The 71,566-nt window shown below is 46.2% G+C and overlaps 1 protein-coding gene across 2 annotated transcripts; it reads left to right on the top strand.

Moving 5' to 3' along the window:
- Window positions 1–14,468: 14,468 nt before the first annotated feature.
- Window positions 14,469–34,905, top strand: SALL1 (spalt like transcription factor 1). Of its 2 annotated transcripts, none has more exons than XM_044427936.1 (3): window positions 14,469–14,615; window positions 28,018–31,439; window positions 33,536–34,905. In XM_044427936.1, exons 1-3 carry the CDS (start codon window positions 14,540–14,542, stop codon window positions 33,962–33,964), a joined length of 3,927 nt encoding a protein of 1,308 aa, XP_044283871.1. In that variant the 5' UTR covers window positions 14,469–14,539; the 3' UTR covers window positions 33,965–34,905. The 2 variants fall into 2 exon arrangements, with proteins under 2 accessions (XP_044283871.1, XP_044283872.1); XM_044427937.1 differs by lacking the exon at window positions 14,469–14,615 and adding an exon at window positions 15,500–15,564.
- The last annotated feature ends 36,661 nt before the right edge of the window (window positions 34,906–71,566 follow it).

Here is a 71,566-nt window from a genome sequence, read left to right as displayed (position 1 = left end):
GAAAGGCTATGCTCCCGCATTAAGCCGTAGATGGATTGTGTCAGGGAAGCTATATGAGAAGTGCAAGAAGTCAATGGGAAATGATAACAATAATCATAAAAATAAAAAAGAGCGACCAAACGAGAAAGGGAGGAAAAGTTTTCCGCGAGGGCAGTGGGTGGTAGGGGTGCTGAGGAGAGAGATGGAATTCTAGTGATGCCTTTGATAGAGGGGACATTATGGACACATTGAAATGTATCTTGATTGGAACTATGAATATGATATAGAGCTGCCCCCGGTGCTGAATATCAGAAATATCCATGCACCAACACATTCCTCCTTTTGAACAATGGAGAGAAGTGGCTTCCCTCACATCTCTGACCCGACACTCTCATCACCAGCAGCACCTTCTCTTCCCTTTCCTTTCTCCCCTCTTCCCCAACTTTTGCATTTCGCTCCAGGGAGGCAAAAGGAAGCAGTCGATCAATAGGCTGTCTTGAGCGAAGCCGCCTGCAGCTCTGCCATTTCTCAGAATGGCCACTGTTGAAAGTCATTGACACAGTAACAGGGCTGTTTGCAACAGAAATTAAGACTCTTCAGCAGGGGTGGCCACTGGCTGCTGATAAACTTCCACCAGTCCCATCAGATTGTTTTAAATAAACCATCTCAGGAGCTTCCCATTGGTCCCTCTTGTATTTATTCATTTGTTTACCTGGAAATAGGTAAGCTTTTCCTGTGCTAGAAGAATTAGCTGAAGACTGCAGCATATGGACTCCTCTGAAAAGGCAGGTGGTTGTAGTTTATTTTGGTGGTTGGTTGGTGGGTTGGGTTGGGATGGGATGGGTTTGGTTTAACCAATGTGGGGACACCAGGTAGATTCTGCGCAATTCCAGCAAGGAGTTTCAAGGCATACCTTTTTTAAAAAAAATCCATCTTTCAGATACGTTAGAGAGTAGGAAAGGCAGAATAAAAATACTGAGTGATCTGTTCATCCCTAGCTAGCAGGGTATAATATTTCTGCATAGTCTTTCTTGGCTTGATGTTTGTTTGTGTTTGTAATGACTTGTCCCATGGAAAACCTGGAGATGGCTAATTCTCTTGGTAAGCATCAGTGCCTGATTCTGCCTAATCTTGGAAGCTAAGCAGGATCAGGCCTGGGCAGAAGTGGGATGAGTGACTTGTTTGTATGATTCTATGATTATTGCTGTCAACTGCCTAGAGAGCTTTGGCTATGGGCAGTATAAAAATGTAATCATCATCATCATCATCATCATCATCATCATCCTTTGCTTCCAGTGCATTGTATGAATCATCTCGTGGAAGCTTGCAAGTGAAAAGTTGCTCACATGCAAAGGGCTGATTCCCAGGGGCACAATGAAGCCAGCACTTCCATCGCTGTCAGTGCCGTTCTCCCAAGTGCATCATCCACAGTTCAAGCTTGTGTTCCATCGTTATCCCCCCGAAAGACAAAATAAGAAGCTTCTGTGTAAGCTGGTCTAGCATAGGGCCTAAGAGGCTGAGCAACAAATCAAAAGTCCCAGTTTTGAATCTGGTCTATGTCAACAAACCATCATAAACCACCCAGACAACTTTGGCCATTGGGTGGCACAGAAATGAAATAAATAAATTTAGAATAACAGCTCAGCAGATGTCCTCGGGCAAGCCACTCATGCTCAGCCTCTCCCATCTGTAATGGGAAAGACAATCGTAGTGACCTGCCTTACCTTACAAGGTTGTTGTGAAGGGTTAGAGTTAGACAATCCTTGGGAAGTCATTTGAACTCTCAAAAGTGAAACACAAATGGTAAGCATTATGAATTTGAATGTCTTCACTTCTGATGTGTCAAATGGGGCTTTTTAAAAATCATTGGATCTTTCATTTGTGAATGACCTTTTGCAGTGCAAAAATGCTTATGGGCATTTTGGAATCCTGACCCATGACAGCCATAGAGATAGACAGAGACAGAGATATGAATGGGGTGGAGTCGGGGGATCTTGCAAAAAGATTTCTAGCAATAAAAAGATGTCTTCAAATAAGAAATATCTGGCAGTCTCAGAAGTATGGATATCTACTAATGGTTGTACCAGATTATAAGCAGACAAACCCAGGCAATATTGGCTCTCCATTATTACCCACATTTTTTCAGATATATATTGCATTAAATTTCTCCAGAAGAGGAAACATTAGCAAAGTAGTTTATGAGTCTGTAAGTGATTCAAAGCTGCAGACTAGAGAAATGTATTGGATTACATATTTTCTATACAAACTGCCAGCAATTAATTTAAATCATTTCCCTAAATCAAAATAAGTAGAGCTTTCGGCAACCTTTGAAGTTTAATAAGTGTTTAGATGGTCCATAAACCATACGTTTGAGGCACCTAGGTTTTGAGATCATGAAATCCAAAGGGTCCCAAACTCTTTGTAGAAGAAACAGAATTGCTAGAACAGCAATGCTGAAATTCAAATGAAAATTCATTTGTTTAAGTGGTGGAAAGAGATATTTTTAAATGGTTAAAAACTCTTTTGTCTTTTATGGCTTTAAACCTGCAACAGCCACAAAAATCCAAAAGTTTTGGCCTTGCTTTTTTTGCCCCACTCATCATTGCAGCGCTGGGTGAATTTCAGCCCTTGGGCTGAAAAGTGTTCACATGAGACGAAGCATTATTCATCATTTTCCTACTGTTGCAAGTAACATATGATTGCACAAAACTCAGTAAAAATAAAGAAAGCATCCTTTAACACGGGGCAAAGCACCCTTAAAAGCCAAAGGCCTCGCATAGCAAAACAATGTTCATGGTCTCCAGCTGACCTCCCTCGAGAAAGGCTTCTCTAGTCTGAGCGCAGCTGCAGAAAAGACTCTGCTACAAGTACACCAGACTAGTTCCTCTTCTTGCACCTACAGAAGAAGCTCCTCCTTGGCTGGGTTGTTCTTACCAGTCTGAATGGGAGGTGGGGAGTCAAAATAAATTCTAGACGCAGCCCAAGTTCACTGGACACATTTTGGCATGCTTCCAATTCTCTGCTTTTGTTTTCTCCTGGCTTATTCAAGCAACTGCAGACAAAATATTCTGATACCTGGAATTCACAGTTTGTCTTGCTGCTAAATTGCAACCTTAACACATCCCTGTCAGCATCACCCCACACCCTTGCCTTCACTGAAAATGTGTATTACATCACACTGCATGCAAAGAGAAATGGATTTCCACAGGCACAATTTCACTGGAAAGTCTGTGAAGACCACTGGGATATGGTCTATTCTGGCACAGCTGTTCCCTTTTAGAGGAAGGGTAAAAGCTGATATTGCTGGGCTGAAAAGCCAGGAAGAACTCCATTCCACCTGAGGGTCCTGAAGCTCCTGAGAATGTGTCTTCCTACTCCCCCATCCCTGATAAATGCTTGGGACTGAGCCACAAGTTCTTCAGACAGAGAGGCCATTGAAATCAATTGGCCAAGGGAGCCCTGAGCTTGCTTGCAATAAGAAGAACCTTAGTCTAGAGCCAACCCAAAGTCACCCAACGTGCTGGTGTATCTCCAGCCTCAGAAATTGAGGTTGATTGATCCAGCGGAGGAAGAAGGTGCTAGTTTGCCCTTGCAAAAGTGCCACACTGAAAAGCATTTCATACTTCATGGGAATATTTAAAGTTAGGGTTCATTTATGTTTATTTTTTCATGCTTCATAAGCTGCCATTAACTTTTAGATAATGGCAGGGTACTTTTTTTCAAACACACACACACACATTTTTTAAGTTGACTCCCCCCTTCCCAGATGGAAAATTAAAAGGAGACCTCAAAAGAACATAAGAGACCTCCAGTGCTGTTAATAAGTCCTTTCAGAAGCCTAATTCTTTCCAGATACAAATTGTGCAATTATTTAGAATGCTTAAATAAGCTAAACCCCTTACAAATGATACGCCGTCATTTACAATGGTGTTAATCGAAAATGATTTATATGTTGCCAACGACAGAGAACAACTGGAGAGACCACATCAGTTTATACATGCAAAAATATAATTAGAAGTCCTGCAGGCCAATTAAATATCTCTTAGTCAGTCAAACATTTGGATTTTAACTGATTTGTCATTTGGGGAGCTGTTTAACAGTGAGCTTCTATATGGTTTCTTGGAGGTAAACCTCACTAAATTCAAAGGAATTCACTTCCAGGTTAAGTGTGTATATATGCAGCCTTCATTCCCATAACTTACATGTTGCAACACTTGGATGGCAGAAGGCAGGAGATCCCGAAAGAAGTAGAGTTAAGGGTAGAATTAAAACTGAGGATGAAATACAACCAGCTTTAATGCAGAGGCTGGGTTCAGACAACACAAGCCATGGTGGGTTTCTTACTATTGTTGGTCTCTTCTCTGAACTCAGTCATGGTACTTCACCATGGTAAGGTTGGCCTTTAGAAACCACCATAAAAATATTGGTTCATCTTATGGTTTCTCCATACCACCATGGCTCGATGTGCTGTCTGGACCCAAGATCATGGTTTCTACAGTCCTGGCATGCAACTACCATGGATACCCCTCCATGCTTCCAATGAAGAAAAGGTGGGTGACATAGGCAGGGAATGATGCACGTTCAGATTGAATTTCAGGTAGAGCAGCTGATGGGACATGTGCCTTCAGCAGGATTATCGAGTGAGAAGGATGGAAACCTGGTCAAGTTGACTGTCTGTTGGGTAGATCATGATAAGGAAACAACAGCCATGCAGGGTTGTTTGTTCAGTCCTGCAGATGCAGCCACTGATTTAAATAGTGGCTTTGGGGAAGACTCAAGTGACTGTATTGGGCATGTAGCAAAGGCTGAAGAGAGGCATTTCACTGGTGCAAATGGAGAGGGGCAGGCAGGATCTGGCAAAGCTGCTCATGATCGCCAGTCTCGCAAACAGGCTGGGCGCCAGCGTCCCCTGCAGAACAAGCAACATCCAATGCTGTGATGCAAGCAAATGTCAGATCTCCCGCATCACTTCCTGTCCTCTGCTGCTTGGCTTGTTTAGTCCCATTCATTTCAGTGGGTCTACTCTAACTCCCACTAAGTCTGGATCCAATTCTATGGCTTTTATGATGCCCGGCACCATTGCAGTCATATCTGCACTCTTCCCAAAGCATTTCCTTTAAAACAAATGTGTTGAAATTATGTTTTAACTCTGAAATCACTGAAAGCATTTTGGGCAGAACTGTTCAATTAATGATGCAATGCTAAACATACTTATTGAGGTAGGACTCAGTTCTAGCAAACACATTGATGATTGCACAGTGTTTCACTCAGCAGATATTTTCAAACATGGATTTTTAAAATCACATATTACTCTTGGTTAAAAGCAAGTTTTTTTTCTTTTTTAGCACTGAAATTATTTTAGACAAGAGTCTCCTGAGTTAGACAATATATTCAACATGATTTTTCTCCCAGATGTTAAGTCATTATTTCTTTCTCTGGTTTAGTCAAGAGAAACTTTTCTTTATTAAATATCCTCACTTAAGTGTCGGATCCTGCAGAAGACTGGAGCATTGATTCCAATAGATGAGCAGATTGATCCATTGGCTAATGCCATGACAATCAATAAATGGGAAAAGCTCCCTTAATCAAGAGAAGGGCTTGTCTAGGAAGAATATCACGGTTTTCACATGATCAATATTACAAAGTAATAATCATGCTGGTCAAATTAATGAAAAGGGCAGGGGCAAAAAGGAGTTTTATATTTGCAAACTTAATTAGAACTCCTGAAAAGACAGCTTGTAACCTACAAGAACCGGGACTCCATGGAAATTCATTCCAAAGTACCCATGGACTCTGTACATTAAATACTCAAATATTTGGATTGCCTAGAGAAGGAGTAAGCTGAACAAGCTTGGGATGGTTATTCGGGGTGACCTAGCATTTTAGGACCTGGAAGATTTAGGAGGCAGGTCCATGGAGCACATACCTGCATAACATTTGCATATATTTATTTATATTTTACATGCAGGTTAAGAAGTAGGTATTTGGGCTTCTTTGAATTTCACAGGAGGCAAAGCCAGCCAATTATTACCTCAAGCAACTAAATTTCAGATACAATAACTTTTTCAATTAACTTCTACCCTGACCCAGATCAGGTAGAAAGCAACAAAAAAGTTTCTTTCAAATTTAATTGTAATGCAGGGATTGGGAAAAAAATGGAAGGGGGAAATATTGCAACATGTGAGAAGTAGAGGGATAACTTTCTCTCTCCAGTTGCAAACCATCCTTGAAAATTTCTCCCTGTGTGGTTGAGAGGGACGGAAACGCCTTTCCATTGACAAATAGATTAGGGGCACAGATTTGGGCTTGAGTTCCTGAGTCCGGGCATAACAGCACCCCAATGGGTAATGCATGGTAGCTCTCCAAGGATTCCTCCCTTCCAGTGCTATAACAAGAGCAATTACAAGACCAATCCAAAAGCAAAGACAGCTCCTTGAGCCAATTGCTTCTTTCTAGATCTCAGCATTGCCAATCTATACAACGGGTTGTTTTTGACCAGGTCTTAGTTCAGTTCTTCTGACCAGGTTTCGTTTAGTAGAATCTTAGTCTGTAGCACCTTGACCATCCATCTCTAGGTATGCTGCTATATTGTTCATAATTGACCCTGAGGCACCCATTGGTGTGTGAGTCCAGCTGGGAGACCTTCCATCCTCACAGGAATAGGCCCTGCAAGCCTGACCTGAGCACTGCCCACCTCCGCTCTTTAGAAAATGTTTTAGGACCAGAAAATCCAACCACCACCCCTTTGTCTAACAAAGAACAGAGTTCTTGGGCCAGATCAAAGATGCATTTCAGCCAGTTGTTCTGCCTCCACCAGAAGCAGGGCAAGAAGGAGATCAACACCTTTGCTCTGTTGTTTGTCTGAGATACCTGGCATTCAAAGAAAAGAACAGAACATTTGGACATCCAACTATACTTTGCAGATGGGAAGTCAGATAAGTGCAAGTATTAAAAAAAAACACACTACTTAAATGAGAAAACTAATCTCTTTTATTGGACCAGCTTATGTGGCTCTTAATTGTTTGTGTTTAGTTTTTAGATTCTCAGGATGCTTAATGAGGCAAAACTGGTTGAGAGAAGTTTCTGATCATTCCAAACGTTGGTGACAGTACTTGTATTGGGAGTATATCCCTATAATTGTTCTTGGCACTGTTTGCATCCAGTATCTTGAAAGGTGCCATTGCATTGCAGAAGGGAATATATTTGGGGAGGGGAGGGAAGGGTAAATGAGATAATTCTCTGAAATATATTAGCCAGGATCCAAAGGATTATCCCCTAAACTGCTGTTTTCCCCCTTGCAGACTTCTTGTCTTTGTGTACCACAGAGATTTTAAAACTAAGAGAAGTTTCAAAAGCAGAGCCACAGGGCTTCGTTCTCCCAAAAAAGAAAGAAAGAAAGGAGGGAGGGAGGGAGGGAAAGAAAGAGAATCATTATCTCATAAGAAAAACCCACAATACGATGGACACTTGAAGCCCACGGAACTCCGTGGAAACTAATTCTGAAGAAGCAAGCACAGGATCCGGTGACGAGCTCTGTCTTGGATCTTGGCTAACCCTGCCATTCCAATCCTCTGGAAATCAAGTGATGAGAACTAGCCATGAATTAAACTAATGGGACATAAGTCTGGGCTCTTTCGGTTAATGGGCGATGCCCGTTAATGCAAGCAGCCTTGCCCTGCGCAGAACCGCAGCCCAGCTGTGCCAGCCTGGAGCCCAAGCGCCCGGAGAAGTTTCTCTGCGCTCTGCCTTCCCAGATCTGCAACTGGCGTTTCGTGTTCGCAGCCTATTTCGTCAGCTGCACACGTGCTCGGAGTTTATTTTGCTCCTTCCCCGAAGCCTCTTACGACGGTGCACGTTCCTGCAGCCTCTTTGCTCAGTCCACACTTTCTGCCCTTGAACTTCGGCAGGATCTGAAGGATTTGCTTCTCTCCCAGAAGTATGAACCATGACAGAGATGTCATAAAACCTCGGAGAGAACCGAAAATTCAGAAGGGTTAGGGATGGAGACTCAGACCGATTTGGGCTGATGGCATTATTTTCCCCTACAGATTGGGAATGATGATTGCAAATCTGCAGAGGATGGAGGGAAGGTCATTTCTCTGGTGCATTTAAAAAAATCTCTCGCGACTGGGAAAACCTTGCACAAGGAAAAGCCAGCGACTAAGTTGGACGGTGCAGACAGCTTCGTCCTGTTCCTTGGGCCACTTCCCCATCACCCTCGTCCCTTCGCTTCCTCAACTGGCACTGCCTGCGATTCAATTATAAGGTGAAAAGCCGAGCTGGCCCAGCGAGTGATCAATTATTAGTTGTCAGTAATAATGGCGACGCATTCGATTTGGAGCCTCACGTTCTGCAGGACAATCATTAGAAAATAAATCAAAAAAGGGGGTCAGTGGGTTGGGGGGGGTGAGGCAGAGGGCCCGCTTAAAATATGCTGGACCGACTCCCCCTCCCCCTCCCCCCCGCCTCCCCTTTCAACTGGAGGGGTTGAATTGAATCGCTGGATCACAGACTTTTGATAGGGAAACAGACAATTTGAGGAAAGCCTTCAGTAAGCGCTGCTCCCGGGTGGAACAGCTTTCGGGGCCCGTTTTAGGAGTTTGATGGATATCTTTGAAAGCTCGCAGGCTCTGGGCCGGCTGGCCGGCTTGTTAGTTTATCTTTATCTTGGAAAGTCTTTAATCCAAGATATGGAGGCTTGAAATGGGTCTATTTGGCAGGGCGTCGGAGGTTAAATTCTGCACCGTGAAACAATAAATTTGCACCGTGCTCCAACTGCACACGCGATGGGACGGTGGAGAGCTGCAAGGGCAAAACGCAGAGACTTCGCAACTCCTTCCAGGGCGAGATCGGTCTATCGATCTTCGACCACACGTCATCACGCGCATTTTGAAGGGTTCACGCAGTTGAAACGAAGTAATTTATACATCGCATGGCATCCTATTTTCTTTCCTCCATCCTGGACCCGAGGCACAAATCCCTGAAATGCCGAATATTATTTTTTTTAATGACCGTCGGAGAAAGATGTTTGACATCCCGCATTTTTTCCCCCTTTCGTTCGTTCTTTTTAGTGATACCCGGGAAGCTTTGTTTTCCCACGTAACTACTTCTGTCCCATCGCAGCGAGAGTTGTTCCGCCGATCGCGTGTCTTTGCTATAGGATGGCGGAGAGGCTGCACCTATCAGTGGGAAGCAAGAGGCATTCCGGGCGCTGGGAATTCCTCTGAATTTTCCAAACCAGAAACGCAAAACAAACACACAAACAAAGGGCTCATTTTTGACATTTGCAAATCACCTTTCCCAGACTAGGAACCGGGCCGGGGGGGATGGCTGGGGGCTCGTGGGGCGGGGGGCTTTTCTCTCATAGTCATCGCGACGGAATTTTCAGGGGACAAAAAGGAAAAGAGCGCGCTCGATCGCGCTGCGAAAATCAATTGGAGTTTCTCCGTCTGCTGCGGAGCGATGCCTTCATTATAAACTCCTCGCGAGCTGTGTGGCTTTTAACCCCTGAGCGGGAAAGGTTGTTATGTCTGATCCCGAATCTTAATAACAATAATCCAGTGCAAGGGTGCGTCGTATCGCGCCTCTCACCCGCGTGAACTGCAAATTACACCCCCTCGCCCGCCCTGTTTACAATCCCCCCTCCAAATACTCCCTCGGCGCGATCGATTCCCCCTGTCTCCTAACCAAGCTTGGCTTGCATGGCAGAGAGAGCCCTCCCCCATTAAAAGACACTTCCCCCCTCCGAGGATAAAGCCCCACCAGTGAAGGAAGAATCTACCGTGGGGGGGGGGGGGTAAAATAAATCCTCTTGCATTTTGTCTCTTGCATTCTCTTTTGTATTTTGTCTTGCATTAAGTAGGCGCGCGTGTGCGTGTTGCGGGGGGGGGGCGCACACACCAGATCGTGGTATTTACGTGTGTAAACACTTCAAACTTCTGTTCCAGGCAATGACGTTTAATTGAATGATTGCTGGCAGAAGACAATAAAGTAGCATTCGTCTTTCAGCAGGGAAACGGCGCTGTTTTCTCCAACACACACACATACGCACACGTACGTGTGCCGCCCTTGGCGAACGCGCCCCCCCCCCCCAAAAAAAAGCGAAGGGGAAGAAAACACTCAGTCATCAGACCTCGGGCGTGTTTACTCCCAAAGTATGTCGAAGAGAATTCGAAAAGGCCTCCCCGAGTAATTGTGTGCAGGATCGCAACCTTCCTCCCCACACGGGACTCTTTTTCTTCCTTTCCTCTGGGAAAACTTTCTCCAGAAAGTTGTTCCTTTTAGGCTTCAAATCGCTCTTTGCCGCCTCCCGTTTTCTTCCTTTCTTTATCTGAAGTGAAATGTTGCCATCAAGGGGGTCTGAAGCACCTTGGGCGGTTGAGTTTGCGGCCGAAATTTGGATGTGCGGGGAAGCGGCAAAGGGATCGCAAGCCAAGAAGCAAACCGGGCTAAGGAGGTGCGCGCAAATTCAACTCCACGCGGCGGCGGCGGCGGCGGCGGCCCGGGCTGGGGCGCAGAGCGAAGCACGAGTCCCGCTGCACCGAGTTCACGGCACTTGCTCCCACTTAAGCGGGCGCCTGAAATCACAAGCGGGGCTTGGCTGTGGAGACCAGTCCGACCTGGGAAGGCGCGCCGGGGCTCAAACAGCTGCGCGCCCCTCTCGCCTCATCCTGGAGCGCCGCGGCCGCGAGAGTTTGGCAAACAGGCGTGCGCAAGTTTATCCGCAAGGATGAAATTGACAAGACGAAAAGGGAGAGATAGAGGGAGTCAGGGAGAGAGGCAGAGGGGCGCGAAGGTGACTGCTTCCGGCCCGGAGCAGATTCATCTCTGCCGAAGGATGCCTTTAAATATTCAGTGCAAAATAATGACACCCGAAGCCCGTGTTATTATCTTCATTTTTCAACACCTTCCCAAGCTGATGGCTCCGTTTATCTTTTGATCAAACTCTTACTGTATCTAAGACTGCTGGAGGAAAAAGACAGAGTTGAGGAGGGAAAAATACATGACTGATTAGAGAGAGAGCAGCCAACTCTGGACCACGTTCCAGGTTTTGCGAGGCGTGTTTCGTCTTCATTCTCTTTGGCAAACGGTGGGGAATGGGGTTCTTTTAATGACCAGGAGGTAAAGGTGGGGGCCTGAGTTTCGCAAGGGAGACGGGCATTCGCTCGCTCGCCCGCCCGCTCGCTCGCCGGCTCATTTGAAATTGAAATGAGTTGTGTTTGATCAGCCTCTCGCTTTTACGGAGTTTGTTAATATTGATACCGCAGGGAAAGGAGCCCTTCCAATCACAAGAGTAAATAAGCCAGAGGCGGGGGTAGGAAAGAGGAGGAGGAAAGGAAGCGGGGGAGATGTGAGGATGGGCCAACACGCGGGCAGGAGGCCGCGGGCCGTTCCGAAGGTTTTCCCACGAGGGTCCGGCGGTGCTGCCAAAGGCGAAAGGAAAGAGATTTCGGAGCAGAGCAGAACTAGGATTGCACTTTATGTTACTTGATTTTTAAAATGCGAAGGGTTGCCTGTGGGACGGAGGGGAGAGAGGGTCCCAGCTGGGAGGCGCCGCTCTCGATTTGGCCTCCCGCCTCCGAGGTCCAAACCGGTTCCGAAGTGGCGCGCGCAGAGGGCGCGGCTGCCCACGCGTGAGCGGGAGCGAGGGCCGGAGCAGAGGAAGGGCCCCAAAGCGTGAGCGTGCGCGCACAGAGGCGCGGCGGGGGTCGCGAGGCGCTGCTGGGCAGACAAGACAAGACAGGCCAAATCCGAATCGAGAAGCTGGAAGTAGCAACTCCTAAGCACAGTCACTCCAGATCGGCGTGAACGCCGAGAGATACATTCACTCCAGCATCACAGCGCTGTGGGACGACTTCGCTGCGCACCTGTTACGCGTCGCCAGATGCCCGCCCGCCGCACGGAACAGACACCGGGTTTCCTCACTTGACTGGGCTGCAGGATCCCTTCCGAACCCTGAGAAGAATCCGTTAGTTCTTTTCGCCCCGCTGTTTCACCGAGCGCCAGAAGGGCTTGCTCAGGGCTGAAGGCTTTGGGGATCGCGATGGTTTGACCGTCCGTTCCTCTGGGGAGAGAGTTGGAGTCACGAAAATGAGGGCGCAGCGCGCGCCCTGAAACACACACCGAAGTTAAGCAACAACTATAACAAAGACACAAGAAATCAGCCCGTCGCAAGGGTGGCGAGGAAGCCGGGTCGGGGAAGGGCCGAGCCGGGAAAGGGATGGGGGAGAAAAAGCAACAGCCCCCCCCTCCTCAAGATACAACCAAATCTCCTTGCGCCCACCGACGCAAAATCATATGGAATAATCCCGCTCCGCGCGCGCATGCCCTTCAATTTATTTCACTTAAAATTGCAAAGATAACGCGATCCTTACTGGACAAGAAAAGAAAAGAAAGAGAGAAAAGGTGGGAGAAAAGCGAGAGAAAAGAGTGGGTAACTGGTGAAAGAGAAGAACTTAGGTTAAGAGAAAAATAAATATCGTGAATGGGAAGGGAGGGAGGAAAGATGAAACTTAGTTAATAAGCGAAAGAAAGAAACTGAGTTAACGGGCCAGGAAAAGCAAGGAAGAAACTGAGTTAACCGACCAAGAAGTTGCGGGCGAGGGAAGAAAGGTGAAGCACAAGGAAAGGGGCAGGAAGGAGCGACAGCAAAACCCCGCCGCCCCCCCACCATGGAAATTGCTCCGCAGCTGAGCGAGGGCTTTTCTCACTCCAGGCCCCGCCCCCGCGCTGGCCCCGCCCCCGGCCCCGCGGCTCGGCCCGGGAGGCGCGCTCGGCCCTTTCCGCCACCCAGCCTCGGCCAGCCCTCTCGCCGGGGAGACTGACTCAGCGCGCAGCGAACCGGGGCCGCCGCTGCTTTGCGAGCAGCCCGCCCACCTCGCCCGATCGGGACGCGGCAGCGCGGCGCAAAAGTTTGCAGCGCTCGTCCCGGGAACGCGCGGGGCTCCAACCAGGATCGAAAACCAAGCCGGGGGCAGCGCGCGCTGCCGCTTTTCGGCACCCTTCTGGTGCCGTGATGGATGGAGCGCAAGGGAGGACGACGGACGCGCGCAGCGGGAGGAGCGTGCGAACAGCAACAGCAGTTCCTAGAAATGTAACCCTAGAAAGACCCCACAACCTGGGCTTCCCTATTTGGATTTTGTGGTATTGTTTAAAGCCTCCGGCAGACTCGCGAGAGGCCGCCGCTTTGCGGTGCGGATGCCCCCGCCAAGCTGATCCGAAACTTTCAGCTGACCACCTGCGCTCCCTGCCCACTCACTCCAGCCGGCGGGCGAGGGCAGCGCGCCCCTGGTCGCCCCCCCCATCCATGCCCCCCCCGGCCCCGCCCCCCCCCCCACTGGGCAGGCTTCCATTTCTGCAGTCGATCGCTCCCCCCACCCCCATGTCCCGAGCGTGTGAACTTGCAAGTCAGCCCGGCTGCATCCCCGGGCCTTCCGCTTCCCTGCCAAGCCAGGTGCCCAGGAGCGCGGGCACGGAGGGGTCTTCGATGCGCACCTTCATCACATTTCCCTGATCTGCAATCCCCCTCTCCCGTCCCTTCCTTTCCACTTTGGATCGTCTTTTGATGCCCCACTCGGGGAGGAGAGCAAAGAGAAGCTCTGGCGGACTTCAGCGGTCCAGGACAGGATTCCTCGGAACCGAGTCTCCCGCCACGCACCCTTCAACGCGATAGGATGACTCCGAGTAAATGTGCATAGGGTAGGGGGCGACTGGGCAGAGAGGGGGCAGGAAGAGGGACCCCTCCCCCGCCAACAGAGGCTGCTATTGCGCCCCTGAAAGGATTGCGTTTCCTTCCCGGTTCCTCGAAAACGTGGGGACGCACCAGCTGAGAAACGTGCTGAGGTTTGACCCGGCCCCCAAAAAGCAAGGAGGAGGAAGCGAGAGGGCTCGATAGCCGACCGGCCTGACGGTATCTCGGCGCTAGCCCATCTTACAAGAAAGTAAAGAAAAGCCAGCAAATACACATGGGGGGCTGCTGAGCGGGGAAGCAAGAGTCGGAGGGGGCAGCCCCAGCCCCAGCCAGGAGGAAGGGAAGTTTGGGGTCTTTTTTCTCGGAGGAGCATTCCTATAGTAACCGGCCCGGCGTGCAGCAGCCCCAGCTGGTTGCTAAGAGGGTTAAAAAACTGTATCCAAACAGCCTCGGCGGCGGCGGCGGAGAGGCGGCGGGCGGGACTCCAGCCCCACGGGCCGGCTCATTGGGCGCGGGCGCCGGAGAGACAAGGGTCTGCAGCAAATCAGCAGCTAATTGATTAAGGCGAGCGGGCTTGAATAGAGCTGGCCCGGTGCCAATCGCCTTTCAAAGAGCCCCCTGTATGATTAATCGCAATGCATTATTGATCATCAGAATTATACCGAGGCACATGCGCGCTGCGCGAAGGATCGGGCAGGCAGGAGGAGGAGGAGGAGGAGGAGGAGAGGCGGAGGGAGGGAGGGGAAGAGCCAGGAGGAGGAGGAGGAGGAGGAGGAGAAGGAGGAGGGGGGCCAGGCTCGATTTCCGTAATTTTGAGAAGATTTTTTTTTCGTAATTTTTTATTCTGCCCCAGCTGATGTTTGAGCCAGGATGTCGCGGAGGAAACAAGCGAAGCCTCAGCATTTCCAATCCGACCCCGAGCTGGCCTCGAGATCTCAGCGCAATGGTGAGGGGGGTGGGGTGGGGGGTGGACCTGCGTGGTGGTCTTGGGGGTGGGGGGATGCTTCTCATCCTTCTCCTTCTTACTCTGAATATTGAAAATATAGATCGAGGTCTCCGTCCGCTGCTCGCGATCTCTCACTTTGGAAACATTTAGCAGCTTCCCACCCCCTGCTCTTTTTGGCTTGCTTTTGGTTTGTTTGTTTGTTTGTTTGTTCAGATCTTTAACCCGCCCGCCCCGCAACAAATGGAACCAACTTACCTTCAGGGTTAAAGAGGAAAGAGGGATGGAAAGAGAGAGAGAGAGAGGGAGAGAATGACGCTTTTGGAGAGAGGGAGAGAAAGTTGATCATCTGGAATACCGCGTCTTGTTGAGGGTTCAATTCCGGCGTGGTTCTTATTGGTTTCTTTCCTTTTCTCTCCCCCCCCCCCACCTCCCGTCCCCCAACTAAGCCTCTCATTGCCTCTGTGGATCTTTTCCCCGCCGGATCTTTTTCGATCTGGCAAGCGGAGACCGGATCTGTCTCAATTAACCGCGCCCCCTCCCTCAACACACACAAACACGCACACACTCACTCCACGCACGCACGTTTCTCGGAAGCTCGCCTGGTTGTGTGTTTGAAAGGCGGCAGTTCCCTGGAGCTTTCTGCGGTCGCCCCCCCCCCCCGACGCCCGCCCGGGCGCAGCCACCCGGGCCTAACGCGGCAAGCAAAGAGCTCAGCCCCGACCCGTGCCGTGGCCGGTCTCTCCGCGCGCTCCCCTGTACTTCGTGGCCGCAGGCGCTGCGCTGGAGCGCTCCAACTTTTCCCTCGTTCTTTGCCCCCTCTCTCCCCGCCACCAGATCCTTAAATTTTAAGAGAGGGGACGGGGAGGGAGGGGGGGAGTGGCGGGGTCAGACACCCCGTTCTCCGGCTCTGGAGAAAAGCGCCTCCTTGGCTCTCGGATGGGTCTGATGGGTGAGTGAGATCTTCTTTTCTATCCAGTGCGATCGCTCCTTTTTCGCGTCCCCCCCCCTCGCCCCCTTACTCCCGTGGTTTAGCCTGGCAGCCCCTGCTTCCTGAAAGTTTCCCAGCTGGCCAGCCCAGCTGGCCTCCTCTCCCATCGTCCATCCTTAGTAGTAGCGGTGTTGTTATTTCGAATTCTCCTTCAGTTGTTGCCGGTTTCTGCTGGGTTGGCCCTTTCATTCTCCCTTTATGAAGGGAACAGTGGAGTGGTTGGGAGAAGCAAGATCCCGAGCGCGGCGCCTTGGCGCTCTCGGGGAGCCCGAGCGGTCGTGGGAAAGTGATCCCCCCCGAGCCCTTCTGAGGAGTGGGGGACACAGGTTGGCGAGCGGGTTGCTGGTGGCCTGCCTTCGCTCCTGGGCCAACTCAGGGAGCACCGGGACGGGCCTTCTACCTGTGCGAACGCAGATAATGGGTGAGTCTGAAATCTGGGGAGAAGCGGGGGAAGCAAGTGGAGAGGCCCCTATTCCCGAGCGGGCTTCGGCGAAAAGGGGGGTGGGGAGGAGAGGGGGGAGGGCCAGGATCGTGCAGTAGCCCCACACAGAGCGCCCATCCCCCTCCAGCCAATTTCACCAATTTCAAGGGAAATGGATCAACCACTTTCGCCAGAGAAGGAGAAGCGCCTCTCCAGCCCCGCAGTTGATGGACGGTTCATTTTGGGAGGCGCGCGCGTGGGATAATGCCATAGTTTTGGATGGTCGGCCATAGGTGAAGAGTTTTTCATTCCAGAGGAATACGAGCAGGGGAGAGGGAGAAAGCGACCAAGAAACGAAAATGAATGAATTAATTTAGCCTGACCCGCCCTGCTGACCCTCTGCTGGAAAGATCGAAAGCTGAGGATGAGCACTTCTCGACTGCTTTACTCAGGAGGAGCAGTTCCCACGAAGTTTGCTGCACTTCTGTAAACGTGCTTAGCATCGTCCACTCTTCCATTTCCCTTAACAAAAATCGCTTTTTAGCAAGGGAGCTCCCATGTATGTGTGCGCGCAAGAGAGAGAGAAAGTGAGTCTGGCCGATCATGGTGTTTGGGGACATAACCTGCACATGTGTGTCAGGCTGGGGTTGTTTAACTGGTTTTTTTGGGGGGTGGGGAGGGATATTGAGCAACAGGGAGGGGCAGCCATGCAGTATATCTCAACCATTCTTTTGAGCAATAGCGGTACCTCCTAGGCCGTGCGCCAGCCTTTCCAAATGGGCGACACCACGGGCGAGTTTGCGCCTAGTGAATACCCAAAATCGCCGCCTTCGCAGCCAGGACGTGGCCCTTCCTTGCCCTCTGATTTCGGCCCCAAGCAGCCCTCCTCCTCCCTTGGCTTTCACAGCGCCTCCTGCCCACCCCCCGCCCACCCCAAGCGCCTCCATCGGCACACCTCCCACGAACACCGCGCAAAAAGGAACCCGTGTCTGCCTGTCCCGAGCAGTTTCTTTGGCCAGGAAGTTGGTGGGCAAGCAAGTCCGTCTGGCTGGAGTAACCCACTTAACCCCCCCCCCCAAGCTTAGTCTTTCAAGTAGCAGCCAACAACGCCCCCCCCCCGCCCCCCGCTGCATCACACAGTTCCCAAGGAGCCAGGAGGGTGGGTGGGATGGGGGACTCCAAAGGAGCGCTTGAATCCACCCTTTTGATGCCACCTCTTTCGGGTTGTCCCTCATCCCATGTGCTATCCGATCGCCTCCCTTCCTTCCCCCCTTCAAGCCCAGGAGAAGGCTTAGAAAAGTTTGGGGACAATAATCTGAACCACCAAAAGAAGCAGCCTAACAAGTAAAAGCTTCTATCGAAATATCTCTTGCTAACTTTATTCTCTCCCCCGCGGACATTTTAAAAAAATTTCCTATAGTTTTCTAAATCCTTGACAGATATTACATGGTTGTAAAAGAACGATTGCAATTGTTATAAAAGAATAATTTCAAAGTCTATTTTCTTTATGCTGGTGTCTTTCCAATCTATGCTGTAAAATCTTTTCCTAGAAATGTTCTTTCCATATATAATAGCCTACAAACGCTTATACATCCATTGATTATAATGAGCTGCCCCCAAGCACCAGCTGAAAATTCAGTAACACATTTCAGAATATTTTCCTTTGGTGGTTGCATTGTGTCACCAGAAGCCTTCTAATAAAAGAATTCAATTACTCCAAACCAAGAACAGGGGAAAGCAATACCTCTACCATTTTTTGGGGGGGAGTCTGCTTCCCCCCATCTCATTTCTGAAAAAGATTCTCTTTTCTGTGTCCTTCTGATAGGTTACACATCTTCAATTTGTTAACCAAAATCTATCCATCCACCCACACACTCTGTACAGTTTGGTTTTGGTATCTATTTTTGCACATCACGCCCAAAAACAGTCCAAACAAATTCTTTTTTCTAAACAGTTTTCTGGCCTGTTGCAAACCTGAACTGCAGATTTTATCAGAACACAATAAGAGCAAGGCTGTTTTGACCACTAGCTTACTTGAATTAACTAAATGATGCAAGCCAGCTCTCCCCCAACACCCCCCCCTTTTGCCAGTTCATTGTTCTTGAAAAATCAGTCAACTTAACGCTATCTGAACCCCCCCCCCAGTAATGGATTTAGGTTATTACTCTCTTACATGCTTGGACAATAAGGTTTACTAAGTTGGCCGGAGGCGATGCTTTTTAATAGTGCTAACAGGGTTGAGAATGTTGTAAAAATATTGGTACACAACAAACCTGCTAAAAGCTCTCAATCAGGACAGTTTCCTTTCCTATTTAATCTCCGTGTTGGGAACTTTTATATGTCCCAGAAATGTATATAGATATACTGTGTATCTGTTTGTGAATACTGGGATGAGATTAGGTAGTGTAATTAAAAGCCCCAAAAACTACAGTGTTTCCTATTATCTTAATTTATCCATTGCTGTGAAAATATTGCCTTAGCAATAAGGAGTCTGAAAATTGCTGATTTGGGATTTATTCGGTTATATATTTTAGTCTATCTAATCTGTTCAAAAACTCTGGTTGATGGATTTTCTGGGCCTGCAAATGACTTAAAAGGATCTCTTACCTATTTCTGATGTAACTTTCTCTCCAAGAGAGAACTTTTCCTATCAACCAAATGTTTTTACTCTTCCGGGAAGTAAAGAAAGTTGGACTTTATCCTATTCTGCTCTGTTGTGCGGCTGAAAGTTGAGGGTTGGCTTTAGTGGAAATAGTATAGCAGCTCCAAGCATAAACTGTGTTCAACAAGTCCTTTGCTAGTGGGAGAGATAAACAGCACTAGAAAACTGTCTTGGGAAATCGTGGTTGCAGTTCTGTACTCATTTACCTGGAAGTAAGCCCCGTTGAACTCAATGGGACTTACTTTTGAGTAGGCATGTGTAGGATTCTGCAGTCCTCCAGAATTTTAGCTACATCTTGATCTAGTTGCATCTGTTAAAAAATAATAATTGCAGCTTGTTAAAGGTTAATGGCCTAATCTTAGCACCAGTACATATTTCTGGAGCAGAGTTATTCAATCCACTGAACAGATTGCAACAGTAGTTACAATGTTTGAGGGAGGATAAGGTGCAAATAATTCCCCATTGAAAAGGAAAAAGCAACTCTGCTGAGATTTAATATTGAAATACCTATCTATTCTGACTTTCTATATCGTTGCCATGTATTGTCCACTTTAGAATTATGCTTTCAATTTACACCTTGAAGTCAGGGTGGTTTTGCTCTTTTTATTTTATGTTATTTTATTTTTTGGCATGGGAGGTTGTATCTCACAGAGGAAGAGATATTTCTTCGACAGACTAATCTATAGTATTCTTGGAAGTTTATGTGCTTGATACGGAGGTGTGATTTAGCAGATATATCAGGACAGAGTAAGTCTATTAGCAATCTTCAATCCCTTTACTTGGAAGTACATTTGTTTTAAATGGATCAGCTTGGCTTGCATATCACTGTGTTTTTAAGACTGGGGTGGGGGTCCTTCAGTTGCAGCTATACACTTGATGGAAAGTAATTGGGGAGGGGGGAAATTAACTTGTCTTCCTTAAATACTCTATGCTTTATAAGCCATATATTTGTGGCTCTTATGAACCATACTGAACTTTACAGAATCCTCTCACAGTCGCTGTTTCTTCAACATATATTTTTTCTTATCCATTCATCTGGCTGTTTTGTTCATCTTCTTTCAAGGGTGGGTACAAGGAATCAGGTTTGTCTTATCCTGTCATCTAGCACAGGAGAGAATTTGTACAAAGGAGAATATGTATAGGTGGAGAAGAAATTCCCCAAAATTAGAGGAAGGCAGGCTCACTGCAGGGCCCCCATCGGCACATCTTGCGCCTTTCCAAGGCAGATGGCGACACCTCTCTTCAATCTTTTGGAAAAACCTGGAAAAGCCAGACTGTCAATGGCACACGTTTCTTTAAAGGGTCAGCTAGCCAGGGAAGTTCAGCCAACTGGGGCTCAGGGAAACTGAAGTGTTCAGATGTTTTAACCTCTGCCAGCCAAAGGTGACAAGAGTTCAGAACACAAGATGCAGTTCAGTATCTCACCGGTGACCCCCAAATAGAGTCGAGCCAGTTGCTTAGCAGGAAGCTGGTAGTTTATTTTAGTTTCACCTTATCAGCTTTGCTTCTTTTGCTAACCCTTCCTCCTTTGCACCCCCTTGGACTCCAGACCCCCAAGGAAGAGACTGACAGCAAATCACCCCAGCGACCCCCCCCAACCCTCCCACCTCCAAACAACAGGGATTTGGTTTCTTGTTCCTTTGTCAATGTTTATGTAGCCAAAGTTTAGATTATGCTCCCCAGAACTTTGGCTTGTCATTGGAACAATGAAAGCGCTTTCAACTTTTTGGGAGAAAAGGTTGCGCCAGGAACTCCACCTAGAGTTCATTTTGATTCATCTCTACGAAGGCGTTTGCACTTTATTTTAAACTAACACCCCGGTGTGTGTGTGTGTCTTTGTTTTAAAATAGAAATGCATGTGTAGCTGTTGTTACTGTTAAATAGCAGCGTCACCTGTGTGGCTGATCGTCAGTGGAACTTGCTTTTTCTGGGAGCTTTCAAAAGAACATTTGGGGCATAATCCGCCCCCCCCCACCCCAGTTACTATGGAGAAGAAACGAAACTTTTTAAGTGTATCAGGACAAGCTAGCATTTGCCTTTCACAATATTCCCTCCCCACCAAAAGAAAAAAGAAAGAACCGTCTCTCCCAGTGTTTAAAAGTATGTGCAGTTCAGAATGTTTTAAAAAATCCTTTACAAATGTGCGTGTCTGGATGGGAGAATATGTCTCAGAGCTATGTTTGTATGTTTTAAATTTGCGTACCTGTCTCGCAGTTTCCATTAAAAGTTGACCTGTAATGTCAAGAAATAAATAGGAAAGAATCTTATGCAGAAAGTCTAAAAGCTGGAAGCCTTTGGCCAGTCTGGCGGCAGCTAAATAGAGAGGTGACCTCTAGGAAGATTATTACTATATTCTTACACCTCAGCCTCTGTCTCTGAATCAGTTCAAACTTCCTCTGTTTGGAAAAAGCCGTACAATTGGCATGCTTGAGCTCAGAGTTAGCAGCAGAAATCTCCAGGGTTTTTTTTTTTTAGCCATGAATTGAGAATCTAGTATCTGATTGGCAGGTATAGGCCTTCCAAAGCAAGTTTTCCTGGGTGGTGTTTTAAAAAGTGTATCGACTTTGTTTTTTCCTCTTCTCACCATCTTGCTTTCATTCTAAAAACAGCTCTTTGAATTTTCTATTTCTTTTTCTGGCTGATTCCAGATATATTTAGATGAGGAGTTTGTTCATTTGTTTGTTTTTACAAGACACACAAAAGATGAAATCTTGCTGTCAGGTGATTACTTTGGTTAATCATGTTGCCAGTGACTATAATTTTAGAAAGCTCTTAAGGAGACCTTGTCTAAGTTTTTAGGGTGTATTTTTTAAAAATGTAGATTAAAGGTAGCTGATCTCCTTCGAGTTGGAGCAGGCTGCATCCTTCTCAGATATTTTGTTTTCACTGTGCCTAAGCATATGCAACTTTAGGTTATTTTTGAACTCTGTGTTTTCCTGTTTATGTCAAATACTAGTGAGAGGGGGGTGGTGTTAAAATGAACTGTGTGCATTTTTAGAATTTTTAACATGTACTCCTATCAAATTTGGTTCAAAAAGTCACTAGGACTTATTGGTAGGGAAGGAAGTTCCCTTAATTCATGTCTTTGGGGAAGGACTTGGAGAAATAGATCATCTTTTTCTTTGTGATTGTTTCACTTTTGTTAGCCCTATAAAAACTCAATACAGTCTCTTTTTTTAAAAAAAGTGACAGATATCTTAAGTTCTGTAACCTTCACACCTTGTGTACAACCTTAGCCCCTCCTGCTGTATAACAGAAAACTATAGGCGGAATAATTGTCGCTACAGATAGGATGGAGTGTGTATTTTATATCTGAGAGCATCTATAGTTTGGGAAAGTGATGGGTAGGAAGAAAAATAGCAAGGCCTTTTGTAAACCAGGATTATAATGATCTATTGTAAGGGTGAAGAGAAGGAATTAGGCTTTATTTTATTTTTTTAGTACAGGCAGGCTAAATATTTGAAGCAAATCCATTGTCGTGTGTACAATCCATCAGTAAGGTTTTCTGATTTCCCTCACTAGTTATTTAGTTTTGAATCTGTCATTATTTGTCTAAGCATAGCTGACCAAGCAAAACCGTGTTTTAAAGTGGGCTTTATGTTTTGATAAATGTGATCTGGTTGAAAAGTATTTTCGACTGAATGCAGAGCTTAATAGAACATGCTGACATAATAGTTTTAATGCATTTTGTGGAAAATGTGTGAACAAACAGAATAGCTTTTGTTCCTTCATAATTGGCTGTAAAAGTAGATGGAAACATCACCATTACATATGGAAATGTGCAAAGAGAAAGAGAGAACGTTTCTCTTGGCTATATTGGATTCCCTGGTTTTAAAATAAACCTCTAAAATGGATGTATCATTTGGAATTAGTTGTCAAAATACAATGCTCTAAATTGAATGTTTCTTTCTCTCCCATATATATATATATATATATATATATATATATATATGCATGCAAATGCCTTGCATTTAATATTTTGCCTCACCTTTTTATATCCATGAATCTAAATAGTAACTGCAGGCATGTACTAAGGTTTGACATTAAGCAGGGTGATTAAATATTCTTATTTTAAAATGGACTCCTTATTCCTGATTCCCATTTGCTCAATGTGCTAACATTTTCTTGTTTCTGTAAAAACTTGGGGGAGGCAGTTAAAAAAAGACACACACAGTGAATTTAGCACAGATGTCACACTGGCAATGCCATTCTTGAAAGGAATTCATCCACTGTTCTGTGGAAATGTGGCAATCTAAAAAGTATCTACCTTTTAAGAAAATAAAGTGAAATGTTTTATTTTCCTCTTGCTGGAGCCAATGGCTGTTTTTAAAACTTGGGTCAATAGAAGCAAACCATTCTCTCTCTCCCTCCCTCTCTCTTTTTTCCAGGAACTTTTTAAATGTTCGTTCTTCTTTTGAGATTTAATTTGGAAGTCATGGAAACTACCTATTATCTGATTTTAGTGTTGCGGCAAAACAGGCAGAGAGGGTAATCCTTGAATTAAACAGGCTTCCCCCCTCCCCTGGCTTTTCTAAGCTGACCACACACAATCTACAAGAGAATTTTGTGTCTTCATGCTGAGAAAACAATAGGGAGTCATCCTTCTCTTGAATAAGATCAGCTAGTCTGAAGTCAGAGAAGGGTTTTTTTCTTCTTTTTTGTAACGTTTAATTTACAAATGGATCTTAGCGATAAGAAAAGGGAGCAACCAGTGATAACAAACATGAAATGAAAGGCTTTTTCTAATGAAAGGTTCAGAGCTATCTGTTAAACAATTGACAACAGTTAAAAGCAAATAGTTTTGATATGCACTCAGACTGGGGAAGATTGCATAGGGTTATCAACCTTAACAACCCGGATTGATTTCTTATTGTATAGAAACATTTTCTCTTAACAGCTCTTCTTCTTCGCCCCCTCCCCCTTTGATGGTTCCCCCCCCTTTCCCAGAAATGTAAAGTTTTTAATGCTGCTTTTATAGATATGAGGTCATACTCTGATCTAATCTTCATGGTTGTAAAACTGCAATGCCTATGAGGAGTTGAAAGAACTTGTATATTCGCAGTGGAGCTACCCAGAGATTGGGAGAGTGTATGGTTGAAGTAATAGTGGGCATCAAAAAAAGGCAGCCTCGCACCAGATTCTAGGCATGGCCAGTTGGAACCCACTCTTATTGATGAGGGATCAAGCTCCACATCAATTTGGCCACATTCTGCATTCGGTGGGGTTGAATTTGGAGTTAAGATAAGGCTGAAAATGTGCCCGGCAGTGGCTGAAATATTTTTCACAACAAAATTCATAATACATAGAGGGAGGCTAATTAGGGTTTATGGCACAAACACAGTATACGAAAGAACCTTGCCGTCGTCAACTAAGCATCATAAGTAGGATTAGGCAACAAATGCTTGATTGTGGAAATATGAATATTATTCTTTGACAAGGGTTTTTCATTTTCTCTCTGACAAAGCAGTTTAAATGCAATAGAGTGAACTTTGGAAGGAGAAATGGTGTTTTGCAGAAGGATCAGAATTAGCTTGATGTTACGCTAGAACTCCAGTGCTTGCTTGCTTGTTTATTTATTGGTTCATGTCAACCTGAAGCTTGGGTGATACATTCTGCCCACCACCACCCCCTCCGATTCTTCCTTGTCAGCAGTTGATTGGGACCTTGAATGACTACAAATTAGTTTAGTGATGGGGCAACTGTCAAAGGTATCTTTGAATCGGTTGAAGATGAACAAGGTTGACGGGGAACTTGAGAGTCTAATGAGTCCTTCAAATGGTTGATTTGCCACTCGGTGGACAACTAGGCAATAAGCTGTATGATACATTGGAAATCAATACTATGCTATGGAATTTCATTATACCCCAATGTCTTCAGTTCATACTATTTTATATTTTGATGGATTATGTGAAGGAAATGATCATCTAAGACATTGGCATCCATAAAAGCTTCCCCCTTGTGCGGTCTTAAAAATCAGTCAGGGGCAACCTTTGTGAAGTCACAGGATCGAGCCTCCTCCTTCTCTTCCTCCTCCTCCTCAGTGTAATTGGCCAGTTTGGATTATTTTGGTGCAGCAGAAGGAATGTAAGGGATTCAACAGCAGAGTACACTAAAATTACTTTGAGAAAGGGAAATATACAATGCCAAGCCTATCAGGTTCTTCCTCAGGCCATGAAGCCCTAAGAATCCTTACCCAGCCTAGTGCTCTTGAGATGTTTGGATCACTATACTCAGCATCCACAACTATGATGGCATGTGGCTAGGACTGGTGGGTGTTGTAGTCCAAAACATCCAGATGGCAATGGGCTGGAGAAGGCATCCAGGTGCTCAGTGGTAATAACCTACAGATTAGGAAGAGGAAGAGAACCAAATTCCTAGCTGACATTTTTGGCACTCTGGCGTCATTATGGACTGATACACACTCTTCTACTGTCCTACCCATTTCTGCCTTGAACACGTATACAATTGCAGCCTAAATAATCCATTGGATCTTGAAGTTCTTCAGTTTTTGGGATTCTCAGCTCAAATGGTATCAAGGTATTTTTTAAATGTCTGTTTTAGGATAAAAAGTTTCGACAGGTGCCTTTGAGATAAAGCATGCTATAGAAGTGCGTTTTGTGTCAAAGAATCACTTTCAAAAGTCCAAGGTTAAATAGGAATTTTTATACAAGGGGAAAAAGGAAAGGAAAAGAAAACCCAGAGATGGATGTGAAAGAGGGGGGAAAGGACTTATGAATGAATGCATGTTTGTGAAATGGAAATAGGCTAAAAATGTATGGATCCTTCTGCCCTTGTTTATCCATCACTGAAGGCTGTTCTCCACCTGCTAAGCACTGTATATTTCTCTCTGCAATAGCCTTTCTTTACTTTTGAAACCAAGTGGTGTTTGTTCCTTTGGCTAAAGACGTGGGTTGGAGGCTGAGGGATGTCTGGCTAGTACCTGTGTGACCCTTTAGTGCCCACGTACATGGATATTATATTTTGTCATTGTTGTTATATTTATTTCTGTTCTACCTATTCCCAGAGCAGGGAATAAAAGACAGCAAATTTTAAACACATACTATTAAAACATGAATAGAAATATACAGAAGCTAAAACATATAATGGAATACAGCTAGAATATTAGCTTCATATAAAATAACAAATAATATATATAACAAAATAATAAATGGCAATAAAAACAACATAGGCTACAGAGATAGTGCAACACAATCTGACAGGCTGAGACTATTCCCAAAGGCCTGCTGGAACAGATAAGTTTTTGCTTGCCTCCAAAGCATGACAATCTAGCCCCCTGGGGAGGAAGTTCCAAAGCATGGGCAACTACCAAAAGAGCCTCTCCCCTTGTTCCCAGCAAGCATACCTGTGAAGGAGGTGGAACCAAGAGGACACCCTTTCCTAAGATCTCACAGCAGGGACAGGTTCCTAGGAGAGAACACAGCCTTTCCGATAGCCTGAACCCTTCTAGGGCTTTGAGGTTGTAACTAGCATGTCGAATTGTGCCTGGAAAAAGCCTGGGAGCCAGTAAAGCTGTTTTATATGGTCCCTGAAACCAGTCCCAGTCCTCAGCCTGCCAGCAGCTTGCAGAACCAGCTAGTGCTTCTTTAGAGGCAGCTTCACTAGCTCCTGAGTAATCCCAACTAGATGCAACGAAGGTATGTGTCTCTTGGCCAGACGGGATAGCTCCAGGAATAGACCTGGCTGGCAAACTAGTTTTAGCTGTCCAAATGCATTTCTGGCCACTGCCAAAAACCTGGTCAGTCAGGTTCAGGGTTGAAGCCAGAAATGCACCCAGATGGCAGACCTGTGTCTTCAGGGCGAAGGTGATCACATCTGGCACAGGTGGAATCCCCATGCCTTGACCCATTTCCTGACTGGCCAGGAGCACCTCTGTCTTGTCTAGATTAAGCTTCAATCTGTTTGCCCACATCCAATCTTTTACAGCACTGATTTAGCACCAGAGCAGCTTCCCTGGAAAGAGATGGGCAGGTGAAATAGAGTTTGGTGTCCTCAGCATACTGGTCATATTGAACCCCAAAACTCCATACAACCAACATCTTCATAGAGATGTTCAATTCTTTGGAGGACAGAACAGAAGCTTGAACTGCCAGGGAGTCAAACAGGACCACTTTCTGACTCTGCCCCTCCAGGAAGGAATGGGGTCACAGGACACTTTTTCCACTTCCCATCCCAGCAAAGCTGCCAAGAAAGATACCTTGGTCACTGGTGTCAAAAGCTGCTGAGATGTCCAGAAGAAGGGACAGGGATGCAATCCCTCTGCCATGGTAATCTGCCAAGGTGACGAAAGCAGTTTTTGTCACATAACCTGGTCTAAAGCCAGACTGAAATAGAATTCAGTGCACCGGTGTCAGCTGGAATGCATTGCTTCTCCACCCAGAGACTTAACTTCAGCAGATAACCTAGGAGAGACATGCAGTGACTATAAGTCACACTTATGCAGTGGGGAAGCATGAACTCGACCTTGGGCCAAAGGCCAAGGGGAACCCCAGATGAGTGGCAGGAGGTATAGGAATGAGAAATGAACTTGGCACTGGGATCTGTGCTGGAGATCAGCCTGCATTTTCTTAATTTGAAAGACGTTTTACAGCCCAGGAGGCCATGTACCTGACAACAAACAGATGGTTGCGTTGCTATTGCTAAATGGTCATGTTATTAGAAATACTTTCCCTTTTTCCTGCAAGAGTAAAGGCATGTATCCCCATGAAACACAATTTAGGGCAGAATCCTGTGCATATTTAGACATGAAAAAGTCCTACAGCTTCCAGCTGGCCCTAGCCAACACGCATGGCATTGCACCTTGAGGCACAGTCACAGTGGTACTATGATTAAGATGACTTTAAAATGCACAGCTGCACATGCTCCAAATAGTTCCTTTGGGAGAGGCTTCTTGGTTGTTTCCTCTGATGGATTAGGAAGTTAGAAGGAGTTAGAAAGCATGGGATGGTGGTGAAGACTAGAAGGGAAGAGGAAAACCCCATCCTCACCCACAACTTTAAGGCCATTAAGTCTAGCTCCATAATGTTCTGGTTACACCAGTCCATAGGTGTGCACTAATGAACTTTTTTCAAAGGATGCGAGAAATAGGGATCACTGATTACCTGAGACTGGATAATGGGAAATCAGGTTTGTGCCTAGTTAAAACGAAAGACTCGAGTCAAAGGGGGGAAGTGTTCATCTGGGTGTGTCGGTCTTTGTGCAAGAGATGTGCTCTGTGAGTCGGAAGACAGCCCTTTCTAGAGACCAGTTTGCGTTTCTGTTCAGTTGCTAATCTTGCTCTTTTCTCCCCCTCCCCCTTGCCTTGATGTTTTAGGAGACATGCAGAAGGGCCAAACAAATCGAACCACCAAGGCAAAGGATGCCCACATCTGTGGCAGATGCTGTGCCGAGTTCTTTGAACTTTCAGATCTCCTGCAACACAAGAAGAACTGTACTAAAAATCAATTAGTTTTAATTGTGAATGAAAATCCCGTTCGTTCTTCTGAAGCCTTCCCTCCCAGCTCCCCTACTGATAATCTCGATGAACAGAGGAATGACACAGTGAATAACATGGATCAAGTAGACCGCAGCGACCTTTCCGAGCAGAACAACAGACTTGAGAAGGAAGACTCCATGGACGTGGAGGCTCCGGGTGTTAACAAGAGCACTAGCGGTAGTCCCCCGAATGTCGACAATAGTAATGCAAGCAGTAACTGTTCCACAATGGGTACCTCAGCTATAACAACCTCTCTACCTCAACTAGGGGATCTGACCATGCTAGGCAACTTCTCGATGATCAACAGCAACGTCATCATCGAAAACCTCCAGAGCACAAAAGTGGCGGTCGCGCAGTTCTCCCAGGAAGCCCGGTGCAACGGCGCCTCAGCCACCAAGCTGGCCGTCCCTGCCCTGATGGAGCAGCTCCTTGCTCTGCAGCAGCAACAGATCCACCAGCTGCAACTGATAGAACAAATCCGTCACCAAATCTTATTGCTGGCTTCCCAGAACGCGGACCTGCCGGCCCCTCCCAGCCCATCGCAGAGTACATTGCGAACATCGGCCAACCCCTTGTCCACGTTAAGTTCCCATTTGTCCCAGCAGCTGGCCGCGGCGGCCGGCTTAGCCCAGAGCCTAGCGAGTCAGTCTGCCAACATCAGTGGTGTGAAACAGCTCCCCCCTCTACAGCTACCTCAGAGCAATCCTGGCAACACTCTGGCTCCATCCAGTAGCGGCTCATCTCCAAATATGAACCCATCTGCAGCAGCAATTGTGACACCGTCCTCCGACAAAGTGGCTACAAATGCTGGTGGCCCGCAGCTCAGCCACCCGCCAGTGACCGCGTCTCCCTCCCCTGTTTTTGCAATAAGCAGTTTATTAAGCCCTGTATCAAACCCTCTTCTACCTCAACCCACCCCTAGCAACTCTGTGTTCCCCAATCCGTTGTCCAGTCTTGGAACACCTGCGGAGGACTTAAACTCACTGGCTGCTCTGGCCCAGCAGAGGAAAAATAAGCCCCCCAGCCTGGCCACCTTTGAAGCAAAAAGTTCTTCCGACGAAGCATTCTTTAAGCATAAATGCAGGTTCTGTGCGAAAGTGTTTGGGAGCGACAGTGCCTTGCAGATCCATTTACGTTCTCATACTGGGGAGAGGCCGTTTAAATGCAACATCTGTGGAAACCGGTTTTCCACCAAGGGGAACTTAAAGGTCCACTTTCAACGTCATAAAGAAAAATACCCCCACATTCAGATGAACCCATACCCGGTGCCAGAGCATTTGGACAACATTCCCACGAGTACAGGGATCCCGTATGGAATGTCAATACCCCCAGAAAAACCTGTAACAAGCTGGCTGGACAGCAAGCCAGTGTTGTCCACTTTGACCACATCCGTTGGCCTACCTCTCCCACCCACCCTTCCAAGCTTGACTCCTTTCATCAAAACAGAGGAGCCTCAACCAATTCCCATCACTCATCCATCTTCTAGCCCTCCGTGTTCTGTCAAAAGCGACTCGGGCTCCATTGATCCTGCTGGGAGAAACACAAATGGCCACTTAGCTGAAGGGGAGGGGGGTGCTTTGCTGTCCTCCAATGACAAAGCTGAAGAGAGCACTCAGATGTCCAATGCCTCTGCTAGTCTGGACAATTCCATCACTTCCCCAGCAGCAGAGTTGGGTTCCAACAGTGTGGTCAGTTTCACCAACCCGCTGATGCCTCTCATGTCTGAGCAATTTAAGGCCAAGTTTCCCTTTGGAGGGCTGCTGGACGTAACGCCAGCCTCGGAGACCTCCAAGCTGCAGCAGCTGGTGGAAAACATAGATAAAAAGGCAACTGATCCCAATGAGTGTATCATTTGCCACCGAGTTCTGAGTTGCCAGAGCGCTTTGAAAATGCACTACCGCACGCACACCGGTGAAAGGCCCTTTAAGTGCAAAATCTGCGGCCGCGCCTTCACGACGAAGGGGAATCTGAAGACCCATTACAGCGTCCACCGTGCCATGCCTCCCCTGAGAGTGCAACATTCCTGCCCCATTTGCCAGAAGAAGTTCACGAATGCTGTTGTGCTGCAGCAACACATCCGAATGCACATGGGTGGCCAGATACCCAACACACCTGTGACGGAGAACTATCCCGAGTCCATGGAGTCTGACACGGGGTCTTTTGATGAGAAGAACTTTGATGACCTGGATAACTTCTCAGATGAGAACTTGGAAGACTGTCCTGACAGCAGTGTGCCGGATACACCTAAATCCGCTGATGCATCTCAAGATAGTTTATCTTCTTCCCCATTGCCACCAGAAATGTCAAGTATTGCTGCTTTAGAAAATCAGATGAAGATGATCAATGCAGGGCTTGCTGAACAGCTGCAGGCAAGCTTAAAGTCTGTGGAGAATGGGTCGGTGGAAGGGGACATAATGACCAATGAGTCCTCCTCTGTTGGTGGCGATATGGAAAGCCAAAGTGCTGGAAGTCCTGCTGTCTCAGAGTCTACCTCTTCCATGCAGGCCTTGTCCCCGTCCAACAGCACGAATGAGTACCACAAACCCCCAAGTGTGGAGGAGAAACCACCAAGAAATTTATCAAGCGAGTTTGCCAATGGTTGGCCGCTGACCCTTGCAAATGGAGGTGCTTTGGACTTGACATCAGGCAACCCAGAGAAGCTGATTAAAGAAGAGTCCTTGAGCATGTTGTTTCCTTTTCGAGACAGAGGGAAACTTAAGAACACAGCGTGCGACATTTGTGGAAAAACGTTTGCTTGTCAGAGTGCCTTGGATATTCATTACAGGAGTCATACCAAAGAGAGACCATTTATTTGCACAGTTTGCAATCGTGGCTTTTCCACAAAGGGTAATTTGAAGCAGCATATGTTGACACATCAGATGCGAGACCTACCATCACAGCTCTTTGAACCCAATTCAAACGTTGGCCCCAATCAGAACTCTTCATCAGTGGTACCCACTAATTCACTCTCGTCTCTTATCAAGACTGAGGTCAATGGTTTTGTCCACTGCTCCCCTCCGGACAGTAAAGAGATCTCATCCAGCCTACTTCCTTCGGGGCCTTTGCCACCTTCAGCAACATCACCCATATTGCTTCCAGCTCTGCCCCGAAGGACACCGAAGCAGCACTACTGCAACACGTGTGGAAAAACATTTTCATCCTCCAGTGCTTTGCAAATCCACGAAAGAACACATACAGGAGAGAAGCCGTTTGCCTGCACTATATGTGGAAGAGCTTTCACAACAAAAGGAAACCTTAAGGTACTCCCCCCCCCCACATCTCTTGTGCCCTCCTTACAATGCTCTGTTTTGCTTTGGGTGCTGAATTGCAGTGGGTGAAAAGGCGTTGGTTAGTTTTTCATATTCTCTGCATTTTGTGTATCGGCATCAGGGAGCTGCATACGCCAGTGTCCCCATGTCTAGAAAGAGTGGTCAGGGTTCAATGACACTTGCATACAAGGGTATGTCTTTCATGTTCCATGGATTCTGCAGCATGAAACATGGGTGTATACCCAGCAGTCAGGCTGAGTGCATGGAGTGAGGGAGCTTCCTATAGATTATTCATTATCTACTCACTTTGGTTTGGGAAGAGATGATAAGAGCAAGGCAATCGGGATCATGCAGGGTATTGCCATGTGAATGTGTGGCACAGGTTTGACTTGGTTTTCCCAGCATCTCCCAAGCTTGACTTTTGGAAGATGCAAGGACACAACCTTAAAAAATGAGTGCTTGCCAAAAGTCCAGGTTCCTCCAGCCAGAAGATTCTTCATTCAGCTCTCCCTAGTAGACCATTGGTAGACTCTTTCCTTCTGCTTCTGATATTCCATGTAGCTCATCTCCTCTTACTTTCTTCTAACCTTTCCAAATAAGATCTTAGATCCTGATCAAGGACAGCATGCATATCAGAGCAAAGCATTCATGTATAAATCTGAATCATATAGTCAGCACTTGACTTTCAAGTTTAACTTTTGTGTGATTGCAGGTATTTACAGATTCCCCATTTAAAGGGCTCATGAAGTGAGCTATATACACAGCGTAGAAACAAATCCTCTATTTCACATCAGGTCACTCCACTGTGCTGCATGAAATTCCAAGTACTTGTGCGATCCTAGCTCTGATGGGTTAGGCTAGCTATTCTGTTTCATTGCCATATGTTGTAAAAGCAAATGCATGTAATTGAGAGAGCCTTCAAATGTGCACTCTTACCCTGTTGATGGGAAACACAATTTTTGTAGGTGATACAAAACCAGTAACGACTTTCAGGCATCAAATCTATGCATACGAAGCTTCCAAAGAGTGGTCAGTGCAGTTCCTTCTGGGACAACTTGAAAGGACCCTTTTAGAAGAGTGGGTGGCTAATATAGTTGTTGATATTACTGTGGAAGGGAATATAGAAACTTCAGGCCTCGTGTATAATGTAGCTATTGACCAAATGGTTCACAACCACACATTCAGTTCAAATTATTTGTTTCTAAACTGGCAACAAGCAAGGTGTTGGTAGCAGGAGAAACACAGCCTATTTCTGTTGAACCAGGTGAACATTTGCTGGTTATTCCTGATTTGAATGGGGGAATCCTATCCTTTTAGCCTTTACTGTGGTCTTTTGGAATGTGCTCTTATTTCTCAGGGTTGTGGCTCTCTTTTCTTCAGACAGTGATCTGAGGATTGCAAATGTGTGTTGCTGCAACGACTGACTCCAGTCAAGCTCCACAGTAAATTGGGTGCCACCTGCTCCTAACTAAACGTGGGACTGTCTTCTCCAACCTGCTGCTCTCTAGAAGTGCCATCGCTGAGAGGGAGATTCCAGGAATTGTAATCCGAAACTTCTGCAGGGCAGCAAGTGGGGGAAGTCTGGAGTATGCTGTACCACTGTGCATTTACGGATTACTTTTTTACATAATCCTTAGGAGCACTATCCCATTAAAGATGTGGGCTTTCTCTTACTTTGTGCAACCTGAAAAATGCTGCTGTTCTTATTTCCTTGACAATTGAAAACCTAATCCACCTTGGCTAAAACTTGATGTTTGCTTAGATTTGCATCCTGTCTCTTCTCCTTAGAAGAATTCCAATGTGATGTCCATAGGATTCCATAGGGACCTTGTGGTCCTTCATCCAAGTATTAACCAGATGCAAACCAATCTAGCTTTAGCAAGATGGGTGCATTGTGTGCTTTCAGACCATGCTGTGAGTCAACAAGGGGCTGAATAAAAGAAAAAGTGGTGTGTGAAAGGTGGCCGTCTATGGCCTACTGACCACCAGTTGAGTATCCCTGCCTAGATAACCAGACTAGATGATGGAGAAGTTCTGCCTAGACTTCTTAACCAACATAAGATGATGCTAACTAGCGTCTCTTTCAGGTTCACATGGGGACTCATATGTGGAACAGCACACCTGCCCGGCGAGGCAGACGGCTTTCTGTGGATGGCCCCATGACTTTCCTTGGAAGCAACCCTATAAAATTTCCAGACATGTTTCCAAAAGATTTGGCTGTGAGGTCGGGAAATGGAGACCCATCGAGCTTCTGGAATCAGTATGCCGCTGCACTTTCCAATGGCTTGGCCATGAAGACGAACGAGATCTCTGTCATTCAAAATGGTGGCATCCCCCCAATGGGCAATGGAAGCAGTTCTCCCATTAGCGGCTTGACAGGCAGCATGGAGAAACTCCAGAATTCAGAACCGAACGCACCTCTAGCTGGTCTGGAGAAAATGGCAAGCAGCGAGAACGGGACTAACTTCCGTTTTACGCGTTTTGTGGAAGACGGCAAAGAGATTGTAACGAATTAGGACTTACGTTACGAACATTCCTGCAGATATTGCAACCTAAGGTTGTGTGTGTGGGGTTTTTTTGTTTTGTTTTTTACTTTGGCAAATCAACAACACGGCGACATTAAAAAGACATCCTTTTGTACCCTGTTCGACATCTAGAGTTCTAAAACAGCTTATTTATTAGTGATATAACTTTCTTTTCGTTTTGTTTTTTGGCTTTGCAAACACATGCAAGCGTTATTTTTGGTCTTCTGTATTTTGAACTAAATACTAATTGACTTAGAGTGCTGTAACATTTATGGCAACGCAAGTCTGTTCAGCTACGTGGTTTCCTTCTGGCATTTAACTTATTTTCTATATCCAGTTTAACATAAACTTTGGGTGGTAATTCAATGACTCCATCGTTCATTTCTCACACATTCTCTCTCTCTCAGAACAAAATCTGTATATGTGTATTCTTCAATCCCATTGGAAATTTTTATCGGCAAATACGTTGTTTAATTCTCCAAACAAATTTGCGCAGAGGATTGAAAATGGGCCATATAAAATTGAACCATATGCATCCTTCACTACAGGCTCAGTTGTTTGTTTTTTGAGGGTTTTAATTTTTATTCTAAAATTTAAAAAAAAGTTCATTTTTTCAGGGGGGTAGATTTTAACTTTCTTTTCTCCCCTTTTGGAATTGTCCTTTGTATTGTGCTTTTTACTGGAGTCGTCTTAGATGTTAAAAAGTTTCTGTACAGTAAATAAGCACGCAGGTGATTAGAGGCGATCCAAAAGTGTTGTTTTTGGTAGTTTGGAAACCTTTTGCCTTGTAGGTATATTAACTTTAGGAGAAAAGTGCTGGACTTTGTGCTGCTATAAAAGGCATCTTGAACAAACTTCCATGGACAAATTTAGATGCTCTTGTACATATGACGAGAAATATTGAGTTCATTAAAATGTACATATGTTCCCAATGAGCTCAAACCCAACTTCTTGACCAAGAGAACAAGTATAGTGTTTGTTTATTTTGTACTAGGTATGGGGTGTGGGGAATATACTTTGGACTGTTACATGCACTTTCTTGGAAAACTGAAAGGAAATAGGCCCAGTTTCTTTTAACATTTAATACTTACTAACAGCAGAGATACTGTAATTTTATGCGAATAATCAAAATACATTTTTTTTCAACAGATGAAGCTGGGCTTTTGTGTGTGTGTGTGCATGCATGTGTGTTTGAAGAAGTGGGCTTATTCTGGGATTTCCTTGAATGTAGTCCATCAGTTGCATTTCCTGATTGCAATGTATGTTTTGTGTGTGTGTGTGTAAATACGCATATGTATGTATATTAGAGAGAGAGGTACACTCAAGTACACCTTTCCCCAACCATGTGCCCTGCAGTTGTATTGGGCTACAGTGTCCCTTAGCCAAGATCAGCAGGATCAATGGTCAGAGATGTTGGCATCTGGAGTCCCGAACATCTGGAGGGTGACAGATTGGGAAAAGATGTTTGGGAGTATTGGAAGGATGTCAATTATGTGGTCAGGTGCTATGAATGGGCTGCTGCATAAGCTTCATTGGGCCATTTCAGCAAGTCTACTGCTTTTTCTTTTTCTTGTTTGTTTCTTTAAAAAAACAATATTCCTGTGGTAAAGAAGAGCAAGTGGTCCTCTCTGGCCCAAGTCTAGTGTGTAGAGATGTCAACATCTGCTGAGACGGCAAATACGTTTTCCTCAATTTCTTTTTGAAGTTTTGTGTTGTTTGCTTCCATATGGGGAAAAAACACACACATCTGAGCAAGGTGCATGTGGGAGAAAAGCTTCTATGAACGAAGTCCTCTTCTTCAGTGAGTGAATGAGCAAACAAAGAGGAAGTAGTTCCCCTGGGCTTTCAGAACTTTTGGGAATATTGCATCTCCAGTGATTCAGCAGGCAAACTTCCTTGTCTCCCCTCTTGCCTGCACCCCTGAATGCAGAGCTACATGTTCTGATGCATTTATTTGTTTAAGGAGTCGGAAACTCAGTATGGCAAAGCAAGTTCCATCACTGATTTGACATCACCAGATTAAACAGACTTTCCCTGGCAAGGCGGGCAAAGGCTCTGGAAAGCTGCTGCCCGGCAGAGTAGCTAGACCAAACAATCATCATGTAATCATATGCTTTATCTAGGGAACTGTTTAAAGACAGGGCCACAGTCCTGCTCCTTTTCATGCACAAGTCCCAGTCCTTGGGTTCTCCAGAAAGGGCTAGGAAAGGGCCCTCGCTGGAACCCTGGAGAAATCCTACTGTCAGCAATGTCGGCTGTACTAACCTAGATGCACCCGTGGTTGACACAGGATATGGCAGTTTCCTAAGCTCCTGTTACAGGTGCAGAAGGGTGGACTGAACATCTGAAAAGCCAGCATGGCATAGAGGTTAGAGTGCCAGACTGGGACCTGGGAGATGTGGGTTCCAGTCCTCATTTGCCCGTGAAACTCACTGGGTGACATTGGACCAGTCACAGACTCTTGGTCAAATGTTGTCATTAGAAGAATAGAGAGAAGATGGTGTAAACTACCTTGGGTTCCTCATAGGAAAAAGGCAGGGTGTATATATAATAAATATATGAAGGAGGTAGGCTTGAAAATGAATGCCTTCTTGAATATTTGTGACCCATCATGAGTCCTAAGAATTTAAGAGCTGTGCTGGATCAGGCCAAGGGTGCCCAATGGCCAACCAGTTGCCCTTGGGAGGTCCACCAGCATAGCATGGGGAAGACATGTCCTGCTCTTCTTCCCCATCAACTGCAACTGAGAAGTTTCTAATCCTGGAAGTAAAATATAACTGTGGCCATCAGAACTAGTAGCCATTTGGGGACATCTCCATGGCCCCTTTTAGAGTTGTCCAAATTGGTGGCCATCACTCCTGATCTAGGCCTGTTTTGGATCTTGATTGGACTTATAATGGGACTCACCTTCAGTCTCAACTTCCAGCCTGTAGCCTGTCTCCTTCTCCCAAGGAGAGGAGAAGAAAAACTACAACTCTGTTGAAAAGAGGGTCTTGGAACTGGGTATTTCTCTCACAACATAGCCAGGTTGGCTAGCCAAGATGCCGAGGTTGAAATTGAACTTCTGAGATTGCTCAGAAATGTCATTTCCTGTAAGAACCATTGTAAGTAAGGCTCTTGAAGACTGCTGTCCTTGAGCACCTTGCAAGAAATGAATGTTCTGAATATGCACAAATGCATCATTTGAAGTTTGGCATCTGGGCGGGTATGACAGAAACCTGTCGGACTTGAGACTGCCTTTTCACCACTTGTTATCCTGAAATGAAAGGCATTCAATGAAAGGCATGTGATTGGAGTGCTTTCTGCTTTGCTCTTACCTTCGTTTGTTTTGGGGAACATCCTTGAAGGGCTGATTCTTCCTCTCCCTCTTCCTTTCTTTTCTCTCCCCCACCCCCTTTCTTTTTTGCAAATACTCAGAATGTATGCTTGCTGAAATCTCAGTACTTTTAGTGGAGACCCAGGAGAATTTGTCCATTCTCAGATTTCCTTACCCCAGAAAAAAAGGAGAAAGGGGCCATGGGGAGAAAACAATTTAAACTAGGCCCTGGGATTGGAGGTGTGCTTGAGCATAGTTCTCCAAAATGGTTACTTGTCTGTTTCGTAAAGCCAAGGTAGCTCTAGGAAAATGAGAGATGTTTATTTTTTAGAATATGTGTTTTCCTTTGGGCCATCAAAGTAAGAGAAGTGACCAGAGTAGTTTTATTAGGACCACTTGGCCTCGTAGTCTGAACAAGACTGTTTGCTAGACTTCTTTAGTATCGAGCAGAGTTTGGGAACATCCATAGTATGTCATGCATTTCAGTGTTTCTTTGCTCACACCTTACAGTTCTTCACTCCGTACCCACCTACCCATTGTGATAAGTGACATCGTTTATGCATAGCGCTCTGCAAATAGTTGAATCTAGACAGTGGTATTGGGGGTCTTCAGGAAATCTGGAAGTTGGTTATTAGGGATTTTCACACTGGAAACTGCACTTTGCCATGGAAAGTTCATGGCTGTCACCTCAGCCTCCAATGATGCAAAGCACTTTTTAAAAGATGGCTTGGAATTGGATCATCTAATGACTTGATTTTTTTTTCTCTGTTAAGACAGGAAAAGCAGGAGTGAGAGATAGCTAATGCCGTTGGGCATTTCTCTTTTATCTTGCGATTCTGGTTGCCTGTGGCTGTTCAGTAGCTTTACAGCTCTTACCTCTCGGTCAGGTTTATGCAGAATTGAATGCTTTTGTGTTCAGTGGGGCTTACTCCAAGTGAAGTGTGCAAAGGATTGCTGTCTAGCAGCATGGTCCTATATTTGCCTACTCAGAAGGGAGAACCATTGAGATTGGGTGGGCTTACTTCCTAGTAAGCAGGTACAGAACTGCAGGAATCTTCAGGCCCACTTATGCTAGTAATGATGCCCTGTTTAAGGCTCCATACTTTAACCTTACATGGAATATTCTATTGGGGTTCACCATTTATTTAAAAAATAGGACTGCGATTGGTCCAAGCTTGTACAGTCATCCTTTGATTATGCAGTCTCTTCATTACTGACATCAATGACCTGCCACAGGTTGACATAAGACTTGCCTGCAGCATTGACACATGTTGGAACACAATTCCAGTCATCCCCTGTCATGAAGGATGAGGATGATGAGAGCTGTACCCAACTTGCTGGATGGTGCCCAGTTAAGGAAGCTTGGTTGATCCACTCTGTTGCAGTCTCTTCTCAACACTGGTGGTTCTCTTAAGGTCCTTCAAGCCAGCGGAAGGTGGTGTGTTTCAACTGCAGGTGTTTGCTTACTTTGCGTATTTATTGCACTTACATCCTGCCTCCCCTTCAAGCTGGCAGAGTGAGCATGTACATGGTACAACAGCAACATATATAAGGTGCAGAATTCGTGCCTCAAGATGGTGCTTCTTGTTATGCAAGTACGTTTCGCATCACGGCGGCTGTAGCAAACAACACCTTATGTCGGTAGTCTTGATGGTGCTATGATTGAAGTGAGTTTACATGTGCAACTGCATGTGTGTTGCATATTTCATTTCCCATCAAGGGAATAATCAGGGTATTTCTTTAGTGCAATGTATCAGAAATACTTGAAGCAGCTCTGATGCATGGCCTAGGGACTAGGGTCAGAGGGAGAAGAGAAGTGGTTTTGTGTGCTTTGCAGCTAAGGAAGGCATTCGGTGGCCAGGTGTCTTCTTTTATGGAGGACACTCCTGTGTCTGAAGGGCAGCCAGAGGACTGGCTTCTGTTTCAAAGAAGTGCTCTTTTGTGAGGGCAGTCTGCCACACGTCCAGTCTGAAGATAAAGAGACATGAGAAAGAAAAGCATTGGACTATGAGGTTGCCCATAAGGTATCCAGCTCTCCTGAGATTCACTATACATTATTGTAAGAATTTCTAAATTTTGTATCTGTTCATATCAATGAGCATTTTTATACAAATAGGTGTTCTCTGTTTTGGTGATGCATGTCCTCTTTTTTTTTGCAATCCACAAGCACCCACACTATTCATATTTGTGGAGATCCCCGTTAGGCCATTAAGTTCAGGGGCTAAAATTGCCTACATTATCTGCACCACTGAGCCAGACTTGTCTGATCAGCCCTTCCAGTAGAGAATTGCCCTTTGTAAAGTAGGACACCTGGCCACTCTGTGCTGTGCTGGAATGGGATGGTGCAACATGGTGTCCTCCAACAGCAGGGGGCTGGACTTGATGGCCTTCATGGGCATCTTCCAACTCTACTCTTCTATGATTCTATGATTTGTTGTTTCAGCCATCATGAGGATATTAACCCAAGACCACCCTAGAGGGGGAGAGCATGATACTATCTCCAGCTTAGTCTTGTTTCTTAGGAAGCTACTTTATACTATGGCAGGCAACCATCTACCTAACCAGTCTTCTCCGAGAGCCAGGCAGGACATGATGGTCCAAGGAACACACCTTCTTCTCATGTCCTGAGCCACCTTGGGCAAGTTCTGCAGTGAAAGGGAGAGTATCACTCTTTTTCTCCCTGGTACATTCCCTCCCTAAAACCCTAAAACAGCTCTGAAGCGGCTGTTTACATGGCCTGGAAAGTCCCACTGCTGCATCTTCTACGTCCGGAGAAGGTTAGAGCAAACACCAGACAAGTGGCTTCCCTCGTGTAGTCCAACCCACACATCTTACCTAGACGTAACGAGAGATGGGCAAATCTGTTGGGCATGCCTGATGTTCTCCTTTGCCCCTAATGCCAAGCTCATTCAAACTCAGGTCCACATCAACTTGTGAGCCTTTATTTTTCCCACATGGAAATTCAGGTGCATTTCTCTGTGTTGTTCTAACTGTACAAGTTATGCGTCCTTGTTTCTTAAATGGACACATTGTTTGCCATCCAGAAAAGTAGCTTAATTCACTTTCCCCAAATGGATGCATTCTTTGTGGACCCCTTTCAAATTCGACCATATGCCCCCCCACCCACTCCCGCATCTCATCACAATCCTCAGATATGTTTCGGTATTTTTCAGGTATGTTCCACTCCATATTCAGTCCTGGGAGAGGCAAGTTGGGTGTTCTCAGGGAAAATACGAGCCAAACAAGCCATCTCTGCTTGTCCTCGCTGCTGTTTTCAATGGCACTTGTTCCTGTGTAAGTGTGCATTGGACTGCAATCCAGTTCATCCCTTGGAGAGGAAGGCTTTCTTTGGCACCTTGGCAGGAAAAGAGTTAAACCACCCCCTCCATGTTCCTGGGGCATGGCTGTTTGCCTAAAACTGTTTACGTAAAGGAAACTGGCCCTTAACGTCCAATCTACTTTGGCCCTGAATGATTCTCTGGGGGTTTGGGAAGAATTATTTCCCATTGCCTATTACTGTCTGTCTGGACTTTGGGATAGAATCCAAGACTTTTTGCATCCAACACATGGATATGAGTACAGAATTCTGGTCCATTCCTGAGAGACTGTACACTAGAAAGCATCATTTGCTGTTCATAGTTCTGTGGAGGTGGGGAGAGTTAATTGGATAGCTAATTAATTCATTAACTCTCTTTTTCACCTGCACACCTTTAAAGTAGATTTTAAAGAGCCATTTTTGAGGTTTGAAATTTTCTGTTAAAAAACAATACAGAATGGCCTTGGAGTTCCCAAGCTGTAAAACACCCTCCATTCATTGGTCTAAATGTTTCTGGACCTGGCCTGTGCAAAGTGTAAAGTGAAGTGTAACGTTTAGTCCTCTTAACTGGTGTTAATGTTGTTGAAGAGAGTTCTTGGCTCTTCAATTTGCAAAGCTGGCTGTCAAAGGAGCGCCAACAAGCCAGCTCAGACGAACACTTGTCGCAGATGTGATAAAAATTTGTGGCAAGCTTTCCAGCTTTGTGTCAAGGCTTGGCAGCCTTGGGAGAGCTTGGGATGGTCTTCATGCTCTCTCTCTCTCTCTCTCTCTCTCTCTCTCTCTCTCTCTCTCTCTGGGTGTGGGTGTGGGTGTGGGTGTGGGTGTGGGTGTGTGTTTAGTTTTAAAGCCTTTGGTATGGAAACAATTACCAAATGCTAAAAAGGGAATGGAAAACAGAAAAATCTGTTCTGTATGTAAATCTGGATTGAATTGTCTGTTCCATAATTATGAATCAGACTACCAGACGATTGGGATCAAAACGGCTTTCTTAAACAGAAAAAAATAGCAAGCAAAGATTTGCACTGACAGGTTGAGTTATGGACCGCTACACCTGCTAAATGCCACTTTTTTTGCGACGTGACCTTCAGGATGCTTGGATTTGCTGTAGCCCTCCCACAGCCCTGGTGCTTAACGGGCTTCACAGATTGAAAAAGATGAGCATTTTAGCCTTGAGAAGAGAAAATTCAGAGGTAGGCCAGCACTCCTCAAGTACTTGAAAGGCTGTCACACAGAAGAAGGCCAGGCTCACAACAACAACAACAACAAAATAGAATAAAGATAGAAGTAAGAGTAGCACAACATCAAGTATTAGGTGTAAAACCACAGATTAAAATAGTGGGAGGTTAAAAAGGTTTTCACCTGGCGTCAAAAGGAAATAAGTGTTGGCACCAGGTAAACCTCTCCGAGGAGATTGTCCCATGGTTGGGGCACCACTGCAGAGAAGGCCCTTCTCCGGGCAATCACCCTCCCGGAGGAGAACCTCTGCCTCAGATCTCAAGGGGCGGGAGGCACACAGGGAAGGAGCAGCTCCTTCGGGGATCCAGGACCCAAGCCAGGTCCTCGGACTTTATGGGCCATCACTAGCACCTCAAATTGGGTCCAGACTTCAATTGGTAGCCGGTGTAAGTGATAGAGGACCGGCATTATGAGTACCTGCCGACTCCTGCTAGTTAGACCTAGGGAGGTGGTGGGCCCTCCCATGCTAGAGACCTGCAAGGTGCAGCTGGACAGCCATCTGAGAGGGACAGCTTAACCTGGAGTCTGCATTGAGCAGGAGGGTGGACTTGATGGCCTCCCTCCCCCCTCCCAACTCTTCTATTCTAGGATCCTGTAATTCATGATCTAGAAGGCCCAGGCTGTGGGAGCCAGATCCAATGAACTGATGTGCAATTCTATTTTGTATGGAACAGAATGACCTTATCTATATGCAGCCGCTGGGTAATTCAACCACTGCTGTCTACTGAGTAGCAGTAGTTCTCCAGTGCCTCAGGAAAGGGTCTTCCCTGCTGAGCAGCTTTGCACTCGGTCGCACCAGGGCATGAATTTCTTCATGCAGGGTGCATACTATGCCCTGAGCATAGGCAATGCTGCTGTGGGGCTCTTCTGGTGGGTTTTTCGGGACCTTGAGATATGTGCTGGGCGAGAAAGGCCTGGTAGATGTTGGCCTTGTAGAAGTCGGTTTTCTAGATGTTATTGGCCCCATGAACCCAACCCCTGGCAATTCTGGGGGAATTCGGGAGTCCAAGGACAACTGAGATGTCCCTGGATTCCCACCCCTGTTCTGAGGGTCTGTCCTCAGTTCGTGGAATCCCTGGTTTACCCCACTGGATCTCATCTTGTAGTCACCTTGTTCTTCATTCCTCCTCCCCTCAACCATCCTCACCCAATTGGATACAAGAGAAGTGGCTTCAAGAAAGACATCCCACGGAGAGGACAATTTTGGAGAGATTCTCTTGGGCTGAGTTCAGGGTTCTTGTGCTGAGCTCACGGTTGAGCTGGCTCATGGGCAGGTGTGAGTGTCGTGTCTTCATGGTGCAGTGATCTCTCTAGTGGCCAACAGCCTCCGTTGCTTCCCATGTTGGAGATAAAGCTTGGAGGAGGGTGCTGGGAAGTTATATTTTCTTCAGATCAGAAAGAGCAGGGAGCCCGGGAGGCCACAGAGTAAGGGAGACATAGAAAGATACGTCACTGCCAGCACCTTTGTCAATCTTGCAGGGATGGGGTAAGCTCACAGACACTCTGAAAGGAAGCTGGGACTAAACTGTGAAATGCCCTGAGAACAAGGCCAAATGACAAGGCCTCTTTCATGTGAGAGGAAAGCACAGTTCGGGCCAGCCTAGTTCCATCTCTTCCCGGGAACTAATGGATTCAATGTCTGTAAAGGGTAAGTTCAAATTCTGAAAAGAATCTGGCTCGAGTCCACCATAACATTGGCAATGTACCCCTTGATGAAGACTCTTCTTGAATCACGAATGTTGCCAGTTTTAGAACCGTGTCTCTAGATTTAAGATCTCATGAGCAGAGCTGGCTGGAGCCGGGGGTCAGACTAGATGGCCCAGGAGGCCCCTTCTGACTCATTCTGTTTCTACGTTTGTATATTTCCACTTCTGCATATTTGAAAGCTACTTAAAAAAAAACAAAGATTGCATGTGGGCTCTTAATGTGGCAGGATTCTGCTGTGATCCCCCATTCTCCGTCTTGTCTACACAACTCACATAGTGGTTTTTGAAGTATTTATAAGCCTGTGTCTCACTCCACATTTCAGCTTGCTGGATGGAAGGGGGCTCTTAGCCCAGAACATAATTGGAAGTTGCCTTCTGCCAGACCTTCTGACTATTTGTGCACCTGGCCAGACATTGTCCGTTCTGGCCAGTTCTGTCTCCAAACAGGTGCCCTCTACAATGCCTCTTACTTCAGAATTGCCAAGCCCAAACTGGGCCCCCAACCCACCCTCCAAGATGACCAAGATGGCAATGCCCCTTCAACCCAACTGTCCATGGGTTGGTGGATGCCAGCCTTTTTAAGGTCCCCCCCACCCCAAAGGTTGCAATGGCTGTGCCCTTAGCTACTGGCAGCAAGAGCTTTCAGCTACAAGACTCGGCTGCAGCTGATATTTGGGGGATATCTGGGGGTGGTTGGCTTTGCCCACACCCAGAATGCAACCACCAAGAACTTCAGTGTGACTCTCAGGTGGAAAGAGGTTTCCACTTTGGTTTTATCTGATCTTTTCAGCTGCAGCTGGCCAGGGTTACGCCCAGGACCTTTGGCACGGGACATGTGAATTTCACTGTCTGTCCCTCAAGAGGCTGCGTATGCTTAATCCCAGCCACATCTTTGGTACAAGTTCTGGTTCAGTGCCTGGGAGGCACAACCCCAGGTCTGGATTCGGTCCTTCGCGCACACCTTCCCCCCTTATTTCTCTCCCCTGCAAACATGGCCGGCACAGTGCCAAGGCTCCACAGCAGAGCTGCGTCTCGAACGTTCGGTCCCATCGAAACCCAGCAATGGAGTTTGCCACGCTCAAGGCCTCCTTTTTGAGCTGCAAGTGAGTAGTTCTCTCATGAAGAACCACACTGAACACCAAGGGGGTTCCTCTTGGCCTGTGATGAAACAATTCTGTACCTTTGGATAGAATCCAGTGGTGTAAGAAGCGGCATTCCAGGGCTTGGAGGGCCCTTGGGAAAGACCCACCCCCAGTGGGCTCCCCATGCTCGGTGAAGCCACCTTTTCACTGCCAGGCTCTCCCATGCTCTTCCTCGCTGGTGCTGCCACTTGCTCGCTGGGTGGGCTGGGAGCCAGGGAGATTGGAAGCCATGGCTCCACCGCAGTGTCTCTGCCCCTCTTGTCTCGCCCAGAGCAAGGCAGCCAAACCTCACTTTGCAGCAGTGAAAAGGAAGAGCAACTCCGGGGGATCGTGTCCATAGATCCCGGCAGGTCTGCTCCCCACACCAGTCCTGAATGGAGTACTGGGCTGCAGGCGGCTTCTCGCGCACCCCTGTCTGAAGCCCAGGAATGGTTCAGGCTTGTCCACTGACTGACCAGGCTTGTCCATTTCCAGATGGAAGAGTGCTGGTGCTACCTGCTTAAAGGCCTCCCTTCGTTTCTGCCTGCAGGGATGTTTTGCTTTGTGAAAGAAAAGACTCCCAAAGAAGCAGTGGGAAAGCAGGGAAGGTTTACGTATGGAAAAGGATGTTATCGGGGTCCCAACTCCATTCCGGCAGTGTGGCAAGCTGGTTGCACAATAGAAGCCTCATTGCTCCCAGAGTTGTCTGGATATGCTGGACAGACAGACAGACATTGGGCTTGCACTGGCCCCTGCCTCCTGTCCCGTCCCAAGAGAGAGAGAAAAGCCAGAATCTGGGCTCTGTCCCATTCCCCTAGCCAGCTATCGGCATTCCAGATTGGCATTTCTGAACTCCTTTCCCTTTGCAACGATGCTGGGTAGGAGTTTTCTGCCGGGTCTATTTTTAAGTTGGAGCCCAAGCAAAGGAATTGCTAGGGAAGGCCACGGAGATCTCCACTAGCCGGGCCCCCTCCTCTCCTCCGCAGCCTCCCCACCCCCCAAGGCTGCCGCTTCCTGGCAAGGGGCACTTGTGCTTTGCTCCTCTGCCTCTTGAGTTTGCTGTGCGGAACAGCAAGTAGGTTAATGTGAATCGCTGCGACGTGGAGCAAGCAAGAAAGAAGACTTTCAAAAAATAGAGTTGCCGGTTACAGAAAATTCCCCCCTCCCCCCCCCTTCTAGGAGAGGCTTTTAAAGGGGTAAATGCCAGGCGTGATGCACAGGAAGAAAGAATTGGAAGAGCTTGTGAATAGCTTGCCAGCTTTTTGCTTTGCTTTTTTCTCTCTCCGAAGGCGGGAGGTCAGCCTGCGCCGCTACCCTGCCCTTCATGGGCACTTGCTGAAATAAAGCACCCCCCCCCCGCAAGGTGTTCACCTCCTGCTGTCTCTTCCCCTTGAATCTTCTTGCCTGAGGCCTTTTTTCGGAAATCAGGTGCCATTTCTCTCCTGTGCGTTTATCCTGCATTACAAACAAGGGCATCCTTAGGAAACAGGATCTTTCACAGACTTTAAAGCGTAAGTTAGCATATATAATGTTCAGAGGGTGCGTCTTCATCCTGAGCTCCAGATCTTTTTGTTATCTAGTGCTGCCCTTAACCAGATCTCTCTGGGCCATGACAAGTGCCACATCCAGGTATATTTCATTAGATGGGCCAGAAATCTCAAAACCTTGGCATTCCATGAAGTGCATAAGTGCTCTGCTGTGATGAAAATTTGGCCACCCTCTCAGACAACTTCTGTTTCCAGGTGAGGAAAGGAGGTGGTGAAAAAGAAACAGTTATTGAAACTGAAACTGAGTTGGGGTGGCATATACATTCCACCATAGTATATTTGGAAGATAATTCTTCCCTCCTTATTTAAGGGAAATATTTGACTTGCCTCAAAAGGAATGCCTCTGCTGATTTATTGTTTATTTACTAGATTTATAGCCCACCTTTTTCATTACAAAGAACTCAAAGCAGCTTATACCTCCTGCTCTCGATCTTGTCCTCACAACAACCCAGTGAGGTAGATCAGGCTGGGCAGGGACTACACCCAGATCACCTGCATCCCAGCCCTGCGCTCTTAACCACTACATCACAATGGCTTCCTCTTTGTTCCCGGATCATTCTTATCGGGGTTGCCAACTTTTCAGCAGGCCTTCCTTCTAAGAAGCTTGAAACAGCATTTCAAATGCATGGCCGCATTATTTTCACACCTACCCTTGGAGACAGGCTAAGCTGAGAGACGGCAACCCACCAGCCCGTAGACAAGCAGGGATGTTTAAATCCTTACTTTTAATAGCCAGGTGAACTAGAGTCAGAATGGTTGATTTACCTAGTTGGCTTTGTGCAGTTTGCATGCTCCAAAGGAATCTTTTTCTCTCTGTTTCTTTTTAAAAATCTTGCTCTGTTTAAAATTCTTGCAAGCCCCAAATGTCAGCTGGGCTCGAACAAAGAGCCAGAAGCAGTGATTCTTTTATTATTATTTCGGATGCTGAGATCAGGTGCTTCTCCTGTTAGAGAAGCATCTGGGAGAAGGGCAAGCAAAAAAACCCACACAAATAAACAAACACACACGCAGTAGGAGCAGAACAGGGCGGCTGCAAAATAACTTCAGGCTGAGTGGCAAATCGGCTCCCGTTTTTGTACCTGTGAGGATCAAGTAGCAGCCGTCCCCATTTTAGCCAGATTCTTCCTGATTATTTTTGGCACGGTGAATGGCCCGAGAGCAACACATCCTGAGGCTTCACGGAAGCCAGTCAGGCGTGGACGTGAAGGGCACCTGGATGAGAACTCCTCGAGCATCGGCGTGGTTCGTGCTCGCCTGTCCAGTCATGGACTTTGCATCTTTCCCTTTGCAAGCAAGGTCCGCTCCGGCACCAATCTGCGCTCAGGGTTGGTTCTATTTGTGCAGCTCCCTTCTCTCCTTTGGGAAAAGAGTTGCTTGGCCATGGACCAGTTGCTCAATAGGAAGTTGCATGGGCAGGATTTAAATTTGATTGATGGATTGATTTAAAAAGTTTCTAGGCCGTCCCTTATCATGGTCTCTCAGGACGGTTTAACAGTAAGACAATATAAAACAAAACACAATGTCCTACTAAAATTCCCAAACAGCAATAAAGCCCCTATTAAAACAATCAAATCTTAAAACATTGGGAAAATGAAAAGATTTTAGCCTGGCGCTAAAGAGAATAAAGTGACGGTGACAGGTAAAACCTCTCTGGGGAGCGAATTCCACAATTGGGGTGCCACTGCAGAGAAGGCCTTTCTTGAAGTAGTCACCCTCCTGATTTCCTTCAGCAGCCCCACGTAGAGCACACTACAGTAGTCCAATTGGGAAGTAGAGGAAAACACTTTAAGGGATGGGGTTACAAAAAAGGAATGAAATATCAAACTGCACAGAGCCTAAGCATCTAGTCTCTATGGCTTTTGAGTCATATTGTGTTCCCTAATTTGTGTGTCATGGTTAAGAGCACAGGGCTGGGACTCAGGTGATCTGGATTCTAGTCCCCATTTTGCCATGGAGCCAACTGGGTGACTTTGGGCCAGTCACAAACTCTCAGCCCTACCCACCTCACAGGGTTGTTGTTGTGGGGACAAGACTGAGCACAGGAGAATGATGTAAGCTGCTTGGGTTTCTTGTAAGCAAAAAGAGGGATCCAAATCTAGATAACTGGCCAAAGGATTTGTGTGTGTGTATGTTTGTGTTTGTGTGTGTGTGTGTGTGTGTGTGTGCATATGCACATCGGTGTGTGTGTGTGTGTGCATATGCACATCGGGCAAGGACCGGAATTCTTCCTGTCTAACAACCAGGACAGAGGGGGATTTGCCCTTTATGAACAGTGGCACAATTTTACCTGCTGTGCTAAGGTGCTCAGTATTCCTCCGCGACCCCCGCGCATCCCGACCCGGCCGGTGCACTCTCAGTTGGCGTTGTCAAAGCAGTAATTAACCAACCTCCTCTCCCCAGAGCTGCGCATATTCGTACTGGCACCATCAATAAAAGCTGGAGCACAAAAGAGAAAGCAAACAAAACAGCCACTGAGCCTTCAAAGGCATTTAAACAGAGGGGCAGATCAATCAATGTTTGTCGAATGGATAAAATAAAGGCCAAAAAACATTGCCGGGGAAGCTTCTATTACCTGAAGGCTTTTAAAAGGATTTGGCTGAAAAGTAAGACTGTAGCATATGCTGAGGCTTTTTTGATGGGGGAGGAAGGTGGGAAATCCACGGGTGGCATTTTTTTGTTTGTTTGTTTCATTGCTTGGCTGTGATGTGTAAAAACTCTCCCGACTTCACATCCTTGGGCGATCTATCCAGCGGAGCTTGGGGCCAGAGATTTCTTGAAACACCGAGGCCAAGAGCGAGATGGCCAGCCTGTTGGTGCAACAGCTGAGTCTGGATAATCGTGGGCAAAGGAAAGCCACAAAGGGTTCTTCCCTAACCTACAAGCCGGGAGCACATTGCGCGATTCACTGAAGTGCCTTCAGCAGGTCTCCCTGTTGTCCAAACCTGGTGAGATGAATGGCAGGAGGGAGGGGAAGTCCAAACTACCCCGGGAAGCTGCAACAAGTCAGCTTCAAATGACATGTACACAGTGGGGAAAATGAGGCAAACTGTACAACACACAGCCTGCTCACATGAGGACACGCTTGGAAAACCAGCATGGCTTCTTTTCCCTGGTGAATGTGCAAACCCAGACGTTACTCGGACGTCCTTTTGTTCTAGTGCTTAAATTACAGAGAAGCAGGAAGCGGTGAGCTGCTGTATAAACCCCTCGCCCTCAGCTAATTTTTTCCCTGGATGTGGGTCAGGATATTTGGGCTAAACTCAGAGGCTTGGGACTTGTGGATTTCAGAACCTCTTCCCACCACTAAGGCAGATTTCACCTGCACAGGAGTCTGGTCTGGTCTCCCCGTGTTGCCCAGTGCAGAATTTTTCTAAGGAAAAACCACACAAAGATGGAAGTTCACTTTCCCAGCCGCCCAAAAGCTTCATTTCTTCTGCATAATATTGTTTGTAACGGCACAAAAAGTGCCTGTAAGAATATAACCTCACCCACGGTTGCCACCTTTTCTTCCACAGTTCAGTGACCTGCTATGTAACATCTAATTTGATCCTCAAAGGCACTGGGTCCATATCTGACACAAGAAGCTGCTTGGCTGGAAGCTCTGTCCTTCATCCATGAGTGGAGGAATCATACCAAACCACCATGAGGGTTAGAACCTTGGGAAGTTGGTGATTTCTATGTAATTGGGGGATCCCTGTTGAGTGCCCAGCTTCTTATGAGCTTTATCAGAACTATCCATGGTGCTGAATTTCTTCCCCCAACTTGGTTCACCATCACAAAGTACCTTGAATAGATCCTATAAAGCTCAAAGTAAAAGCTGCAATGGACCAGAAGTCCCAGTGACATAGAATCACGTATTACCTTGAAACCAGATGGGGAGAGCCTTGGGAAACTGCCCTCTCTTTCCCACCACTTTTGATTTTACACAGCATAAGATGGCACTGGCGTATCTCAGGATGTAACTCTTTGGGGATATAAATTAAATGTCTCAGCCCTCCCCTGAGTGCTCTGGCCCCATTAGCAATGATGACTTGCCACTCTTTTCGGTGTGCATGGATGTATATGTGCGGGGGACAATGCCACCAGTTTCCAGGGTCATGATTTATGCAATCCGAGTCAGATAATGTAATTGCGGGTCTATCCATCCTGCAGAAAAGTCCTCCCTGCCTCCTTCTGTTACTTGAGGACAGGATAAAGTTCCTGGCATGGAGACAGGATTCTCCATGCCAGTTCCCCTCAACTTAGTGCTTTCCTTCCACCGCATAATATCTGGTTCTTTCCTACCTGCACGAGGAAAGATTACCATTTCCATTACTCCACTAGGAGTTAGAATACAGGGGAGGCAACACGGGGTCCATGTGGCTTGCACCCCCTCGACACCTGCTGTGCTGCCTACCAGAGTGCTCGACCCTTCCCAGTTTAATAGGGCAACAACAACATTCTCTTATCAGCTGCAGAGATGGCTGGAAGTGGGATTCTGCAGGTGCTGAAAAGAGTCCTTCAAAGGAGTCGCTCAGAGCACTGGGGGCTCAGACCCACTTCTGCCTCATGCTGTACCATTTGGGCAGATATCCTGCCCTTTGCCATGCTTCCCAGGGCAGCCATTTTGTGACAGTGCCTGGGCACACCCTGTCTAAAAAAAAGGTGGCTTACCCCCGTGTAATCCAAAACCACAGGGCAGTCCCTGAGGTCAAGTCATTTAGTGAGAACAGTTCCTGAAATAACCTGAAGTGCTTCATCTTGGAAGCTAAGCAAGATCAGGCCTAGTTGAAATCGGGATGGGTGACTTAAAATGTTACGAGCCACCCAAACAAATTTCCCCTGCATTTTTGGGGTTCTAAGGAGATGTTTGCCATCTCCAAAATGCCATTTGCCATTTCTAAACTGGCTAGGCCCAAATATTTTTATGGATCTGAAACAGCAACTCATGGTGATGGTTTTTACCTTCGTTGTATGTAACATTATTTCAGGATGGTGGCAGGGGTGGGTGGTGTACATCCCAGAATTCATCTTGCAGCCCATTCTCTGAAAATCTGGATGTGATGGATGTGGGAACCATCCAGAAAGTTTCATCAGTTGGCCTGCAGAGAAAAATAAATAAATAATAGAAAATAATAAATAACATATAAATATTGAGATTACAGGTGTGGAGAAATGGAGAAAATCGTTGCGCTCCTTGCCTGCAACTTTAAATAGAGGCCGGGGTGGTGAACGGGAGAACAACTGAATGAATCCTGGCCTGAATTGCTTGCTCCTGGTATTAATCTTTATTTCAAATTAGAAATGGCGACATGCTTTTAGCCCGGTAATAAACCCACGGCGAGCCATCGCAGTGATGTTGTCGCTTTCCACTGGGGTCTTATGGACCAGTGTATTGATTAGACTTTGAAGTAACACAACAGCTAAATCTCGGATAGCAAATATGTGTTGAATTGATCTCCTTTGGCGGAGGCTTCTACCTCCTGCTGGAGTTATTTATAGGAGAAGCTTGGATGTGAGTAGAGGGGAGGGGGGCCGTTGGGGAAAGATCTTTGCTGAGCCCTTCCCTGCGGCACCTGTTTAAGCATTAAGTTTCTCTCCTTCTCCCCGAGTTGGATAACTTTTAAGTATTGGACAGAGGAGTGACGTCCGCATCATGTTCATACAAGCTGCCTTTCCAGCCCATCCGATATATTTCATTGCCTCCTTTCCCAACAGAAGCATCGATTTTTTGTTTTGCGGTTTTATAACGCAATTTCAGGGCTGTTGCCGTTTAATGAGCCATGTTCTTATGATGGTTAAAGAGATTTGAAGCCATCGTTGAAATAAATATTATAGATCGCCAGTTCCCTCGCAGCCCCTCCATCCTCTCCCCACTCTCGCTCGCGCTCATTTCAGGCACGCACATCGGCGGAAAATGAATTGGGGCACCGGAGAGGCAGCTTTTTGTGATGGAGATCAAAGGGCTCTCGGGAAAGAAAAGAGGGCCACACTAAGGCACTCCGACCACACACGGAAGCACCTGCAGAGAGGGAAAATGTCATTGTTGCTTCTGTGTTTCGAGTGCGGAGGAAGCACCGAGGAGAGGGCAGACGACTCTAATAATGCTTGATGGAGAAGGAGGGCTGTAACGCGGAGGGGCTTTTTATTATAAGCTGCCGCTTCCCATGCAGCGGAGAGCAGAATGCTACACCTGTGGACTCTCGTCGCATCAACCATTATGGAAGCTGACAGATTTTATTAGCTTAAGGAAGGACTTTTCAGCATTGGAGATTTGTATTTTATTTGGTGGCAGCACACAGAGGAAGTGGAAGGCGGGGTGCGAGGAAGGTTAAATATTGGTGGCTGACCTCAGGCTTTACGCCTCTCCCTGCCCTGAATTGCTTGATGCTTCTTCGCGGCTATCCTCTGATTTTATAAAGGGGGAAATACTTAAAAGGCGCAGTTGGAAAAGGTCTAATTCGGGGGAATGGTTTAGTCCTTTGTCTGGTCAGGGTCTCATACTTTGTATGTTTAGAGTGATGTTCAGAAATCTACAGGTAGATTTACAGGCTATGCATGGAATTGTACCTGAAAGAAGCAGTCTTTTGGAAATTAAAAAGCCCCGTCTCTCTTACCATCACCAGACAGAATTGCTGGGCATTGCTTTTCTTTCCTGACTCCACAGAATTGCTCCATAAATGTCTTAAAATCACACTGATGTAGCTTCTCAGGTAAAGCGAAGTCTTTTCTTCAAAGGGACCAAATTTCTTTTCCAAGCAGCAAGTGGGGGTTGCATTCTAGGCCCAGCCAAAAAAGCACACACAAAATCCTCCACCCAAATTTGCAGCATATTTTAGCTCCAAGTTCTTATGCAGGGGAACTTCTGGCAGCAGCTCTGCCAGGCCATCATCTTTGGGTGAAAGGGGGTGAAGTTTGGTGAAGGGGAGTGGCCACTGCGGAAACCTCAATGGGTTGGACTGGGCCGGATCCACTATTCCCGGAAATGATGGGGATTCAGCTGGGGGAATTCTGCTCACAAAGCTCATTTCTGGCCTTCCCTGGAATGTAGGAAATGGTCTGATTCTCCTCAACACTGACTGGCAGCAGTTAGATTCGAGGGTTTCAGACTGGGGTCATTCCGAACCCTATCTGAACTAGCAGAAATCAAACCTGGGCTACACCAAAGCAACAAGGGCTGAGCTATGGAAGGCATTGCAGGAAAATATGTAGCTAAGCTATCTGCCAAACTCTGCTTTTCCAGTGGCTGCTGAGTCTGGTTCCATTGATTCTGAAGTGAGCCAGAGTTTGGAGGGTGGGGGAATGAGCTAATCTGTGCTAATCACTCCTGAAGAAACCCTTCATAGTTTGCAACATTTACACACTCTTCCCAGCCCCTGTTTGAGATGGCATTGCAGGATTTACAGGGAGACCGGGAAAAGAAGGAAACGGTGCCAGCCATGGTTGCCCCATAGGTCTGGAATCTGAATCAAGGTTTGGCGTCTAACCTGCAGTTCCCACAGTCCCCTGTTTACTGTTACATCTGATATTGTGAAAATGATCAGGACACACCAAAAGCTTTCTGGGCACGGATGGCATTTCACCAATGGTTGCAGTCTGGCTGGATGGGCATTGAAGGAGAGTGTGCAGAAATACTGCTGAACATCCTGTATAATGTGAAAATATTCCCTATGAACACTCGCCATCATTTGGCGTGACAGCCCTCTTCTCTTCCTTCCTGCCTACACTCCAGGTGAGTGAACCTCCGTTTCTGTTTCACGCAGTTTCCTGTTTCAGCACCATTTTGTGAATTGGCAACGAATCCAATGCAAGTTGTTCCTGACCCACACTTTGGAGGGGCCTCTTTTCCCAGTGTTGGCTCATTTTGCAAGAAAAAAATTCTGAATGTAGATCAAGAAAATCGACCGGATCCATGCTCCTCAGATAAGCCTGGGCATCAGGGTGTAGTCCAGTGACGGTTTCTCACCTTTCCTGATTATTCTGGCACAGCTTTTCACTCAAAAGGGAAAAAAGAAAGGGGGGGGGGGAAGGAAGGAAGGAAGGAAGGAAGGAAGGAAGGAAGGAAGGAAGGAAGGAAGGAAGGAAGGAAGGAGTTGATTCATCCATATCTTCTTCTACCTCCCCTACCCACCTGACTCCACACAACAAAGATCACTGAACAGAAAATTGCAGGGTGGTGTTGAACTAAATCAAAGCACAGCCCATTTGTATCCAGACACATGTATTTCCTGCATGTGAATTATAAGCCCGATGCTGCCTAATATCATGGGAGAAATGCAGTCCTAAGTCTTTTTTGCTCTAAAATGAGTTCCACTCACTGGAACGATGATTCCAGAATCGCTGCTGTAATGTCTAAGGACTTGGGGGAAGGACGGCAGGTTTAGTGAACAGGTGTGCGTACAAATGGGTTATTTTAACAATGCATTCCCCAGATCTCCCCAAAAGGAGGAACTCGATCAAAACAGGAACAGGCAGCAGCAAATGGGAATGATTCCTAGTAAATACTAGGGCTGAATGAAAGTGTCTGCAAACCTTTTCATAACATTTGCTTTTTTCAAGCACAAGCTTGTTCCATCCTATTTCCCCATCAGTCTGCCAATGTTTTTTGAGAAGCTGACAAAAACATTTGCATGCAGTTTTCCCTAACTTGTCTTTTTTTTTTTTTTTTTGCAAGCAGTTTTTCCTAAGGTGCATCTTTATACACTAATCCCACCAATGTAAACATTGCTGTGTGTAGTATAACCCCAACTTCCTCTTCCTCTTCTTCCTATTATCATTTTCATTATCATTGGGGGGATTGCATTTTAAAATTCTAAGAAGTGTGCAACCTCAACAAAATTATGTTTCAGTCCACAGCTTCATATTGTGCTAATTCACAGACAATTGTGAATTAGGCTGGTTTAGTTTAAAATGCAAATGAAATATTTATCTCCTCTTCCTTAGTAAATAAAAATATTGGAATGTTAAGTTTGTGCCTTCATCGCTTATGGCTGAGCCTGGCAAACAGGTTTGCACTCCAAAATCTGATGCTCATATCTGAAACAGTGGTTTTATTTAGGACACAGATGCATACATGCTTACCTGGAAGTAAACCTTATTGCACTCAATGGGGCTTCTCTTTGAGTAGACACATATGGGATTGCTCTGTTAGTTTTATCTGGGCTATTTTCAGAAATGGTAGTTTACCTCTGTTTTGTTCTACACATGAATAAGATTCTATTTTTCAGTTCAGAACATGAGTCATATTTTAGTTTTATGCACATGCAGGGACACAAAGAGTGTTCAACAATAGAGGCTTTTAGCTTTTTTTTACATCTTTTCACTCAGATTTTTCAACGGCAATTGTTTCTTCTTTTCCCGGTCCTGCCAAACACATGATACCTGGTAACCTAAGTGCCTCCAATCTGCTTCAGACAAGTTCAGGAACCGGTGTGTTTTAATGTCACTGCTAAGATAGCATTACCTGATTGCTAACAAAATCTTTTTTCTCCCCTCCACTGTGTCCCACCCCCATGCCTTCTTCACCACTGGAGCCCCTCCATATTCCCAGCAGAATTCGTTTGTTATGTAGAATCACAATGATCTTTTGACCCTCTTAGAAAGGGTTTCCACCACTCCCAACAGGTGCTCACTGGGAACGGCTGACTGCAGGTGGCCTGAGTAAAGTGTTAGTCTTTCATTGCTGTAGTAGCACCAGTAGATGATGATGATGATGATGATGATGATGATGATGATGATGATGAGAAAAGCAACAGCCATCACCGCTTATGTTTCTTGCATATCATGGCAGCTTTGTTAAGAAAAGCATTCCTGGCCTTCTCTTAGATGATGGTTGCCCAATATGTGCAGAAACACAGGGTTCCTTTTCACCGTCGTGATTTGTTAGCCACAATGACCTAAGCCAATGACCAAAAGGGATGTGAAAAGAATGCTGAATGGGTTTAAAAGAGTTTGGATTTCTTCTGATCTGGTCCATGGTTTCCACATTGGATCAGCACCTCAGGGTCAGGCAGCCTCCATGTAAATAAGGTGCTGGGGGGGGGGGTCCTGCTCCCTGATCACTACTGGAATGTGGCCCCCAGTAAGGTTGTAATCAATGAGCAAAGGGCCACAAGGATGGTGGCTGGATTGCAGGGGAAGCCACATGAGGCGAGACTGAGAGAACTGGGTCTTTTCAGCCTTGAGAGGAGGAGACTCAGAGGGGACCTGTTAGCAACAGAAAGGTACATGAGGGGGTCACACAGAGGTAGGTTGTGACCTTTTTTCCCCTATGGAGGAGGGCAGGATGCATTCCAATGGAGCAAAGCCCAGGGAACCAAGATTTAGGGTGGATGCCAGGAAGTACTTCCTGACAGTTAGGACCCCGAGGGTGTGGAATGGGCTTGCATGGGAGGTGGTTGCAGCTCCATCAGTGAGTGTGTTCAAGGACAAGGCTGGTCATGCACATGCTGGGTGTGTCATGAGCAGAGCCAGCTGGAGCTGGGGGTCAGACTAGATGGCCCAGGAGACCCCTTCTGACTCGCTCTGTTTCTATGTTTCTCCAAAATTCCATTCAGCACCTCCCAGGGCTGAAACAGGTTCAACATCCTCAGCGGAGGACAGGGATGCAGCACTGGGTCAAAGCACAACACACGAACTTACGAATTGGGCTGAAGACAAATCCAGTGCTCTTCTCTATGCATCTTCACAGACCCCTGAACTGGGTGGTTAGCAGCATATCTGTGTGGAACGAACAGCCTCAGGTTTCCAGCGGCATTCGCTGTTCTGGATGAGATACATCAGAATCTGTTGGTTTGCCTGCTTCTGGGAGAACCCATCTCAGTCCTCTGGGTAGAGTTTTTGAAGAGGGCGGGGTACAGGGTGGGAGAGCATTTGATCCAAATCCAAACACCCCCACCCTTTACTGAGCACATGGAGAATAAAGCATGAAGAATATTCAGCACTTAAATTTATGAACATCAGCTCCTCATTAATGTGGATAAATATTTTTCCAAAGAATAATATTTCATAATTAAATGTGATAATCTCAAGGAAGCGCTCTCTCCAGAATGTGAATTACAGTTTATTAATTCACACCTAATTTGCATTGACAGCGACTCGCTGGGTGAGAATTAATATATCATACTCCCTGCTCTGTCACTTTGAGTCGCTTCGGGATAAAAAAGGCAAGGAGTCCAGCCTAGAACTGTGGCAAAAGCCTTCCGGAACATACCAAGATGCTGCTCGGTCAGGAGCCCTCAAGAAGTCATTGGGAAAATGGCCCCTTTCTAACGTGTTCCTGCTCCCCCCACCCCCCAGTTGTGTTCCGGAGGCCAGGCCTAGCTTGACTGACTGGCAGGATGGGCCCATGATGCTCAGTCTTCCTCTTTCTTCTTTTCTCTTTCCCCCCAGTGCATTTGCAAATTTTGTTCCAGCTCAAGCCCATATCAAATTGCAAGCTTTGCCTTCATTCCTTCCATGCGAGTGTGTATATTTCAAATGTAAGCAACACCCCTGTGCATGTTTGAAATGTCCACTTTTTCTTCCATCAATTAAAACACATTAGTGCCATTTTTCCAATAGAGGCATTTTTATACTCATTTTCAAGAGTGCACACAACAGATGTCATTCTGTCCATCACATCTCTAGCTTGGAAGAGTGCAGACTTCAACCACAGTTTGCATTCAGGTCTGGGAGGGACCAGCTGAGCAAAACCCGGTAGAAAATGAGCCAACAAGTTTCTCAAACATCTCTGCTCATAAACAAAGTAGCCCTCCAGCCCTAAAAGTCTGCATCATTCCCCAATGTTTGGGCTTCCCCTGGACTTTGGAAGGGTTCTCCACCCTGCCCCCAACACACACAAATACCTTCAACTTTAGCAAACAAAGGCCTGGTTCAGTTTCTAATCCCGAGCCTAGAGCAAGTAACTCAGAACTCAGAAACTTTGGAGGAATGTAGACAAAGAATGTCATAAAAGCATTCATAGCTCCGGTACTTCAGCGCTGAAAACTGGCGAGTTCTGCTCATGAGTCATTGCCTCTGTGCTATAGATTTCGTCTCTGAAGAAGGATCCATTGAGACCCTGGGGATTTACTTGTAATGTTCCCACTGGGTTCATGCCCTTTGCAACCAGTCCCTGAAATTGAGTCACGGAGCAATTACAGAAGTAGCAAACTCCTTTGCAAAGTCACCTGAAAACACACACTATTCCAGAATCTTTCAGCCCGATTTCTCTTTCCCTGCTGGTGTCACTCTCTCTAACTCTCCGTGTGAGGAGCACTGTGAAGATGTTCCTCTGTAATTTGTTTTTCTTAGCATGTTCCACTTTCAAGTGTGTGTCAGCAGCTTGGCTCTCCTGTCAAGCCATTGTCAGGTGGAAACAAGAGGGGAACACCTGGAACCAAGGTATTGCTATGGAGAAACCAGTCCCATTGATGGTAGAAGATATGGAGCCGTGGGGAATGGATGCCTGGGTGCCTTTTGAGATCCTGCAGTTGGCAAATTTAATATGTTAAGTGCATGCATGGAGAGGCAGTTAAGGCCAAAAGACACAAAACAGAATATCAGCTACGGTGAGCCAAACCTTCTGCTCCTATTTGCAGATTCTTTCAGATGTTGCTACTGTGTTGAGATCATTTTAACTTACCTGTTTTATTCAGTTAAAGGGTTGCTATTCTACCTTCTCACACCCAACTTCAAAGCAGTTGGCACTATTAAAAGTAATGTCACAATGATCTGTTTTAAGCACCAAAAGATTTGGTTCATCATCATCAATAGATGTAACAAAATTAACATAAGCTGATATCAAGGAATTTCAGAGGGTAATGAAAAATGGGAGAGTTTTCTCCTTGGTGGGCCCCCACCTGTGGAATCACCTCCCCACTGCGGCCTGCCTAGCACCAACCTTGTCATCTTTTCAGTGCCAGGTTAAGATGGCCCTCAATGCCAAGGCTTTTAAAGATTTATTTGGTTATGCAAGGGCTTGCAGGGGTTACCCATTCCAGGTGTTTTTGTTTTGCCTTTCCTTTCCTTTCTGAATTTTGCTGTTTAATTTTGTATATCTCTTTCATAATATTTATGCCATTTTAATTGTATTTCATTGTATAGTTTTTACATAGTTGTAAACCACCCAAAAAACTTTGGATCTAGGCCAGTATAGAAATGAAACTATGATGATGATGAGTATTGTTACCATCAGCAGGAGCAAAATGTCGATTAATTTACCATAACATAGACATGTGAATCTGCCTCTTTGCTTCCCCAAAAAGCTTGGCTCCACCCTCAGGGAGGTTCACAATGCTTCAAGACCAGATGGTGGGAACACTTAATCAATCCATTCATTGGCTTTACAATGGATTGATGAACTCACACCCTTCCACTCAGAGCCTCCTTCTCTGGGATATCTGTCTGAACCAGGAATGGTCTGGTTCTCAGCAATCATTTAACTAATGATTGAAGTCCGGGCCCAATTCAAGGTGTTGGTAATGACCTATAAAGCCCTAAATGGCTTGGGTCCTGGTTACCTGAAGGAGCGCTTACATCCTTATATGCCCAGCCGCCCCCTGAGATCGGCGGGAGAGGCCCTTCTCCGGGAGCCCTCCATGGAAGAAGTTAGGAGGGTGGTTACTCGGAGGGCTTTCTCAGCGGTGGCGCCTAAGTTATGGAATGCGCTCCCCAGAGAGGTCCGCCTGGCACCGTCGTTATTTGTTTTTCGGCGCCAGGCGAAGACCTTTTTATTTAAGCAGTATTTTAAATGTTAATATTATTGAATTTTATTTGGCCAGGGCGGCTTGTTTTATAGTGTATGTTTTATATTATATATTTGTATTTTATTGTATATATTTTAAAATGTTATTTTAATTTTTTGTTGTAAGCCGCCCCGAGGCTTCAGCGAATGGGGCGGCATAAAAATGTTTTAATAAATAAAATAAATAAATAAATAATCCCCTTTGCTTACCTGAAATTTCAGCAACATGTTCCAACCCCTCCTCTTCATCCTCTATCTCACTTTGTGAGACTGAATTTTCTATCTTGGAATGCAGTATTTTGATAGAAGTGGATCTAATTGTAACATCCACTCAAGACAAGAAACACTCCCGCCTACTTCCAACCTTATGTCTCTTTTTTTTTAGTGCCATCACTATCACCCTAACCACTCTTTATGTATGTATGCATTTTTGTATGTATTTACAGTTATATCCTGCCTTTTCCTATCAAGGAACTCAAAGTGGCTTACATAATTCTCCTCTTCCTCTCAATCTTAACCTCATAACAACAACCCTGTGAGGTAGGTTAGGCCGAGAGTCTGCGGCTGGCCCAAAGTCACCCAGGGAGCATGGCAGAGGGGGGACTAGAACCCAGATCTCCAGGGTCCCAGTCCAGCACGCTAACCACTATGCCACACTGGGTGCAATGCAAATGTGACTGGTCCAATACCTCATCACACTCAGTCCATACTATTGTTATCTCTGGGGTTCCCCTTCTTTGTTCTCATGCATCAGCTACTCTGGGGTCAGGAGATTCCTTTTCCTGCTTGAGCTTCATCATTTCTCCTAAAATACCCAATCCTACGGCTGACAAATGCCGTCCTGAGCACATCCCTTTGTGTCAAATGAAGGTGGACAATCTAAAGCAGTGATGGCGAACCTTTTAGAGACCAAGCGCAAAACTGCAACCCAAAACCCACTTATTTATCACGAAGTGCCAACACTACAATAAAACCTGAAAACTGAGGTTTTAGTTTAGAAAAAACAACTCACAGCCAGTCCAAGCAAATCTCTCTCTCTCTCTCATTATACTGACTAGCCATGCAAAAGCTTGGACAAGTTGCGGCTGAGTCGCGGCTTATGACATCATCACCTGGCGCCGCTACTCCTTTCCGAGCATGCGCATGCCTCCTATGTGCACTGTTATCCAACGCTCAGCTGCTGGGGCGATGCTGTGGCAACTTGTCTCATGTGCCAACAGAGAGGGCTCTGCATGCCCGCTGTGATACGCGTGCCATAGATTCCCCACCACTGATCTAAAGCATGGATTTTGACACTATCCTATCTCACTGGTTTCATATAAATAAATGCACCAATGGGGTGGAAACAAGCCTGCCCCGCAAACCTCCACATGTCTCCCTCCATATTTAGTTGCCTGTAACTTTAGGTCAGCGTAGAAGAATCTCAGACCTCTGGTTGTGGGACCGCCAGTTCTTTCCCAGCTTTTATGCAGTTTTCCTCTCACTCTAAATGTTTGAAATGCTTCTCCTAAAGTTTAAGCAATGAAGCAGTAAGAGCTTCGGGCTAACCAAAGCTGGAATTTTGGACAGTTCAGCCCTACTCTTTTTGTCTTCAGCCCGACCCACTACTTAAATACAGCTTTTGCCAAAAGTGGAATTTGTCCTTCATGCTGAAAGATAGTCAACACTTCTGCCTTGTAGGTCATCTTAAAGACCTTCCTCTAGCTGCCCCTGTGAAGGAAATTTAGGTTAAATTTCTAACAGGTCCATTAATTAATGCCCCAAGAAAGTTTGCCTGGCACCTGCACCATTATCATTTTGATGCCAGAAAAAGATATTTCTCTTCTCCTAGGCATATGTGAGCTAGCTTTTTTTATTTTCACAGTTATATTTTCCAAGGCCTTTTCAACTGTTAGACATATTCATTAACCTGTACTTAATCTGGCTTACTACATGAGTTGTCTTGAGAACTTTTTGTTCTAGAGTGACATGGAATATATTTTTTTTAATTCCTTAAAAAGAAAGTTTTGTGCCTTGTGGGAACTATTTGCCCTGCCATGTCTCCCAGAATCCTTTGGACTGCAAAAGCATCTGGCAGTTAAGGTGTCAAAAAGCTCCTGCGTAGACCAATAAAAGAGTTCTCTGCAAATTTAAAAGCTTTCCCTTTAAAAAAAAACCACACACACACACACAGAGACACACACACAAAAACAAAACTCAGAGAATCCCCTCCTGAAAGGCTACAGGGGTGAGCAATTAATTGTCTGTGAGCTCTGTTATTTTTTGCCAAACTAATCAATCCATATAAAATGAGCAGATTAAATTGACTGACCCTCATATATTTAATGATTGCTGCTATTTGACCAAGAAACATCTCTCAGGAAGCTGCTTGTCATGGACTATCAATATTCCTTTAATCCTATGTTCGTTATTGGCGCACTTTGTTACTCTCCGAGATGGCCTGTCTCGAGCCGTCCCTCTGCTTGCGCAGCAAGAAAATGAGATGGTAAATGACTACACAAACAATCTGATTATAGCATTTAATTCCTGCCCTATAGATTTCCAGGGCTTGCTGAGCTTCTCTTTTCCTTTTCTTGTTATTGTCACCCCACCCCTTTAATGACCCTCGCTGCCAACCAGGAGTATTTAATTTCATCATCCTGGGTCCCCCTCTCAAATATATGATAAAGAAGAATGATCTTTGTTATTGTTGTCAGTGCTCTAATATACACAGACTCTCATCCTCACTTGCTTATACACCTCCAACATTTTCGGCCAACCCTTGAGTAATGAATTTATTCATCACTAACCCATTTTCTCATATCTGTCCCTAAAACATACATGCTTCTCCATATTCCACCTTTATGGAAGATGCTGAAGATGTGTTAAAATAAATGGTTCTCATATAGGCATTCATTCTGCTGATTTAAGAGCTGGTCCCAGGCTTCAAAGCATGGTCTGAAGAGACCACATACAGCAAAAACTGGGCCTGGTCTGTCTGAATTCTCCAAAGTGGCACTGTAAATTTCCCCCATGTGCATGGACATGACATTTGGTACTAGCCAGGTTCACTGTTCAACCTGATTTTTATTTTATTTATTAGTATTTTTCCATATTATTTTTATTAGCAAGCATCAGGCAGGCTGAAGGACAGCTTTCTAGCAACATTTTTATTTCTGTTCAAAAGAGGAATTTGTGGTTTGAAGCTCAGCTGTCCCACTTCTCCCTGGGCTTAGCTTCTTGGGTAAGTTAGTTTTCTTCTAGCCTCACGAATTCCACCTCAAGGAAATGACTGGTTAATGACTGACCATATTTACCACAGTGGCCATTTCATAATGGATTAACTTTGATCCTCTGTGACAGACATTTTGAGAGCATCACTGACACTCTCAGCGTGTCCTAGATGTGTCCACTGGTTGAGGACCATTGATGCATGGATGGGAGACCACCTGTGAAACTCAGGTACCACCTGAAAAAAACCTACCTGAAGTGGAACCCAAAGGTCAACTCTTATGCCATGAAGACTGCTCAACCCTCAAGACACCAAACCCTGCCTTTGTTCCTTCTCCCTAACCCATGGTTCCACCTGAAATAGGTCCCTTATATAGACCCTGTTGACTTCCTCCATGGAAGAAAGATGAGATACAGACCCAAACTGTGCATTTCTTTAAATCCATAGCTAGCTGCTCTGTAGTTTGATCATTTTTTCTACTCTAAAGATAGCATAAGTACAAATCAGAGTCCTTTATTGCAGCAGCAGTCTCACCTTTTCACATCTCCCACAATTCCCTTGGCTGGGCTGGTTAGAGCCAAGTTGGAGGCCAAACCCTTTGGAGGACTGCAAGCTTCAGACCAGTGGGCAGGGGATGTTCTCCATTCATGCCCTCTGTGCGGTAAGACCTGGTAGTTGCCCTTGCGACCCCACTGCAAGACCAGCTGCCCCCCAGTCCCCGATCGGGCAGGAGGTTCTGTGTCCAACACACAGGGCTTCCCCACCAAGCATGCTCGTGTCCAGATGGCCCTATGAGGGGAGACTGTCTGAAAACCAGCTGTGCCAACAGATGTGGATGGGGGGTTCTGTATCAAAGAGCACAAATGAATTTTTAAAAAAGTAAAACAGAATTTTGAGGTGGGGCGGGAGATTATTCATAATCCCAGCTTTTACTTCTTCCCCCCTTTTGCAGACCTTCTCCAACTTGGGTTTGGCAGTAGCCGCTTGTATTTTTAGTTGAACAGGCTTTCGTTTGTAAAAAATATAAGGTTGATCTGGGAGCCAAAGAAAAGGTAAAGAGCCATTTTGGTATTTATTATTTCATGGTTTCATGTGTCCCCAGCATGTCGTGCATCATTTTCGTTCTTGTCCTCCAGAGCATTCTCGTTATGAAAGGTTGATGTTTTCTTCCACAGGGCATGCATACAGAAGCCAAGTTTGCTAAGGAAGTCTGTGTGCCACGTTGTGGGGAAAGAATCTCATCTCAGCTTTAGCTTTTCTATCATGCAATAGCACAAACCAATAAGAAAACCCCTTTGCAGTCGCTCCAGGATTTAAAACCACTCTTAAAAGACTCCACTGAGACCAAATAGTAAAGACGTTTGACTCAAAGCCATGCAGGTCAAACCCTTCTCTTTCTCAGCTTCTGGCAGGTTATCAAAATCTTTTTATTAGGGTGTGTTTTGTTTTTGTTTTAAAAAATAGGCCTACAAATATATATTCAAGTGGGATGTAGATGTTGGAGTTCATGCTTAGAAGCATGCCTTTACACTTACAAAATCCCCCTCCTATGATTATTATTAATCATAAATAATATTTGTAAATATTCATTGAAAAATAAAATGGTATAGAAATGCTATAAATAAAAAAATATTGCAAATACTTGCATTATTGTAATGTTTTACAATTTGTAAATTGTAATTGTGAATATTATTAATAATTATGAACTGCCCAGAGAGCCTTTGAGCTGATGGCTGGTGAAAAAATGTGATAGATAAATATATAAATTAGGAAAATGTTATTATTTAGATTTCTTGGATGCAATTCTCAAAACAGATGTAGGGATTTATGCTTTTAAAAGCATAAAACATGTAAAGCAGCTTAAAACCAATTGTCTGCTCAAACTCGACAAAAACATGAGTGACCACAGCAAAACATTCAGGAGATGCATTAAAGAGCTTGTCAAGGGAGATACTGGCCATAGCGTCATTCCCACAAGACTGACAAATGGAGGAAGATCCAGAGAAGAGCAACAAGGAAGCTGTGGACTGTGCAAACCAAGTTCTACAAGGAACGGTTGAAGGAGCTGGATTGGTTAGCCAGGGAAGAGAAGAGGAAGGTGAGACATGATTGTGGTCTTCACATATATGAAGGGTGTTATGGAGAACATAGTGCAGAGTGGTCCTCTGTTGCTCCAGAAGGCTGTACGAGAAGCAGATTCTGACTAAAAGTTAGGAGAAACATCCTAATATGAGCGCCTATGGTGGAAATCACAGGCAGTGGTAAGTTCTCCTTCACTGAAGGTCATTTAAGCAGATGCTGGATGGTCATATGTCCTGGATGCTGCAGCTGCATCCTGAATTGCAGACCCCGTGGGAAGGGTTGTGGTGGGGAAGTTGGAATGGATGGCTTCACTGGCCGTGTTCAACTCTAGGATTCTAGGATTCTTGCTCCAGAGTTTGTCACCCAGTATGTGACCTCCATTACAGGTCTTTCTACTGCTCATTGCATCCCTTCCTTCATTTAAGACATGTATGTCTTGTCCTTCAGCCAGAAAGTCTGGCAGAGCTCCTGGGTTTGCGCTCAGGAGGTGTATGAAGGAAGACTCAGTCGGAACCCAGCACCCATCAAGCTGTGTTGCTGCTCTGTATGCTTCTAGCCAGATGCTCAGAAGCCACGGAGGAAGCTTTCACCAATGTTCCCATGTTCTCCCCAGCTGGGGAAACTAGCACAGGTCCCCCATTCATCAGATAAACTGAAGGGAGCTCCACAGGCAAAATGGGTGCCCAGAGAGCCAAACTAAACCCACACTCTGGGGAGTTTGCACCCCTGTTACAGAACGTCAGCACCCCTACAAAAAGTTTTATTCCCAAACCAAACCTTAATGATTAATGATCCCAAAGAAACTATGACCGGGGCTCTAAAAATTAGAATTTTGCCTTCCACCCCCACACCAAAAGGTTAGAGTGTTTCACCAATTTGCATTTCAATTAACCTTCCCACCCCCTTCTAGTAATCACACATTGTATGAATACTGCACCGTGCCTGCCCAAGGAAAGATGATCCCTTCTCCTACTTTGTTAATGAAAAGATCTTTCATTCAAAAAGGCCACACATCAGGAGGAAAAAATTGTCTGCCTTGTTCTGTCTTCTCCCATTAGCTCAAAAAGCCTCTGGAATAAGACAGCAAGGTTTCAAATTCGGAGTAATTTTCTTCCTGAACTTTTTTTTTCTCCAGATGCAAGGGCATCCAAGATGGGCCAGGCTGGGAGCATTCTGAGGACTCACACCCAGAGGTGTTGTTGGGAAATGGTCCATTGGGGATGGAGCCCTGAATCTTTCACTTGGAGCTCCAACTCTCCGGGAGGCCCTCTGCCCCACCCCTGCTGTCTAGGGGTCCTGGCTGAAACAGGCCCAGGGGCCCAGGTGATCTCAGTCATCTCTGACCCCTGACCTACCAGAGCTGGCCTTTTGCCCACAAGTGTTGCCCTCCTGCTGCTGTTCCCCCTCGGATCTTCCTTCCTGGATGTTTTCTGAAACCAAATGCCTTCCAGGATGCCTTCCACCATGTCCTTTAAAGACCTGCATGCATATACATACAGAGAGACTTCAAAGCATTTGTAAATCAGCATATACATTTTTCAGGGGTCCCTGTGGACTGGAACCACAGAGCTTTTCAGTACCCCTGCAAGATCTTCCTGGAATGGCCCTCCCTTGTCTTCTTGAACACTTGTTCTCTCTCTCTCACTATGGATTGGACAACAGGAACAGTACTGTTGGTTGGGGAGATAGAACCATAGAAACAGAACGAGGCAGAAGGGGTCTCCCAGGCCATCTAGTCTGACCTCTGGCTCCAGCCAGCTCCACTCATGACATGCCTACCATGATGAGAAGTCTCTGTGGTAGCTATCACCAGGGCCTGGGGCTAAGACGTCCTCAAGGGGCCCCTCCTCAGCAAGTCCACCTTCTCCCTGCTGCCGTCACCAGCCACTTAGCTCCTCATCCACATTCTCATCTCTGCTCCCACTGACATAGAGCCAAGAAGCATGTTGGTGGTGGTATCTCCTCTCTGTAGTGAGTGAACTTGTCTGCCACTCTTGGTGGGCATGCCAGAGCCATCCTCATGGTCCAGGTTCTGGAGAAGACCTTGAAGACCTGGCAATGGGAATTTTGGAAACTCGGGGAGAGGCAGTGGCCTTTGAAACACCCTCCAGGTCACTGCTCACAGGTTCCCACGTGAACCAGAACAGGAATGTTCTGGAAAGGAGAAGAAAGTTCAAAGAGAGAGAGGAAGGAGAGCCACTGCCTTGCCCAGTCCTTGACCCCATGATAAAGGAGAGGTGAGCTATCCAATTAGAGGACTTACCAGCTTGTCTTTCACCAGCAGTAGGCACCTTGAGAGTGGATCCTGTAGCATTGCTGAAAAAGAAGGACTTTGGGAAAAAGTTTCCTGTTTGGGGTCAATACTCTTTGCATGAGCAGAGGCTTATCTTTCAACTTCCCAGAGGGTTTTTAGAGTTACTTTGCCTTGTATCCACCAAGTGCCAGCAAAGATCTGCCCTGTCTGGTGTTTTGGAGTCTAAGGGCAAAAGGGGAGGGCATACGGGTGGAGCTCACACTGGTGAGGAGGAGCAGCAGCAGCTCCTGGGAACTCTTGCTGCTGCTTCCCGGGGTGTCCAACCCTATTTGTCCCTCAGGCAGGTTCTGAAGCTTGGGACACCGACCTTTGTGCTGACTGGCTCCCTGCTGGTCAAGCGCACAGCTGATGGAGGGTGAGCAAGAGCAGCTGGTGGCAATGGTCATGAGAAGTTCGCTTGACTGAGAGGGCGGGCACTGAGGTGTTTTCCCCGAGGGCCCCGAAGAACTGACAGTCCAAACACTGCAGCTCAGGGCACTTCTGCTTCCCATGCTGCCTACCTGCAGTCCATTACTCCAAGGATTCTTCCCTGATACCCGAACGTAGAAGGATGGAGAGTGCTCAGAGCATCCACTGTGGAGAAACAAGGCACAGGAAGGAGAAGACAGGAGTGGGGTGTCCTCCTGGGGCCTCTGGGGCCCTTGCAGGGCCCACACCTGATGTCCCCAGGCCAGAAGGAGGCAGGGTCTAGCTAACTTCAAATTGATCACAGCACTGGAGAGATTGTGGGCCAAGCCAGTGGCTGTTAGCACCTCCGCAATGGCCCAGGATGTCTTGATGGAGAGAGGTCCCTCTGGAGGACCATCCTGATTCTGGACCAAGGTTGCATCCCCTGCTCCTACCCCTATCTCCACGTTCCAGTTCTTATGGTGTCTTTATGGGAGGGAGGGAGGGAGGGAGGGAGGGAGGGAGGAAGTGGGAAAATTCTCCCCCACCATCCTCCTGCAATACTCCTCCCCATTTAGGGGAGCAATTTCAGTCCAAAACAGAAAGAAAAATTCCCATGCCTACCTATATCCCTCCAAATTCCAACCTGACTCAACCTTCTGGGTTGTGTTTTTTTAATCAGACATTGGCAAAGTTACTTTCCACATAGCAAGAAACCACAGAATCTGGCCAAGGATTTAGCTAAGGCTATATATAGGCTCCCTCTTGTATTCACGTAATGCGTTTCAGTGTTTGTGCATTTGATTTATCACCTACCTTTACTCTGGAGCAATCCTGTTCCCATTAATAGGAATGCTCCAGAATCAGTAGGTTGTGGACTGCAGCTTAATTGACTTATCGATCAAAGGCATCTGAAATGCTGAAAACCTCGGAGCAGAATCACCCAGGTTGCTTAATCCTCACCCACCCCCCTCTTTTTTCCTTCCAAAGTTCTTTGAGATGAATGAATCTTCAGACTTTTGATATAAAGTGCTCACATTTTGCTTACCCATCCCTTCTGGGGGTTATTAGTCTCTGTAGCCCCTACTGACTGGGTAATTTCTTCTATCCGTCCTTATTAGGTTAAATCAATCGAGCTTTGGCAAAGTAATGTGTTGGAAACAAGCGAATCACCTTAATTTTCACGGGTATGCTTTATAAATGATGTGGCTATGGAGGCCTGGATCGGAGTGCTACATTTTCCTAAGTTGTATACATTCGGAATAGCTTGCAGTGGCATCTCTTAAAAGGGAATTCATCAGACCACTAAGTCATGAATGGGTTGCATTGTTATTTATGCTATCCTTTCACCAAGAGGATCGGAGTGTATATTGGGGTGGGGAACCTCAGTCCCGGGAGCTAAATCCAGCGATTCCTCATTTCCCTGGTCTCCACCCCTTAACTAACTGGTATACAGTTTTTATGCACTTTCCCCCATTCTGAAAGGTTAAAATGCCTCCCCACAGGGGGCAGCAAGAGTTTCAAGCTCAAATATGCTCTGTGTGTGTGTGTGTTTTCCCACCCCTTTTGCCTCCAGCTCCATGCATCCCCCCCCATGCAGTCCTACAACCCATCCAGAGCTTCTCCAAAGTGGAATTTGACTCAGTGCTGAAAAAGGCTCAACATTCATGGACTAGAAGCAGCTCTGGTCTGATCCAGCAGGGAACTTCCTATGAGCATCCCAGAGAACATAGGATGGATCTGATTACCTTCTTTTCAAGGTCAGAGGTTGTTGTCCAACCCTCTGACCCCACAGTGTTGGCCTCCTGCGGTTGGTGCAGAGAGAGACATGCTAGTTGCCCTCTCAGGGTTAGAACATTGACCTCAGAGAGCCTCCAGCTTCTCCCTTGGAAGTTCCTTCCCTGGACAGGCTGAAAAGCCCTTCTGGTGGAGCAAAAGCACGGAAGAGAAGGCAAAGATCCCCTCTGCTGTTCTTCCCATCTTCCTGGTCCCAGAGGGGGGAACCTCAGAAGCCCCCGAGTTCAGGACATTCCATTTGGTGAGTCCATCACTTTCCACGCATAAGGACCTTCCTGTTGCTCTTTCGCAGGTTTCGTTGGATTCTGGTCACAGCCCTTCCAAGACATGCATCGAAGCTCTTTGTGCACAGCTGAAGTGCCAGCCGACCCATTCCAACCAATTCGCTCACTCGTGCCCAAGCGCTGTGTGAAGGAAATTGTCCCCCACTTCTGCATCTGGTTTCCATGCTGAGATATATAGTTTTAGTATAAAAAGGGCACAGCTCCTCTTCAGAAGGTCAGATGGAATCTAGATATACAGGAAGATTTATGCAACAAGACAAACATCTTATGGTCCACCAGTGTCCCCCAGTCCATAAATCCTCGATGTGGTTAGGCCAGCCTGAACTGAAACAGAACTGAAAAGTTTAAAGACGTAATTCAGGGTTTGCAACATGCCTGTCTTCTTCATGCACCCCGCGGTAATAAACTCTCTCTCCCCCGCCCCACATAAAATATGGCTCCCTTGTTGTCAGAATAATTTAGCCTGGCTCCAAGTTTCAGACAGTCACCTCTCCAGCGGTCTCCTGGACGACAGGCAAGTGGTAATGCTTCATCGCAGGGTCATAGATGGAGTGACTGATCGTTCCTCATGAACCCAGGCGGCCGATCGCATGAGCAGTCGACTGGGTAGAAGTGCCCCGTGATTTCAGCTCTGATGGAACAACAAACATGGCTGGAGGGCAGGAGGAGGTCTTCCCAGGGACAAAAATGTGAGGGGAGAACTCTTCAATTTATTCGTTTCTTTCTTTTACGAGGGAGAGGTATCTGCAAGGCTAGATGGGAGCTCATAAAGGAGAAGCCATTGCTTTCAGGGGCCAGAGCGTGTGTTTTGCATGCCAGGGGCCCCATGTCCAACGGCTGCATCTTCTGGTAGCTCATCCCGTCTCAGAGAGAACTGATACTATCCTATCCATGAAGTATCCAAAGCAATTAAAAGTCTCTCTTATTGGCTAATAATATTCCAAATGCCAACAGTGTCAAGTATTAATCCTTCTGGTCCTTATGCCACCGTCTGAGAAAATTTTATGAGTGTATCTATCGCTCTGGTATTTCAGTCCTCACACTCGGTCAGCATTTCAACCTATTACCTATTAGAGGTTCCACTGCGGCTAACAAAATCACCACCGGGTCATAGATGGCCTGTGTGAACATGATGGACATCAGTGGGTATCTCACACGTGTGAATGTGTCACCGCAGATGTATAAACCAAGGTCAGCTTGGATGCAGCAGTTCCAAGCACACTCTGTTTGTACACTTTGCTGAAAGGACCGTCAAGGAATGGGAGAGAGAGAGATGCACATGTCAGCCTGCGGTTGAGATCTGCACGACTTGTCTGTCATTTGTGTGAACAGCCATCACGATTAATACTCTCATGAAATGTCCAAATCACCTAATACCAACTTTGTATCTGAATCCAGGCTAGTTATAACTCTCGTGCACACACAAACCCAGCCCTGAGCATTTGATTTTTCGAGGCTCGCCATGTTCCCGGGAATAAACCAGAGCACAAATAGATCACTTCAACTGCTATTGGTCTTACTGTACTGGTTTCGAGGCAAGCCAGTTGGAGGCTCTCCAAAAAGATTCTTCG

Source organism: Varanus komodoensis, unplaced genomic scaffold (assembly GCF_004798865.1).
Source record: "Varanus komodoensis strain SLA01 unplaced genomic scaffold, ASM479886v1 scaffold19, whole genome shotgun sequence".
Lineage (NCBI taxonomy): Eukaryota > Metazoa > Chordata > Lepidosauria > Squamata > Varanidae > Varanus > Varanus komodoensis.
Note: the sequence above shows the minus strand (reverse complement) of the source record. Positions and strands in the feature narration are given on the sequence as shown.

Excerpts from the sequence above, each read along its gene's own strand:
- SALL1 (XM_044427936.1), top strand. The coding sequence starts at position 14,540 with ATGTCGCGGAGGAAACAAGCGAAGCCTCAGCATTTCCAATCCGACCCC. Across the intron at positions 14,616-28,017 it reads CTCGAGATCTCAGCGCAATG|GAGACATGCAGAAGGGCCAA; the intron begins GTGAGGGGGGTG and ends TTGATGTTTTAG. Across the intron at positions 31,440-33,535 it reads CAACAAAAGGAAACCTTAAG|GTTCACATGGGGACTCATAT; the intron begins GTACTCCCCCCC and ends CGTCTCTTTCAG.